The sequence below is a fragment of the Eleutherodactylus coqui genome, chromosome 1, assembly GCF_035609145.1.
Source record: "Eleutherodactylus coqui strain aEleCoq1 chromosome 1, aEleCoq1.hap1, whole genome shotgun sequence".
Taxonomy (NCBI): Eukaryota; Metazoa; Chordata; class Amphibia; order Anura; family Eleutherodactylidae; genus Eleutherodactylus; species Eleutherodactylus coqui.
In genome coordinates, this window is record NC_089837.1 from 192871308 (window position 1) to 192943396 (window position 72089).

A 72089-nucleotide genomic window follows, 5' to 3' on the forward strand; every position below is an offset into this window, starting at 1 on the left:
GTATGCACAACTACGCTCGCCGATACGTGCAAGACAGATAGGGCAAGTCCTATGTTTTCTCAGGCGTATTATTAACGGGCCAGAATACTGCTAGTGAAAACGAAACCATTGAAATCAATATTTTGTTTCATTCCATTATAAAGCCGTGATTTTCACGGTCATGTGATCGGCTTCACGTGAGTGTATGTGCAATTGCTCGTGCTTCAGCGCAAGGCATTTCAAGGTCCTATCGCCTTGGCTGGATAACTTTCTAATGTTTATAAATTCGACTCAACTTTTCCCCAACAGGTGATGTCAGTGAATGAAGGAACATAAAATTACTACGTATGAGCCTTTTTTTTTTCTTCCCGGGAGCAGCAGTGGCCAATCAGAGCAATGTGCAGTGGCGTATATACAACCAAGGCACTACACATGTACAGTGTGCATCAGATAGAGAAGCGGTGCAGCCATGTTGGTTTGTTCAGGACTGAAAAATTGCTTTAAGGCTGCATTCAGACGACCGTATATCGGCTGGGTTTTCACGCCCAGCCGATATACGGCATCCCTCTCTGCGGGGGGAGGAAGCTGGAAGAGCCGGGAGCAGTGCGCTGAGCTCCCGCCTCCTCTTCACACCTAAGTTCCCGTATGTAGCTCCAACCCCGTCCCACCCCCTTCCATTACAAATAGGGGCGGAGAGGGGGTGGAGAGGAGGCAGAGCACTGCTCCCGGCTCTTCCAGCTTCCTCCCCCTGCAGAGAGGGACGCCGTATATCGGCTGGGCGTGAAAACCCAGCCGATATACCATCGTCTGAATGCACCCTAAGAAAGGAGAAAAATACATTTATTGTAAAAACATTCATTTGCACAAATAGTCCCACCCTTCTGTGAAGCTTGGTTACACAATACAAGCCATAAGGCATATAAGAATACATAACAGGGAATGCTCTGAAATGTGTTTATATTAATTGTTTACAGTAATTAAAGGGCTACTTTTTTTCTTATTTGCATTCCAAACCAAATGTGTTTTATATATAGATTCTTGTTGACAAAGGATGGAACAATAATCTGGATGAGTTTCAAAATCAGAAAATACATTAAACTCGTATGACTTAACAAGTTCGACCATTTGCAGAAACAGATGTACTCAGTAATGTTTTCCATTAAAATAAATTTATTTAAGACGTTTTGCTGTGTGGCTCCCTTTGTTTATAGTAACAATGTTTATTCAGAAAACGGAGACAAGTCCATCCAATGTCTTTGATCTCTAATCATACTTCATTTCTACACTATGACATCTGTGTCCTTAAAGGGAAGGTATCATCAGAAAATGGCATATTGTATGAATCAAGTTTTTGTGTTAAAGATATCTTTAAAGAATTATTGGTGATTTTTTTATTTACGATGTCACAGTCTATATTTTTTGAATCCTAATATCTTGCAGTTTTTATGCGGACAACTAACACTAATAATAGGCTGAAACTTCCAGTCCTGTAGAGAAAACTTCTCAGCAGTCATCTCATTATCGCCACAACCATGATTACAATGAAAGGTAACAAATGCAGTAATTAAAGGGATTATCTGAGTATAAATAAGTGTTTGTAAATGGCCAAGCTTGCAATAACATAACAAAAGAGTCGATACTTACCTCCCTTTTCTCTCCAGGAGAACCGCTGGAAGGGCTAGCTGGAAGTCAGGTGACCACTGCAGGCAATCAGAGGCCAATATCTATCTATCTATCTATCTATCTATCTATCTATCTATCTATCTATCTATCTATCTATCTATCTATCTATCTATCTATCTCCTCATCAGTTTTCCTTCCAAGACTGCTCATTCTTCCTTCTTGGTAGTAGCGGTTATGTGTACGTGATGTGACACGTGCTGACCAATCCCTGATCTCAGACACTGAGGCCAGACATTGGCCAGTGGCGGTCACGTGTCTTGACATATGCCAAGTACCTCTACTACCCAGAAGGAAGAAGGAGCAGCTTGGGGAACAACTCGGTGAATATATAGTGTTTTTTAATCTGGTAGAAAAAAGGGCAGTCATATCTTATGGGGCAGAAGAGGAAAATTATGGTAAGAGAAGAGAGGGCATTATCTTTTAAGAGAGAGAAAAGGGGCATTATCTTTTATAGGCACAGAAAAAGCAGCATTATTTATTACAAGTTCAAAAAAGGCATTATTATTAACAGGGGCAAAAGGTGGGCATTATAACTCATAGGGGTATAAAATGAGCATTATTACCTACAGGGCAGAAATGGTGATATCATTACTGACGGGAGCATAATGACTAACTTGGGCACTATAGATAGAGAGATTATATCAAGGTAAACAAAACATAGGGAGGATGCTGCAACAGCAAGGAGACAAAGATGTCTATGTATCAAATTCTGCAGAGTAAAGTTGTGGCCGGGAGAAGTCATCATGTCGGTCTGGGCCTGCTTAGAGAAGAAAAGAGAAAGAAAATCACAGCAATTAGATAAGATGTCACCTGAGATCATTGGAGGTATCTGAGGTATACTGATACTGTGAAGGGTCAGTGAGGGGCATTATTCCCATGAAAGAATATAAAGAGCACTCTGCCCCCCCCCCTACCTTTCTAGGCCATTAGTATAATGGTTGCATAGAAAGCTTGATCTGGCTGCTGTATTTAAAATGGGTTAAAGTGGAATCAACTAATATTGTAATACAATAGAAGTTTGCATGTAATATATCTTTCTTTTGTGAAAAGTCATAGGTCAAGAAAGCTGACCATACTGTATATTAGAGAGCATGAAACATCACATTACAATGTTTGGCAGGCTGTAGCTAGCTTTGTGCCATACTCTTCTAATGTTTATTTAGAAATAAATCTGTGGTGTCATGTTTAATTTCAACATGCTCGGCTAATAAGTAGTCTTCAACTTTGTAAAACCCTTCCAAAGTTATCATATTTGCATAAACAGGATAAGATTTGCTTTAAAAAGAAATGTGAATTAATTAGTTTGAATGGACTCATAGAGAATCTAGTAATTCAACGTAAGAATTAATACGGGTAGAAGTAACAATTACACGTGGCAGTGGATGGGCTTATTTGTGTGATGTTTTGTATTTAAATGTTCTCCTATGGTAGCAAACAGAAAAAGATGCAGGAGATCTCTGTTTCACTCATTGTTTCCTATTGCTCGATCACCTAACTGCTGGGCACCTGCCCTGATAAGGGCGACCCCACTCTCCAACCTTACTGTCTGTGTTCCTATTAATCCCAATACATATACCATTTGAAATTGGTGCACCTTCTGTGGTTAAATAAACATCTCTCTTTTGTGAATTTTATATAATCTATTTTTCAAATTTAGATAAACTAGGTAGTTTTTGAAAGATTAAAACTAGTGTAAACTAATATTTTGTATATGTATTACACCTGACAAATTAATAAATAACAGCTCAAAAGATTTCTATCTGAAAATTGGAACGTGAAATGATAGCATACCACATCAAGGGGTGATATGAATTCAATTTGTTATATCAAGTAATCACCCAGCTAACTGTTCTGCTATGTCCCTTCCGTCTCACTCACACAGAGTTGCTGATTAGTAGCCAAACGATAGAAACCAGGCACATACAAGGTGAAGGAACATGGAAAGCGATTCATTATCTCACCCTAAACTGACCCTAATTGATGCAGTGTCCGAAGAGCAGGCCCTCAGCCGAGGAGACAGTGGGGTAGAGAGATAACTTTGTCATAGGGCTCTACCATCTCCTCCCTAGGTGTAGCTCGGGACCCGACCTCGTTACTGCTGGGGAGATCATAGGAACAGTTACCATGGTTACCTGTAGTCCAACTTGTCACTTGTGACGCCAACGTTCCGTCCTCTGCTGTGGATCTCTCCGATGTCAATTCCGGGAAATAAAGTAGTCCATGCACAAAGTACACTTTCCTGAACAGGAACCGAGAACGTTCAGTTCTGCTCATTTACTTAAGTCTCCTAAACCCCTTAGTGACCAGCTCATAGCGTTTTTATGTCTTGGCCTGTTGGGCTTTAATCCCAGAGAACGTAAAAACATGCATGCTCTGGGGATTAAAACCCTGCAGGCTCTGGACGTGACAGCTCTATGCTGTCAGTTACCAGAGGTAGCCGACATCCTGGAGCTGTCAGCCAGAGGCCGCGGGAAACCCCCCTCCCCCGGTCGCGCGATTGCCGGTATCCACCATTTTTTCTAAATATTCATGACAGCTCTCAGTGAATATATTAAGGGGTGTAGTTTCTAAAATGGGGTCATTTGTGGGGGTATCTATCATTCCGACACCTATGAGCCTTTACAATCTTGGCTTGGTACAGAAAAACAGAGTGTTCCTCAAAATGTTAATAACTAATGTTAAATTTGTACATCTCATAAATGGTTAAAAAAAACGATTTTTTTTTTCCAATGTGCATTCAGAATAAAGTAAACAGATGGAAATATACTGTATATCTTATCAAAAATTTCTATATTATGTTTGCACATATTTTAGATATTGCAGTTGGAAATGTGAAAAAGTGCTGGATCAGGGAGGACTCTCGGAACATTACTCAACGGCAGTCTCAGTTATCTGTCTCTCCCAGCAACTCTCTCCTTCTCCTGCCAGTCACTTACATTTCTCTTGCTTGCTAGCGGTTTCTTTCTGCTTCTCCGGACTCATGCGGTTTCTATGCGTTTCTTCCAGTCTGGGTACGTTCGCTTCTTTTCAGAAATGAAGGCTAAGAGGAGTTTCTCTACAAGGCTATGCCCAGGCGGGAACAAGGGACCACCTCTCGAATTCTTCCATTTTCTAATCCTCCGGTTCTCTCACTCAGGCCGACTGATTCATGCACCGACTCTCTCTCTTTCTCTCTCTCTGGCCCGGACAATAGCAACAGCCACAGCAGACCGACAGACAGCACAGGACTGCCCGACCACGAAGCCAGACCGGCAGACAGCCTACCACACATCACATGACCATACTTTCATACCACACAAAATGATACGGTTTCCAGAGATGACCCAGACATTAACCCTTTCATGCCTGCAGCCATCCGATGCACATAAAACTGATGCATTGCACAAACAAGACAGTGCACGAGACAAACATAGAACATTCTAGAGGGGACCCCATTAACTCTGGGCCACTACACTGACATTGCCTGAAAGCAGGGCTACAGGCCTGAAAAGGGCTACTCCACATCAGGAACGTAACTGGATTCCATATATGTCCATAGATGGTGATAGGACGGGGAGCGACGGAGAACAAGTTAGACAAGATAAAACCAATATGGAATGGAGAATCACAAAAGAAAGGAGGACCCACATACACACAAGGGGTCCAAAACAGGGCAGGCAAAAAATTGGAGAGAGGGCAAATCAGGCCAGACTAAGGGCCCCTTCACAAAACTGTATTTGAGTGCGCAAAATTGTGCTTAATCCGCATAAAATAGTATCCATTGATTTCAATGGGTTCATTCTCATCATGCTCTTTTGCGCATGCATCATGCGTGCACAGAAAAAACGCAGCATGCTCTATTTTGTTCGCGTTAGCACGCCAAAGTTCCCCATAGAAGTCTATGGGGGGTGCACAAATGCGCACTCAATACCCATCCAATTGTGCAATACGCTGCGTAATTCTGTGGGAACTCATTAGGCTATATAGCCTTTAAAATCATGGCGTGTGTGTCCCTTGCCCATATGAACCGACCCTGTGAGCAAATAAAGTACAGTAATATGTGCAAAAGCACATGCAAAAGTTCACAGCGCAAATGTACTGTAGTTACGCAAGCATTTTTGCGCATACACTCGTGTAAAGGGGCCCTAAGACTGATGCACATATTACGAAATCAGGAGTCAGATGTTCACAGAAAAGCAAAAGTTATCTTTCTCTTAAGAATCTCAGACCAGCATACCAGGAATATTACCGGCATCCTCTGCACAAAGGTACTAGAATAAATACCCCACAGGACAATCTGTTAGGCTGACTGAGACAACTGAATGTTGAATTGTGGCCTATAAGCAACATAACAGAAGGGACATGCGTCTCCCACGGCACCAAGCGCAAAATGACAATGTGCACCGTGAGCTGCATCCCGTGGCCCAGTGCCGATGTGTGATGTCACTCTGAACCTGTGATGGAGCACAGAAGAGGATGGTGTGGGGAGCCCTATGATATTTTCCATCCATTTGCATAATTATGTATGTTAATTAATATCATCATAGTGCATATATTCTGCCCAATAAAGTTTTTCATTTTGAATAATAAAGTTCCATATTCGAAATAATACTTTCCCTTTTTTTTGCTCCTCTTTCCATTCTATCCTCTGCCCTGTCTTTGTCTCTCTAATATTTATTCAATAAATATAAATATGGTAAAAAACAAGTAAACCCTGTTATATAAGTTATTATGATCAACAGAGAAAAATAAACCTGGAAGCACCACTGTATATGTAAATAAGGGGTGGAGGACACATCGATGCAAAGCAGCAGTAAGGCTCGTGTTCTATGATGGCAGCTGTAGGTATTGCTAACAATAGAAGGGTCACCATTGAAACCAGCGAGGGGCGTATCATATATGCAAAGCAGTTGTGTGTCGTATGTTGGTCAAACAGTTGTTTGCATCACATGCAATAGAGAGGGGGCGAACCTGGAACATAGGGCTATCACATAGTGTGCCTAGATCATGTCAGCACATACACTCATTGTCAAAAAAATTCAGCCCCTAGAAGGAGTTGTCAGAATCGAATGAAAGTGATTACAATATCAGAGCAAAAGGATAATTTATTGCAGAAAACTGAACACTGGAAGGGAGGCGCTAGTATCCTGTTGTACTGCCTCTAGCTTAGATGCAAGATGTGATACGGGTGGGCATGGTGGCTCTAGTACCCTGCTGTACCACCTCTAGCTTGGATACAAGATGTGATACAGGTGGGCATGAAGGCTCTAGTACCCTGTTGTACCGCCTCTAGCTTGGATACAAGATGGGATATGGGTGGGCATGGAGGCTCCAATACCCTGTTGTACTGCCTCTAGCTTGGATACAAGATGGGATATGGGTGGGCATGGAGGCTCTAGTACCCTGTTGTATCACCTCTAGCTTGGACACAAGATGGGATACGGGCGGGCATGGAGGCTCTAGTACTCTGTTGTACCACCTCTAGCTTGGACACAAGATGTGATATAGGTGGGCATGGAGGCTCTAGTACCCTGTTGTACTGCCTCTAGCTTGGACACAAGATGGGATACGGGTGGGCATGGAGGCTCTAGTACCCTGTTGAGCTGCCTCTAGCTTCGATGCAAGATGTGAGCGTTTGAGCGATTTTTGAGCGATCATCTTTCAGTTTAAATGGGCCCTTAGAGCAAAGAGTGTGAGGTGAGTTGGTCACATGACTGAAAAAGTCTGAGATGTAAAAATCCTTTCCTGCTATACTTGTTTTCCTATGATTACTTGTTCTAAGTTCTAAGCATGCCCATGCAGATAATTCTTGGCAGTCCGTGCAATATATAAGCCAATAAATTTGGGATGTTATAAATTAATCACAGAGTGTTATTCCCAAACAAGGGCAATGAGAAATAAATAGACTGCTAATATAAAAAGAAAATGAGGACAATTTATAACACTTTCTAGTTGAGGCCTCTTTCACACAAGTGCAAAAAAGGAATGCCCAGCAGTGGGAAGATTGGAGTTCGTCTGCAAGGGAGAAGAAGGAAATCCCCAGCAGCGGAGGAATCCCTTCGGCCTCATGTCCACGGGGAAAATCAGGCCCGTGCGGATTTCTGCTGCGGATGCACTATAATTGTCTTTTTTTTTCATGCAGGAGAGCAATTGAGAACAATTGAGATTGAACTTCCGCATGCATGATCCCCATTAAAATGGAGCATGATGCATTTTTTTCCGGCACATGAAATTTGCAAATCACTTAAAATACCATTCGCGGCTAATTAAGTGCGGATGGTCAATGCATTCCTATGGGATGCGGATTTGCGTTTCTTCTTTCGCGTGGATTTGCTAAGTATAATTTCCCCGTAGACATGAGGCCTTATTCTCCCCTGCAGGCGAACCCTGGCATTGCGCTGCTGGGGATTTCCTTCTTCTCTGTAGGTAAACCCCGGTCTCCCCGCTGCTGGAGATATCCCTCCAGTCCTGCTGAAATGAAAGGAAGCCCCGCAGAGACGGGGGTTCCCCAAGACTTTCCTTCATCTCTCTCTCCCCTCTTGGAGTTGTAGTGCTCATTTTCAGCGATACAAAGCTCCTGATCGTGTGAATGGGTAATTTCACCGCCAATTAAGATTGTGGCTTGATTCCGAAGAAAATGTCCGTTCATGTTTTTTTCGCGCAATTAGACATGTTTTTTTTTTTGCGCGGGTAACTTTGGAGTGATTTTCACGCTCACGTGATTGAGGCCCGCAGATGTGGTAGGTAGGTCTGGTCACAGAACCTCTGTAACATTGATGTATTTTGTGTGTTTGAGGGTTATTTCACACACACTTTTTCCACACTTTAAGGCCCAATGTCCATGGGAAAAATAGATTTATTAATTCCGTGCGGGTCTCCCGCACACGTGATCCGCATATAAGATTGCCCATAGGATATCATTGACCACCCCTGTTAATTAAATAGCCGCGGATGGTATTTTTAAGCAATTTTCGGACAGCCTGCGCAGGAATTAAAACGCAGCATGCTTCGTTTTAACGTGGATCACATGCAGATTGGCTCAATTGTCCTCCGATGCAAAAAAAAGAAAATTAAAAGTGCATCCGCTGCGGAAATCCGCAGCAGAAATCCGAGCAGGCCATATTGTTCCGTGGACATGAGGCCTAGGGGCTTAAACAGACGAGTGCATTTCAATTCTGCTGGCAGGACACAGCATACACATCACTTCTCACTGATAACAGCGCTCAGCTTCTTCCCCGGCTTCCGTCCCATCTCAGTGCATGAAGTGCAGAAATCGGGGAGAGGGGCTGAGTGCTGTCATCAGTGAGAAGCGCTTTGTATACTGTGTCCTGCAGTGTGAGTAGAATTGCAAGAACACTCACTGTCCAAAAAAATCCATTACCTAAAAGGAGTTGTAAGAATAAAATGAGACTTTCTGTGGGTATTTGTGACATTGATATAAGAAGTAATTACAATATCAGAACAAAAGGATCGATAATTGCAGAAAACTGAACACCTGATGGAAAGCTCTAGTATCCTGTTGTACCACCTCTAGCTTGGATACAAGTCCAGTTTTTTTGTTAATGACATCACTGCAAACTGAGGGGACAATGAGGGTTGTCAAAGGCAGTACATGTAATGAACATAGTAAGACCAAATGTCCTTCTCCTAAGCACCTGGAAATAGTTCCAGCAGACACACATAGTGCCACCTGTCTCTGGATGGTGGACAATGAAACAGTTGGAGCTGCTCGTGCTTGTCAGACTATCCTCTCTACTGGTGGTCTGTCGAGGGCGTCCTGAGTCCAATAATCTTGTGTGTGCCCTTACACACCCACTGGTCCTAACATTTCCTAACAGTCTGGTCAGAACGGCTAAGGTAGCGGGCAATTCATTAATATGACCATCAGTTTCTCACAATCCAATGATGTGCCCCCTCTCAAACTCTGTTAATTGAGCAAAATCTCTCTGATTGTGTTGTAGAGGTGTATGGTGGTCAACAAGCTCCACACAAGCAGAAAAAGAGGTCACTGCACACAAGTTGTCTCTGAGAGCCTTTAATAGACCAAGTGTGGAACCAGTTTTAGGGCCTCAGATGGTAAGATCATTCATCTACTCAAACCACAACTGTAATCATTTGCATATCTTCCTGAGATGTAACTGCATGCCGAGTTTTACAGCAAAACAATAGCTCCTAGGTGCTTGATTTTTTTTCTGCCAATTAGTGTAAGATCGGGACTGGGAGTGGGGCAGGGCAGTGATAGTTCATTGTGGCTTATGGGCTGGGTCGCTATTGCAGCCCCTACTACGACTCTTATAGGTATGCCGCTGCATGTCTCTCAAATGACAGCTCATAAGTGACCTGCCGCACCACCAAGACATTCCCAAATTACAGCACCTATTGAGTCCAAAAGACATCTGAGACCTCATTTTTAAATCAGCTGAAAATTTCTGTGAAAATAATGGCATACAGCAAGAGATTGGAAAAAAAACTATTATACTCGGAATTGTTTAACATGAGCTCATTCATATGTGAAAAAAGCAAACAATTGAACTCTTTATATGCTCATACTTGATGCCAGTTTCCACAATTATTTGAAGTCATATTTCAGCGCACATATTACTTTAGGCACCTGCAATCATCTAAAAGAACTAGATTTGGCAGGTCTTCTCTCTCTAAGTACCAACCTGGCATCCTTCTGCTGCTAAATTTATGTCATCTATTTCCTTATTTCACTTCCCTGGATGTAGGACACCTTGTCATTTTAAGATAAATCTTTTCAGTTTGCGCTTTTTTCTGTTATAAAAGTGGAGGAATCAAATGTCCAGCTCTTTAAGTCTAATCTAGGGACGGGGGAAAACCTGGCTAATGGTAGTTTCCTGAAGAAACCTGAAGTCCTGCCATCACCATAGTGTGCAATATATTATTTAGATAAAAATACGAGTTGCAAAGTTTTAAGAGAACTTTTGTCTGAGAGTTGAAAGACCATTTCATACAAACTACTGTATATAGCACTTCTGCTAAACTGGTCAGCAGGAAATGAATACTGATAGTGGCATCTATGGCCTCCTGGGGTAAAATCTATTAAAGAAATCCTTAAAGGGGTTGTCCCGCGAAACAAAGTGGGGGTATACACTTCTGTATGGCCATATTAATGCACTTTGTAATGTACATTGTGCATTAATTATGAGCCATACAGAAGTTATTCACTTACCTGTTCCGTTGCTAGCGTCCTCGTCTCCATGGAGCCGTCTAATTTTCAGCGTCTAATCGCCGGATTAGACGCGCTTGCGCAGTCCGGTCTTCTTCTTTTCTGAATGGGGCCGCTCGTGCCGGAGAGCGTAGCTCCGCCCCGTCACGTGCCGATTCCAGCCAATCAGGAGGCTGGAATCGGCAATGGACCGCACAGAAGCCCTGCGGTCCACCGAGGGTGAAGATCCCGGCGGCCATCTTCACCAGGTAAGTAAGAAGTCACCGGAGCGCGGGGATTCAGGTAAGCACTGTCCGGTTTTCTTTTTTAACCCCTGCATCGGGGTTGTCTCGCGCCGAACGGGGGGGCTATTGAAAAAAAAAAAACCCGTTTCGGCGTGGGACAACCCCTTTAAGGCCACTCTCACCCATGTGTTTTTGAATGCCGCGGTAATTGCGGTACAACACTCCCATTGATTTCAATGGGGCCTCGCAGACTTGAATTCAAACGTGGCGTTTTCTAATGCCGTAATTTTCGAACGCCGCAATTTTAGAACAATGTCTGCTTTATTTTGTTGCGTTGTCATGCTTTTTAACACACATTATTGCTTATTACAATGATGGGGTGCATTAAAAAGTGCTGTGAATGCTGTGAATGCGTTCAAAAACGGCGGTAAAAATCAAGCTGCTTTGCTGACGCCATGTGTGAGAGTGGCCTAAATGTGTCCTAACAAATTCCTGTGCATATTATTCAAATCAATGGTAAAACGAAACAATTGTTAATAAATAAATGTCCCAAAACACAAAATATACATATTTGTATGCCCATAACTACTGCAAACTTAACAGCAGCCCATTACACATTAGTGAATGGTGAATCAATAGCAGAATCCCCTTTGTGGCAGTTATCTGAATATAAAAGCACAAAATAGAACTGCAACTCATTCAACAAAAAAACAAAGCCTCATACATACTGTTGATATAAAAAGGTTGTGGTTGTGACAATGCTTGTGAGTGTGGAGGGATGGGGCGTAGATACATATTTTTTGCATCCTTAGGCCTCCTTCCCACGAACGGATTTCCGCCGCGTAATTCGCGGCGAAAATCCGCTGCGTTGCACGCAGCTATTAGGTTCTATTGAACCTAATAGCTCAATGCTCACGATGCGTAATTCCACCGCGGAATTACGCACCGCGATTTCTCCCGTCCTCACCCGCAGCATGCTCTATTTTCTGCGGGTGAGGACGGGCTGTACGCACTGACGGCTTCCATTGCAGTCAATGGAAGCCGTCCATTCACGCTATCTCCCGCTGTAACCAGCGGGAGATAGCGTGAAAAAACGCTTTCCCGCCCACCGCCGAGCGTCATATGACGCCAAATGACGCGGTCCGGCCGCGTCACGTGACACGGCCGGCCGTGCACGTGACACGGCTGGTGACGCGAGAGCGGTGGGCGGTGACGAGCGGTGACGAGCGGTGACGCGGCGGTGGTGGGCGGGGAAGCGATTTCACGCTATCTCCCGCAGGTAAGTATAGGGGCTCTGGGGGGCGCCGTGACGGGCTTCACTGCGTAATATTACGCTGCGGAGCCCGTCACGCTCGTGGGAAGGAGGCCTTAAGGTCAAAATTGTTTGTGCCTCTAAGGGCTCATTTACGCGGGCTGCAAAATCACACAAAAGCTAGCTGCGCAAGAAGAATAATCGCAGCTAGCGCTGCAGAAGATCACATAATTGGAGGATTTTTTGCTATCAAGTCCCGAGCTTAATTAGTGGAGAAATTGCCCACACAATTGGGAGCTACGTGTTGCTTTAACAAAGCGCTGCTGCTCCTGGAGGACAGAGAAAGAGAGATGAAAGGAAGCACTGTGGGGCTTTTCTTCATGGCTGGGGACTCCCTTCATCTCAGCAGGGAGAGAAGGAGGGATTCTCCCATAGCAAGCAGAGAAGGAGGGATTCTCCCATAGCAGGGAAAGAAGGAGGGATTCTCCCATAGGAGAGACAAAAGGAGGGATTCTGCCATATCAGGAAAAGAAGGAGGGATTGTCCCATAGCCAGGAAAGAAGGAGGGATTCCCATGGAACCCCCCATCCCCGCTAGGGGGAATCCCTCCTTCTTTCCCTGCCAGAGAGAATCCCATCTCCTCTCCCCACTATGGAGGAATTCCTTCTTCTCTCCCTGCTATGGGGGAATCCTTACTTGTCTCTCTGCTATGGGGGAATCCCTTCTTCTCTCCCTGCTATAGGGAAATCCCTTCTTTTCTCCCTGCTATGGGGGAATTACTTCTTCTCTCCCTGCTATGGGGGATCCTTACTTGTCTCTCTGCTATGGGGGAATCCCTCCAGCTCCGCTGCTGGGGAATTCCTTATTCTCCCTTTGCTGCCCACCTCGCATAGTCTCCCATAGGAGTCTATGGAGGCTACTGCGATTCTAAACCAAAACATAGATCAAGACCTATTTTTTGATGCAGCAGGGAATTGCAGTAGCTGATTTCAGCTGCTGATGTCTTATGTTTTTTGTTACAATTTTTTGAAGCGGCTACAAATCGTTCATATAAAAGGTTTCCATAGGAAACCATTGGTTCTATTAGACACATTTTTTTAAGCATGTAACTTTGCTGCAGAAAATCATTCATGTGAAGGAAGCCTAAGGAGTTATGTATGCATTACATTGACAAGGGATTGGGGCACAGTACGTTATCAATTTCCTGCAACCTGCTCTTTTTAGAATCCATCCACAAAAGCACAATATTAGGGTGTGCTATACCAATAACTACTCTATAGATTTCCTTATAGACACAGAATGCCCATGCCTTTAAGAAAATCTGCTGATGAAGCACCTGATTCGGCAGCACTATTACTGTGTCCATGGTCACTTCACAGCTGTCAATAGATTTTTTTCAGGACAGACAGAGGAAGCCACAGAGGACATATTATCTCTCTGATAGTTTTTTGTCTCTGGTCTCTACCATAGGTTCCGTCATGTTGGAACTATTAGATGTAGCTGCTATGGTGACACAGTGACTAGCTCAGTATTTGAGTGGTGCTGTAGGCAGTCCTCCTGAACCACTGCTTGCACATAATTATGAAAAGGGACGCATATGTCACTATTTGGTTTCTTTTTATTCTGTATTTATTAGGCTGCTTTTGAAGTGGCCTTTGGCTATTCTCAAACTAATTCTCAGATTGCCTTTGGATGGTCCTGAACTTTATGGCTTAAACTGATGGGTTTGATTTTGTTCCATTATGTGGCCATGATAATTGTGATGAAACAAAACCATTGATTTCAATGGTTTAGTTTTTTACTAGCGGTATTCTCACCTGTTAATAGTATGACCGAGAGAAGATGGGACTTGCCTTATCTTTCCCCCACATAATAAATACTATGTGCGAGAAAGATGGGGCAGGACCCATCTTCCCACTTTTTTTTTTCAAACTTGTGTACACTAGCGCAGAGTTTGAATACTCTGAGAAAAAACAAACAATTCCTGGGTCATGCGCTAATGCGATCTGTGACAGCAAGCAACTTTGCTACATGAGCAGCAGCACAGGGTTGTGTTGTAAAAGCCCTTTTAGAAAACACTGAAGAGGATTTACTAAGCTAAATACACCAGAATTCTGGCTGAACCTGCATCATGAAATGGTGTATTGTGTAACGCTTGCACCCTGTTTATTATGTGATGAGTAGTCTATAAAATGGGTGTTTTAGTAGCAATGGACGTGGCCAAAATACAATATTGTCCACCACAAAATTTTTCAGCAAAAGAAAGCCAACCAACAGGTGGTATTAGGTTAGGCAAAAGTGTCTAAAAATGCGCCAAATGTATCATCCAGCATGAGTCACTGTGAAATTTGACACAATTGTAGGTTTCCTGGTCAAAGTTTATACTGCCTAAAGGTCCCCATACACATTAGGGAAATGTTTTTTAAACCCACTAATTTCTGCAAGACCAGACAACTAACTGATATGTATGGGGGCCCTCCACCTCTCCCCCAACAGATTATGTCAGGGACAGAAGGATCAAGCATTTCGATTTTCAACACCCAATCTTTTCATTCTCCTTGGAGATAAGCCACCAATAGAGGTGTTCTGACCATGTCTTACTCCTCTCTGCCCATTGACAATGCATGAGGCCCCACCTAACCGAGCATTCATGTAAAGAGAGAGTAGGAAAAAATAGCTGTCAGCCGAAGGAGTATCTGGCCAAGAGCTGTTGATGGTGTATGGGCATCTTTACTATTAAGGCCCATTTAGACATAACGATTATCGCTCAAAACCCATCTTTTGAGCGATAATTGCTCATGCAAACGTGCACCCATCATGCACTTTTCATGCACTTTTCGTTCATTGCTGACTTCAAGCCAACTTGAAAACTGTTGTTCCTGCTTATCAGGATCACAGGCCGAGTTGTCCCCGGGTAGCACTGATAGCATTCTTTCAGTTGCAGACCCACTGGAGAACAATGGGGCTGAATGCAGATAACAGACCTCCAGCTGTTATCTGCATTCAGCAAAAGGCTTCATTTGCACTCTAATAAGCAAAATGATCACTCAAAGCGGTCACTCGAACTGTCGTTTGAGCAATTTTTGAGCGATCATCTCTGCATCTAAATGAGCCCTTAGACAGGATAAGTAAATCTGCCCTATTTGTTTCCCTCTGCCAATCCATTATTCTTCTTGCAATACTCAAATTTCCTGTTTTTTTAATACTATATCTCCAGCATATCTATTCAGATACAATGGCACCATTGCTCAGCAGGAAGAAAGTCCGCTTCCTTCCAGGACTTGTTGGTAGAGGACTACTAGACATTTATCAGTTCACAGTTTATACACTACATCCAACTCACTGTATGTTCCTTCTTTCCTCACTGTCAATAAATATAGCTTTGTATTACGCACTGCTGGATATTTTTTGAGAAAACACATGGAAATAGAGCCTTGGCAAAGATCTTGAGAAAAAAAGGGGAGCAAAAAAATGTTTAAAGCAAAATCAAAATTTCTGCAACACGAAGCTGTTACCTACATAATAGAATCTATTCTGAGTTCACAGTGTTTACATGGTAGTAAACTGTGACATTTACTAGATGAGACTAGCATGTAGGAGAATTCATAATCATCTCAGGCTCCTCAGCTAACATACAACTACCAGATAAATATTAAATATGACAAATTCTTGTAGTTCAAATGAAATACTGTGTATTTGTTATTTATGAATGTGCACTTTCCTAGGGGAAAAAAAATAAACTTGAATAAAACGACTTATTGTGGATGTCTGACAGTGGGGCACTGAAAACATACTAGTAGGTTATGTATAGGTAGAAACTGCTGGTATGCAGAATATGTACAACTAGCTGATATACTCGGCTTTGCCCAAGTAAATTTGATACATGTGTTTACGTGTTATTCGCATGAAAAATTTTATGAAGCGGTGGTTACTTTAGAGGAACCGAAGAATAAAATATGTATACACATTAGAAGAGCGTTAGATTCTCCTCAGGCTGCATGTATGGATGTCCCTGTGCAGAATGTGCCACCCCTCCCATTCTCCTCATTTAGGACTCAAAGAATGCTCGCGCTGGATTTCACGCTTTTAACCATGAAGTTACAGTACATAGGGGTGCACTTACTTTTGCAATTAGCATTGAATAATCGAGTTGCGACCCCTTTTCATATTTAGGGCCTAAAGAATGCTTGTGTCAAATTTCATGTTTGTATGACACCGGGAAGTTACATTACACAAGGGTGCACTTACTTTTGCACTTAGCACTGAATAAACGAGTTGTGACCCCTTTACTTTTCCTATTTAGGACCTAAAGAATGTCCTGCCAAATTTTATGTTTGTACGGCATCGAGAAGTTAGAGAATATGATTAGGTACATTGCATAGGGGTGCCAATACTTTTGCACTTAGCATTGAATAATTGAGTTGTGACCCCTTTACTTTTCCTATTTAGGACCTAAAGAATGCTGCTGCCAAATTTCATGTTTGTAGGACACCGGGAAGTTAGAGAATTAGATTAGGTACATTACACAGGGGTGCCAATACTTTTGCACTTAGCACTGAATAATTGAGTTGTGACCCCTTTACTTTTCCTATTTAGGACCTAAAGAATGCTCCTGCCAAATGTTATGTTTGTACGACATCGGGAAGTTAGAGAATTAGTGGCAAGTCAGTCAGTTAGTCAGTCAGTCAGTGAGTGAGGCCTTTCACCTTTATATATATATATATATATATATATATATATATATATATAGATGATATGACCACCGAAAAGTTTTCTTTACAATATTGACCATAAACGCTCATTCAAATAGGTGTATGCCGTTTCAGTGCTCGCAAATCGCATTGTTTATACACAACAAAACAGTGTGGAATTACCTTGTATTTTGTTGTCCTTGCCTTCTTTTTGTGCATGTATTCCTTGGGTTTTTCTAGTACACAAAAAAACACGCAAGAAGGTCTCATAGATTTCTCTTTCTTTCATGCATAAATATGCAATGAATACACATTTTATGTTCCCATTTAAGAAAAAATGGAAACCTGCCTGAATGCAAGCAAATGAAAGCCTTTCTCTTTGCGTTCCGTTTTTTTTAAACCCCATTGAAATCAATGGAAAAAATACATCCTTTTTTACCGTTTTATTTCAGTTTCTTTTCCAAAAATGGAGCAAAGAGATGGGGAAACTGAACTGAGCCCTAAGGCAGTTGTGAAAGCAGCCTAAGTACAGGTACCCCATTGTGATCATCTGGTTCATCAATACAATAGGACTAACAATTGGGTTGTAGATAATAAGACACTGACTGCTTCTTTTGGCATAAATTGCTCAAAATCATATCAATATAATATGTAGCGTTTTACACATTTGGGATGGCACCTGTAATTAAACTAGAACCTTCATTTTCAAAATGTCTATCCTGACAATAGATGCTGTAGAATTAATTGATTGTCTTGGGGACGGTTATTACATGACCAAGCACGAATATATAAAAAGAATATTTTAGCCAGTTGAAATCGGTCAGATTACTGATCGGTGTACAAACATGTAGCGTTTCTTAATGTTATGCAAGGAACACATTCAAGAACGTTTCCTCCAATACAGTACTTTGTAGCTATTTCAAAGCACAAATATTCACAATGTTCATGATTCAGAAACGTGAAAGACCAAAGGTGCTCAAAAGTGGATGCAATGAGGAATAAGTGAATAATTATTCCCCTCATAAGGAATTTAGTCACCCATTTTATTGACATTAAGGGGTTTTGTCATTAAAAAAAATCTATACTCACCTATTCCTCCCCAGGCAGACTCCTTACAGCATCCTCACCTCACTGATCTTCTCCAGTCCCCCGGGTCACATTACCTCCAGCCACCGGATCCACGTTATGAGGCGTGCATTCCTCGCATCCTTCTTCCCCCCAGTCAATGTACGCTACGTCACTATGACGTAGCGTTCACTGGCTAGGAAGGAATGCTGATCTATTGCAGAGACAGCGCACATGCCCACTGTCTCTGTAATAGCTTGGCACTCCCTACTAGGCTGTGAACTAGTGATGTATTGCACATTGCTGGACAGGAAGAAGAATGCCTGTGAATGTACACTTCGTCACAGGAAGCAGAAGAATCAGCCAGCTGGAGGTAAGGTGACCCAGGGGGACTACAGGAGACAGGAGAAGATCGGCTAGGAGAAGATGAGGTATGTAGACTGTCCAGGGGAGGAATAGGAGAGTATGGATTTTTTTTTTTATGACGGAACCTCTTTAAGGAACTACGGTACTAAGAAATAAATTCTTAATTTGATATAAAACCAGGTAGCTTTGAGAATGAAGAGGATGCTATTTTTGAAGCAATTTTTTGCGCATGGTGTTGCATTTAGGCCATGCCCTCTTTTCTATGAAGGAACGCCCCTATGTCTGACACAGCAAAAAAAAAAGTGTCTGAAAGGGACTAAAACACAATAAATATGGCATAAAGCATGTTCAGCAAACTTTTCTCACAATTTATGCCAGAAAACCATCCAATTTTCAATAGTACATCTGCATTATATTTCATGCCAGGCATATTAGCTGTGGAGGAATAACAGTCTGGGTGTCCCCTGTAACCAGTCAGTGCTGAGCAGAGGGCTCCTACTACAAACACATGGTTGGGTGGCCAGCTGGTCCTGTACTGAGATCTTCATATGTGTGTAGGGGTGGACAGTGGCTCAGTGGTTAGCATTGTTGCTTTGCACTACCATGGTCCTGGGTTCAAATCTAAGGATAACATCTACATGGTGTTTGTATGTTTTACCCATGTTTGCATGAGTGTCCTCCCACACTCCAAAAAATATGGATGGGATAATATAGATTGTGAACCTAATGTGGATAGAACCGAATATCATGTAAATATCATGAGCTGAGCACAGCCCTTTCAGGAGGCGAGGATTTTTAAATTCCTACCTGCTGAAAGTGATGGACAGCAGTGCAAGGGAGCCAGCCGGAGGACGCGTCTGAGTGGTGAGTAAAAGTTTATTTTTTTTACCAGCTAATGATGATTTTCAGGGAAGGGCTTATATTTCAAGCCCTTTCCCGAAAATCATGCTGCGGGGGTTGCCACAAACCACTGCTTTCAATGGGACCGGCAGCAGCGCTGACCCCATTGAAAGCAATGGGATAGCATGCTGGACTTCAGCCACAGCTGTCACAGGGGACCGCGGGGATGAAGGAAACTCCTGCCACAGCTGTGGCAGAAGTCCGTGGTCTTCTTCCTATGTTTTCAATGGGGCTTGCATTGCTGCCGCTGGCCCCATTGAAAACGCTGGCGATATTACAGCGTCTTTCTTGCGCTGCGAGGTGAGTGTTTTCACTTGCTCTTGCAGTGAAAGAGAGAATAAAATGCCAGTGGGTGGGAGCCCTTAGGGTGACTACCCACTAGCGTTTGCGAATTTGCTGCGTTTTTTTTTTCCAAGTTTCTATGGGGCTTTCTGTAGTGGGTAGTCACCCATAACCAGTCTTCTAATTTTTACTCTTTGACCCTCTTTTTGTGGGTTCTTCCTTTTGCTGCAGGGAGCCTCCAGGTTGTTTCCACAGGAGTAGTCTCAGTACAATAGCAGCTGACCCAGAGAGGTCAGAAGGTACCGAAGGGACAGGCAAGGAAGTAGTCAGTATAACAGTCCAAGATCAGGCGGAGCTCATGAAGTATTGTAAACAGGAAGAATGCCCGGGCAAGAGGAGTTCTTGCAGTATGGCAAATGGTCAGAAGATCAGGGCAAGTGGCAACCAGTTTTTTTCCTACACCCAAAAAAAACATACAGATGGGTAAATATAGATTGTGAGCCCTAATGGGAACAGACAAATTATGTAAAGTGCAGCATAATATACATGTGCTATATAAATAAAGGTTATTATTACAGTAGTAATCTTATTGCTCAGGCAACCTGCAATTGGAAGAGTGCCTTAAATAACCCAATAAGCAACTGGATAGTCTGGGGACGGCAAAGCTGGGTGCACACGTTGGCCTTTTAAAAAGCAGAAGAGACAGTCAGAAGCACAGAGCAATGTCTGCCACAGAAAAGACTAGGAGGATGTCTATGGCACTGGCCAGCAGGAGGGGGAGGCAAGGAGAGGCACTACTGGCTGCAGCCAAAGGCCATAACATGTATGTCCTTTCTCTCTCTGTATGTATATATATATATATACATATATATATATATATATATATATATATATATATATATATATATATATATATATATATATATATATAATTCTATTTAATCTAGAAAGTGCTGGCAAATTAAAGATGCATTTATATTTCGACAGGAGCTAAAATTCCCTAATGCCTTACAAAATATTACAAGTATGTCCATAATGGAATATACTACGTTATGGGAAAACAATTCGCAAATATGTGTTATCCTGTATGTATGACTTTATCCTTTATGGTAAATGGTTAGAAGGTATAAAATAGTCAACTAGGTTCCAAAGTTTTCCTTTCACGGCATTTCACCCATATGGAAATTCTGGTAATTATTTTTTTTATAGAAATCTGGATCCAGTTAGAAAACTGCACCTAATATTGTTACCTGTAAACAGATGTAAGGGACTGCAGCATGTGGGATCAATTTAAGAGCTGCAACCGGCAGCTAAGTTCTTGTACAAGGGGTGACCATAATAGATTGCTGACAGCCTTATTGCTTCGTTGATGACAGCCTAAGTTAATACACTGTTTGAGGACACACAATCTAGACTTTAAATAGTTCACAATTGTTGAGAGATACCCATTTAAGATACCCAATACCTCCATTAACTCAAGGAGGAATAGGGATGCCACTTATCTTGGGGAAACAATTGAACTGGATTGGAAACTCTATTCTGTCCATTATAATAGGGTACTCACATGTCATTCATTAGCTGCAAATTATGTTGCAGATTTTGGTGCAGATCCGTAGCATATTTCACCCTTTCAATTGCATTCAAATTGAAAGGTTAAAATCTTCTGCAAAATCTGCACCCAAATCCACAACAAATCAGCGACGTGTGAACGCATCCTTAGGGTGCATTCAGACGACCGTATATCGTCTGGGTTTTCACGCCCGGCCGATATACGGCGTCTCTCTCTGCAGGGGGAGGAGGCTGGAAGAGCCAGGACCAGTGCTCTGAGCTCCTGCCCACTCTCTGCCTCCTCTCCACCCCCCTGCACTATTTTCAATGAGGAGAAGCTTAGCCCTGCCCCCGTTCCGCCTCCTCTCATTGCAAATAGTGCAGAGGGGCAGAGAGGAGGTGGAGAGGAGGCAGAGAGGGGGCGTGAGCTCAGAGCACCGCTCCCAGCTCTTCCAGCCTCCTCCCCCTGCAGAGAGAGATGCCGTATATCGGCTGGGCGTGAAAACCCAGCCAATATACGGTCGTCTGAATGCGCCCTAAGTCTCAACATCAAACAACAGGTGAGGTCTGGAGTCTCACACACCTTGAATTATCATCTTGGCAGTTTTAATCACAGACTGATATTTCAATTCATCAGAATGCTAATAAGCAATGAAGTTTCTTAAAAGTGCCTGCTTGGAGTGCCCTCTTATTACAGCACTCTTTAGTATGAGCCTGTATTGCACATACGCATTTAATCAGTGCTTGAACGTTTTAACTTGCTTTTGCTTGTTTTTTTGATGATGGTGAATAGCCCCCATTGTGATTGCCCAAAAGTCTTGCATGCCAAGGATTTACAAGCCAGCTTCTCTTGTAGAATGCCCTTGCTGTGCTGCACATTATCAAAGACTTGTGGGTTTATCACAAAAATAAATAAATGTTCATGTCTTGGAACGCTGCAGAAAGGAAAGTGAGTAGATGTTTAGTAATAAATGTATTCGTGTTGTTCTATGCACAGATGCTACTTGGGTGGAGATCACTGGACCATGCATGGTCTCCTGTGTAATTACAGGGAGACATACAATTTACAGCAAGGAAAAATAGGTTAACATATAACCTTTGATCTTTATACCAGGGAGATACTTTGAAACACTGTCACAGTAATGTAATTACCCTGTACTTAACAAGACCAGAGTTTGGAAACGTATGCTTGACTCTCGTATGATAAACTGGTGATTCCTTGAAAAACCAAAGAAACCTAGAATAGATCGTAGGAAATTCTGCCATTAGTTATGGAAATACATGAACATGGAAAGAAATAAGATGCTCTGTAGTTAGAAACCTTACCAGTGGCGTAGCTATAGGGGCCACAGTTGCGGCCCAGCTCCTAAGCCAGAGGGGCCCAGAGGCCCCCCTTGCCATTGTAGCACAGCACCTGTGAAAAAGGCCTCCAACGCACGGCTCCTGTCCCGCATTTCAATTCTGGGCTGTTATCTGCACATAGGTTATCATATATTTTTGTTCCCGCTACCACGCCTGCTGCTAAGCACCAACAGTTCCCCCAGCAATATGTTCTCAGTGTAGGACGAGCTGGTGAAGGAGTTGGGTGCTTAGCAGCAATAAGAGTCCTGGAACTAGAAGATGTGGTAACATCCATGCAGATAACAGTGCAAAGTTGCGATACACGGGGGAGATATGGACTGTGCCACCTATTGGAATGCAGCATTCCTTCAAGCCAAAGTCAGACTTTTTATACAAGCCTTGTATTTATTCCTGGTCATTGTTACAAGGCTTGTATAAAAAGTCTGACTTTGGCTTGAAGGAATGCTGCCTTCCAATAGGTGGCACTGTGGAGGATTTATTCCATTTCCCTTATTTCCAGAACATTTATGTCAGTCAGGCTTGTCATAAGTGTCAAAGCAGTGGGGATTCAGGAATGAAGACCACCTCTGATGTCCCTTTATGTTGGAGTTCTTCCTCCACTAATGAAGCAGGTTTATTTTTGAGAAGTCCATCATATTATAGCTGACCTTTGCTGTCAAGAATCCACTTCTGTAGCTCATTCTGTCCAGGCTATGTATTTTGCACCTTTCTCCTGGCCTCCAGGTCACATGACCGGCACTCTGATAACATCCTGTGTCCTGCAGTTAATTGAAGAGAGGAGCAGAATACATAGCTTGTACAGTGCAAGCTACAAAACGGGATTTTTAACGTACCATTTGCAATTAAACCTTCTCAAGAATTGTGGGGTCCCAGTTTTCAGACACATGCAGTATATAACATGTCTTTCTGATGCGACAGAAATGTTAGTTCTTGGAACTTTCTATTTAATGTACTGAAGAGCATCTGTCATATCTGAGGAGGGGACACAATGTATTGACTTTAAAAATGTTGTGTTTGAGCTGCTGGTACAGGGTGACCATGAGTGTCTCCCATCAGTGACACAAGACAATTAAATTAATGATTAGAAAATAGAAAAAGCAAGCACCCACAAATAGTAATGCAAAAAATTAAATTTTTTATTGTGCAACTTCAGAAAATGCAACGTTTCGGGTCAGTGACCCTTTCTCAACCTAAATCTAGAAGCGTCATGGTATAGGCTGTGAAAAAATATCCCAATTGGGAGTGGGCAAGAATATATGTCATGGGGAACAAATTTAGCTTGAAAAAGGGTCGGTGACCCAAAAACATTGCATTTTCTTGAGTTGCACAATAAAAATTTTACATTGTTTGCATTATTATTTGCAGGTTTTCGCTTTTCTTTAAATTTTCTATAAAATACAAAGCTAGTGACCATGTGGCTTTCAGCTGACCACCATATTCACACTTCATCTGGGGTTGTGCTGCCTTGCTCTTCTGTTGCACAATACAGATATTGTCAAGTAGTTGCAAGATCTTTAAAATGATAACATTGCTTTGACATTATGTTTCTGTTTACATTCATACTCAATCGCATTTAGGGTGGTTTCACATCTGCAATCGGGGTTCTGCTTTCCTGCTTTATTCTGGGAGCAGGACAAGGGAATCCTCGCGGCTGAACAACTCTGTCTCTGGACAGAACTGAACAGCGCCGGGCGGATCCCATTGACTAGAATGGTGTCCATCCACATTCCAGCCAGCTGCCTGGCTTTTGGACGGAAAAAAAACACTCCATGCAGCGCTTTTTCCTTGTGTATTCTGAGGCGGATCTGTGACAGAAGTTTCTATCGCAGATAATAAACCGGCCCAACTACGATTTCCTAAATTATATTATACTGGTTATGTATACCTTCCTCTAAGAACTAGGATCCCGAGGAAAACATCATGGCTGGCCTCATTAATACCAGACAATCGGTGTGCTAAATCAGCTGGAATATGAAGATGAGCAATCTAGTAATGTGCATGATCCCTGATGAGAGAACTCAACATCTGAATCTCCAGATCAAATTCTGCTTACATAAGATTAGTGCTCTCCAGCGCCCCCTGCCTGCAGCAAGGACCAGTGCACAATCCAGTTATAAAGAGGGCTGTGCACTTCGCTGGTACCTTCATTTCACCTCCTAGAAGTGCCTTATCCTCAAATGTCTCCTTGTATCCTGAGAGAGGAGGCTCAGCACTGCCCTGTTCCTCCCAAGCCCCCACTTTCTGCCTGCCCTCCTCTTGCCCAGTGCATTGTATGTCCCTCCCCTCTTCTGCATGGGCTGGAGGTGCACTGAATACTGCTACTACCTCCAAAATTGGACCTCAGTGTCAGCAGAGAGTGGGAATGAGGAGCTGCTTGCCTAATGTCTGGAGTTCACCTATTCATCACTAGGTAAGACTTGACCAACATATCTGAATGTTGCCATATCATCTCACCTGTCCCATTTTACATATATGAGGTCACCTGAGTGCAAAATACAAGTTTGAATGGAGTGTGATGTCCTGAGCCCCTTGCTGAATAACTGAAGGATGCTAATATGACAGATTACAGTTTATCTTGGAGCAGACTTTGCAGGAAATCTGCAAACAAAATCCAGACACACTACAGCAGTCTATATGCTGTGTATGTGTCTACATCTGGACATGTCTATATAGAACTATATGTGGGACCTTTGTGATATAGAAGTTACAGCATGATACTGATTACAATTTGCTGAGCATTGCACTAAATGTATTATTATTATTATTATTGAAAGCTTGGCTGTGGGAACACAAGTACAATATGTGCAGAACAAAGTAGCTCAGCACTGCTTTTCTTACCACATGTCTGCTGTAAATGCATTATATTATTGGAGTCCTGTATTCTGTAATCAATGAGCTGGAAACAAATCAGTCTTGTAGTTTTAGGATACGACCCAAAAATGTGGTTGCCATATTAATTTCTCTATTTCTTATCCTCTCCCTACTAATTGCTGGAATTAAATCATAAATCCTCCCTGGAAAAGGCTCTGCAACATATTAAATCAGAATTGTACACTGGGGGCTTAGTCAAGACTAGGAGGGGCAGGCAAAGTTTTATTTTAGGGCTCCAACATACAGATAAAATGTGTAATACAGTAATGATATATATATATATATATATATATATATATATATATATATATATATATATATACAGAATAGAGAATACATAGAATGACCAGTGACTGCTAAACTAGAACACTGGTAGAGATCCAGCAAATTCACCATTGTCTCTTTCTGTTTGCACCCCTTAGTAGACAGGAGATCATTAGACAGTAATCAAGTGTCTCTTTTAGTCCCTACTTTTGGCCCTAACTAATATAGGCTTAGTTCGTGAATCTACTGATTGTACTGATATGCAATACTTATGATTTTGTATACCCAGATACATTTTGCTAATTTTGAAGTAGTCTGAAAGATGATAGTCCGCTGAGGACTATTTACGTGGCTGGTAGAGTGGACCTAAAGTACTCCTCTTGGACTAAGGAAAATGTTCAGGGGGGGGGGGGGATAATTAATTAGAGCTGTTTATGAATCAAGTTCATGGTATTGATATACTGTACTGAAAACTTGTGCCAAGTTACCTGTTCCCTTTCTTATTCTTTCCTGCCACCTACTGGATGTAGTGAGCATTACACACTGAGAAAGACCATTGCTCATATAGGCACTAACACTATTCTTCAGCAGTGTAAAAAGGAAGAATATATGGGCTTTTTACTCCATGCATCCAAAGTAGATAACAAGACACAAGCGCTATGAGGAACATGAGACCTTTATCTTCAGAATATTCCAATATCCCCTGTTTTTAGTTAGAAATCTTCAACTATGGCTAGCTGGGCTACAGTACAATGTATGTACTTGTGGAAGTGCACTACAGCAGTGTGCACATCCCTTCATATAGGCATATAGTTCCTTAATTCATATTAGGTGACACCGTATTTTCTTTGCTACAATTGTATTCTTCTTTTACTTAAATTACATGCAACGATAATCATATTTAATTTTATAGTTCATGCATATTACAATAATGAAGAAAGCCAGTGATAGATGATATCTCTGACAACCTGGGAGGGAAATACTTGGTATTTACATGTAAGTGAGACAAGTCTGGAATATTTCACCAGGTCTGGCTAACATTACTTAGATTCAAGTCACAAGCATGATCTACACAAAGACAGACACTGCCTTGTGTGACTCATTGTGGATCAAAGTCCTGTTGACTTGTGATCACGTTTTGGTAAAAAATCATGTAGGTGCCATTGCCGGTAGTTTGCCATTATATGCTTTGATACATATATTTGCATAGAGACCTAAAACCACTTATTAAAACATGAGATTAGATTTAACGAGACCCATTTCATTCCTATGAAGTTTAAGGCTAGAATTTAATGGTTTGGACTTTGTATGATTGGGTATATATGACACGATTTTCCATTGCTAGATACTTAAGTTGTGCACGTAATGGAGTACTGCTATAAAGAAATCTGCACTTCACTTAACTGGGTGCATGTAACCCCATCTAATGGAGTGTGCAGACGGTTCCATAAGGTCAACCCTTCACCTTCAGAATTTTCGAGTATTAAGCATGTATGACTTTTACACTGATTTACAGTGTGACTTCTCTGGTATATATGTTATTATAACTAACAGTATATGTGCTACATGTATCTATGGTGTGTTTACTAATAAGCATACAATAGTAATCATGCAGAGGGCATTAGAAAATGAGCATATCTACTGGATAGCATAATATTTCTGTGTATTCAAAATAAATGTTACCATAAGTCATGTTAAAGAACATTATATTCTGCGCTGGAACTTCCATTCGGAAGTTCTGTTGCAGATCCGGTACAAAATAGCAGAAGCAATAAAGCTGCATGCAGCGCTTTTTCTTATAATAAAATGATGGGCAGCTGAGCGAAAACCAAATGGACCCCATAATAGTCAATGGGGTCTGTTCGGCGCTGTTGGGTTCTGTCATAAGACGGACCGATTCAACCAGGGGATTCCCCTTATCTGCTACCCGAAAGGAAGACTGAATCCCTGCCGCTGATGTGAAAGCAGCCTTAGTATATTCTGTAAATGATTACTTTTGACGTATTATTTATTTTTCCAGGCCAAGACAATTGGGCAGAATGCATCACTTACATCTTGTACTCCTCCTGCTCTCTACTCTAATGCCAAGTATCAGCAAGGCAGATGATGATAGTCAAGAGGACTACGGTTGGCAGATCAAAGCAATACCTCACATTGTTAATTCAGATGTTGTCCAGCTCAGTAGTCCAACGTTTCAAGCAGAACCAGTACAGGAACTTCATGGAACCTGCGGGATTGAATGTCAGAAGAACTTACCACCACCAAGTCAAGATGACCTGGAAAACTACCTTTCCTATGAGACAATGTTTGACAATGGTACACGGATCATGACGAAAGTAAAGTTTCAACTGCCTGTCAGGTTTAATCAAACCAGTCGATCAGTAAAACAAACCTTGCGAAAAAAGAGGCAGGTTTATGGTACTGACAGTAGGTTCAGCATATCTGACAAGCATTTCATGACCAACTATCCTTTTAGTACTGCAGTTAAGCTGTCTTCTGGCTGCAGTGGCATTCTTATTTCACCCAAACATGTGTTAACAGCAGCCCATTGCATACATGATGGCACAGATTACATCAAGAATACCAAAAAGCTGCGAGTTGGAATCCTTAAAATCAGAACAAAAAGGGGAGGCAGAAGACGTAAGGGTGCCAAGAAAAACAGAGAAAGCACACCTACAGATGAAGATGGTACAACAAAGGGGGGTAAAAGAAAACAGAGAAAATCCGTACAAAAAAGGGCAGCAGCAGAAGACAAAGAAAGAACACAGGCTGGAAAGCCTTCCTTCCAGTGGACAAGAGTGAAAGCCATACAGATCCCTAAAGGCTGGTTTAAGGAAGTATCAAAAAACATGAGCCTGGACTATGATTATGCAGTTCTGGAACTAAAGCGCTCACAGAAAAAGAACTACATGGAGCTTGGAACAAGTCCTGAGATCAATAAGATGCCTGGCAGTAGAGTGCACTTCTCTGGATTTGACAATGACAGACCAGGACAGTTAGTCTACCGTTTTTGCAGTGTGTCAGTGGAATCTAATGAACTCTTTTATCAGTACTGTGATGCAGAACCTGGCTCTAGTGGTTCTGGTATTTACATCCGTGTTAAGGAACCCAACAAGAAAAAGTGGAAGCGGAAAATCATTGCAATCTATTCAGGCCACCAGTGGGTGGATGTTGGTCCTGAACAGCAGGATTACAATGTAGCTGTAAGAATTACTCCACTTAAATATGCGCAGATATGTCTCTGGATACATGGCGACAATGCTGATTGTTCTCAAGGGTGAACCTTTTTTTAAATATCACTTACCTGAAACTCGTGGAAGGAAAGTTCCAGAGAAAGATTTTTTTTTGTAGAGCTTTGAAGGGAAAATGCAGATTTTTAGAACATGCACTATCAATGGCAAATTCTAGTGCTCGTCTTAATTGTTCTAACAAAGCACCCATGAAGGTAATATTGGAAGCTGGAGAAGAAACAGCGCCACCTTAATGAAAAAAGGGAATTCTGTAATGTAGATATTTATTGGAACAGATCAGCAGCTCTGCTGTAGATATAGAGAACTCAGGACTACCCTTAACTATGCAAATTTGTTTGACAAAATTTACAAAAGTGCTTTCTTTCATAGAATTGGAACATCACTTTGCACTGTAACTTTTTGTTTCACCTTGGTAGCGGTCAATCAAAGCAACACACATTGGCATGAAGAGCACATGTAATGGCTTGGCTTGTTCCTGGGCACAAACAGCATATGGCAAAATAAATGAATGCACATTATTTTGTACTGGCCCATGCTGAATATGACAGGGCAGCCTTTGTATGGGTTATTGCCACCTTAAATAAGCAATGGGTACATGAAGTTTGCATATACTTGTATGAACATGTGTGTGCACACCTCATGATAAGCCTAGCTAGCTTAATAAATGGAAGAATACACACACAGCCGTCTGAAAACAGTCACATTTTCAGACCGCGTGCAGACTACACCGTGAGGGAGTATGAAAAATACACCAGCAGGTCGTCGTCACCTCCACGAACAGCACCATAACGTATTTATGGTGCTGTTCCAAGGTGATAGGTTCCCTTTAAAAGTATTCCTTGTCATGTGATTGGCTCTTGTATTCCTCACTGCCAGACTTAAGATTTGGGCCCTAAGTAAAATTGCCCATTATGTCCATGCCATGTGTTGTTGGCCTGGTAACAGCAGCAACAGTAGGTAAACTTTTCATAACTCATTGTGACTAGCGAAGAAGCTTTGTAAGAGGGTGAGTTAAAAATAATTTGCACTTCACTTATATTAAAACTTCTGTTGGCCACACTGTTTTATCAACGCATTCCGATGTAGGTCACTGTCTCGCCAGTCACTGCAATGCAGGTTTAAATGTGCTACGTCAGTTAATTTGTGACTAAAGTGCAAGAAAAACTGGCTGCCCCACTTGTGATTTGCATGAAACAAGAGCATGTGTTTTTTGTGATTTTTCAAGGGCCAGTACTGGAACATTATCAGGAAAAAGGTTCAACAATCAACAGTTCTCACTACAGTGAGATGCTCACAGAAGAGCTGAAGCCTAACATTTAAACAGAATGCAGGGGACTGCTATCCAAGGGTGTTGTGTTGTTGCATGACAATACATGTCTGCACATTGTTGCCCATACTGTTGACATTCTCCAAAAACTTTGTTTTGAGGTGTTAAAGCATCCTCCCTATAGTCTTGATGTTGCTTCATCAGACTATTACCTGTTTGGTTCGCTGAAAGAAGCTTAAGAGGACAAAGATTCACGTCTGATAAAGACAGCGGTGCATTCGTTACTTGCAGCTCAGTCTGAGGCTGCCTTCACACGGGCGAGAAAATGGTGCAAGATTTGTGCGTTGCGAGATGCACAAATCTCGCACAAATATGAACCCTATTCTTTTGAATTGGATCATACACATGAGCTATATTTTCCTGCATGGCACCTCGATGTGATGTGACGCAGGAAACAAATCGCAGCATGTCCTATCTTCTGCGTACTCTTGCATTGCAGTGCCCATTGTTCACAATGGAGCCGGCAGCAGCATCGCACCACATGCTAGGTGTACGCGGTGTGAGGTCTACCATTGCAAACAATGGGAGAAACTCTGTGATCCTCCGCTGTGGCTGTCAGCTGCAGTGGAGGATCGCTACAGCCCTGAAGTGATGCGAGGCTGTTTTGGCGTGAAAACGCCTTGCATCTGCGAGAAATTCACATGGTGAGGAGCACGATGTGGGGCCATGATTCTCAGCCCCATATTGCATTCGACAGTGTAAAGTTAGCCTAAAACATCTTTTAATGTGGGAATATGAAAGTTTGTTGATAGATGGACAAAGTATATTGAAAAGCAGAGAGATTATGTTGAAAAGTTACGTATTCGTCTTTTCTGAAAGCTGATTAAAATAAATTCTACAGCTAAAGTGCGGATATTTTTTGACTCACCCGTGTTTTTTATTTAAAAAAAAGTTCTTCTTTCTCTGCCTATGAGCCTTTTCTTCCCCTCCTTCTGCACTGATGATTCACTCTGAATGTACCAATAAGATCAGTACACAGATGTCTGCACACAAACAGATCAGATTACAGCTGCAGCCCATAGAAGTCTATGGAGAGGAAGAGGAAGGGGGAGTTGTTGCAGAAAGACAAACAGAAAGAGACACATTTACTTCTATGGTATGAGCGGCAGCTGTAATCTGATCTGTCCCTGTAACAACTTTAGTTTAGTGGCTCATAAGTGGAGAAAGAAGCATTTTTCTAAAATAAGATATTACAAAGTTTCTTTCATTTGCTTGTCATATTGATTTATGAAAAAAAAGGTTTAAAAGTTTAGTGCATAAGTTTATTTAGTGCCAAAGAGCCACTTTGCTTGTATTGGCATGAAGAAAAGTGGCTGCCCACATGGATCATATGTAGTAGATGACTGACCATAGAGAAGAGTTCTCAGTCCAATGCAACAGATTTCTCATTTGTCTCTTTTTGGGAATTGCTGTATGCCTGGGAGAGCGTACACACACCATGCAGTGTACACAGGACAAACTATCAGTACACAAAGTAAGTACAATTGTTTAGGGCACAATTCAATTACTTGCTTCTTTAAGGATGCCTATCAGAAGAATATTTCTGTACATTATTTTTTTTGTACCTTATTTCAATGCCAAGATATACTCATCTGAAGTTTCAAAAAGGTGAAGAGAATCTGGTTTTGACATTTCTGACTTTTGTCAGCTGTGGTGTTGTCATAAAGACCTTGTGTGGATACAGTTTACAACATACTTCAGCGTGACTGCTAAACTTCCTCCCTATTCTCTCCTCCCCTCTGGCTGGTTCCAATGGGAGGGGGCGGGACGGGTGCAGAGCTCCACCCTCGTCCCATCCCTTGTCCGCAGCCAGCAATAGGAGGAGGTGGAACAGGGTAGCGCTTAGCTCCGTCTCTGTCCCGACCCCTCCAATTGGAATCAGCCAATCAGGGGAGGAGAAAAGAGGTGAGCCGGCAAGGGGGAGGGAAGGGGAAGGCTCAAAGGTATGGCAGCCTCGTCGTATATGCGCTGGGACCCATGCAGTGTGAACGGGCGCACAAACTTTAGATTTGTACGCCCGTTCACAAGCTTTTACGCCCCAGATGGTAGTGTATATAGGCCGGCAAAGGACACCCCAGAATAGATAGCTGTTTTGTTATTACAAAGCTATTGACTCCAGTCGTGCCCTAACAGCCTGGGAGTTGTAGTTCTGCAACAGCTGGACAGCCTCAGCTTGGAATCCTGCTTGTTTTTAAGACAGTATATATGTTATAAATATACTATGTTTTACATAACTTCAGACCGACTCTTTAGGGTATCTAACATTCAAGTAGCTGTTTTTGCAAGTACTACCACAGGCACATGGTTGTATTCCATGGACAGCACACAGCCCCATTATAGTGTATACGGCTCTCCACATACGCGATTTCTCACACGGAGCAATGGGTTGCCCAAAAAACTCATGGCATATCCTATACCCATCCGTTTTCACAGACATGCAATCTCTGTGAACACACAATGTCCATGAATATCGTACTGTCCGATGTGAAGCCGGATGCAACTCGCATAACAGATTCCACTCATTACATTGAGATTTATTAAATCTGCACTGAAATGTCCACAACAAATGGAGCATGCTGTGGATTCGAAAATCCATACCATGACTTGAATCCACAGCTGATTTCTTTCCCACTGATGCTGAATAGGGTTTTACAATGCCCATTCATTAACATTGGGATGAACTTAATGCAGAGAAATCCCACAGCCAGTACATGATTGTATAACCAGCCTTTAGAGCCGCGGTTGGGTCAGGACTTGCGGCTTTACAGGTCCACCCGTATTATGCTCATTTAAAACTGGTCGTAGGTCAAGCTCTGATGTGGCAGGTCTGACACAGATTTTCAGTATAATGCATGTGGATTAGGTTTTTAATATTCCATCAACACGCAGCAGGAAAATTTGCATAGTATTCAGAGTATGCAGCAGTTCTCCACCACTCCTGGCCTCGGCCTTACATCTGTGTAGACTTATTGCTTAAACAAAATAATCCTATCACACTGACACTGGCGTATGTTGTAACAAGTTGCTATATCAGGGACTATTGCGCTCTCTATTAGTTTGCATGGAACTGGAATGTGCATATATCTATATGTCCTTAGCCATTCAGTGAATAATTTAAAGGGCTTGTGCTGGGTTATAAAACTATCCACAGAACATAGGATGGCTTTATAAGCATGGGGGTCCGATCACTGGGATACAAACTGATGCGAAGGACAGGGGTCCTTGCATGAATGGAACACAGGTTGTACATGCGCATTGCCACTCAATGAGAGCATTGGAAATTTCCAAGTACAAGCGGGTGGCAATCTCTGACACAACCGCTGAAATGAACAAAGCGGCACCACACATGTGCGACCTCCGTTCCATTCAGACGGGGACCTGCTGGATCCCCATGCTCGCGATCAGATGGAGTGCCAGCAGTTGTAGCCCATCCATCATGAAGTTATCCCCTGTTCTGTGGATAACTGTATAACTTGGCAAAACCCATTTGATTAATGAAGAAATAAGAAGAGTACTTTGCAGCAGTATGATTTTCAGACTAACGATGCCATGCTTGGCGGTTTTACCATATATGAATTGACTGTTGGTTTCACTGATGGTTTGTCCAAGAGCTTTACATGGTGCATAACCAGGGAACATATACATTAAGGTATTTAACATATACTGTAAGGAATGGTTATGGTGCTAATTATATTCAGCCATTCATTAAAGATATTTTCAGTAACAGATGGAGCTCATTTAATTTCCTACACCATCTAGCTTCTACCACATTCTGATGAAAATGACAGTGGAAAGAGCTGATATGTAATGTGTGATAACAGGTGACATTTACATCTATGTTGGAGGCTTCATTCCGAACTTCCAGCACAGATCCAACATGAACTCCCCAGCAAAATAGTGCCACGTGCTGCTCTATTTGGTCTGGGAAGATACTGGACAGACTCCGTTATAGTCAATGGGTCTGTTTGGCACCATTTGATTCCATGACAAGACAAATCCGTTTTACTGCTCCCATAATGCAACAGGAATATGAAAACCTGAACAAAGATGTGAATATAAATTTAACATGCATGGCATCCTTGGCTTCAGGGAAATTAATACTCTTAAGCCCTTTCAGATGGCAATATTTGGAAGCCAAGACCAGGTATGGAAGTTACAGTGAAAACGTATAATGGAAAGATTTGCATCTCTTCTGTATCTTGGACCCACTCCTGGTTATGGCTGTTTGAATGGGGCCTACATAATGGGGCATACATTCTATGACTACATGTTAATGTGTTTATAGGTTGGTTGGGTTCTTCATTACGTGCAGCTGGAACATCTGGCTTTATTTAAAGTATTACATTTTCAGCATATAAATGTTATTCTTTGCATAATGAAAAATTCTGCAGTCTTCCAATACACCTTTCTGTATCCATCCCTCATGGATAGCAAGATCTCTGCTGAATAGATTTTGGAAAATTGTAGAACTTTTCATTATACAATGAATAACATTTGCTAAAATTGAGTTTGTGGGAGAGATTCCTAAGGTGAAAACTTTTTAATGAAGACCTGTCTCATGCAAGGGGGGCATCTTGCATAGCTTTGCAGCCAAGGCCCCACTGACCCCATCACCGTGCTTCTTTTCTCCCAAATCCTACGTATGGACTGTATTTAGATTCAACTCCCAGTGCTGTGAATGTGTGGGCGGTCCCCATAATGCACTATCTATTGGCATCAGATTTGATTGACAGTAGGCCATGACATGACAGATCCTCTTTAAAGGGATACTGTCAGGTATTTTTACTGTTTTCGTTTAGGGCAGCATAAAATAGTGACAGGCACACTGATTCCAGCGGTCTGCCACTTATGGGGCAAGGTTGGGTGGTTTTCTCGCACCCAGTCAAGTGACAGCTCACTGCATGACAGAGGTCTGGTTTTATGTGGCGCCTGGCTTGAAGTCGGCCTAGCGTTTTCATGAGGTGCCATTCACCCCATCCACCGTGATTGACATTTTCCTCAGTGTACTGTGTGTTAGCCAAAAAAATATCAATTATGGTGGGTGGGCAGAGCGAAACATATCTCATGAATATGTCCAGACCTGCCATTCTTCTGGTTATTACACTGCATCCTGAAACAAATGTAAATCATGGTAGGTGGGCAGAGGAAGCTGTGGAAGCCCCTTGCCTGTGTAAATGCAAGAAAACTTCACAAAATTGCCTAATAAGTGTCAGACTGTTGGAATTGCCATATACTCAATGGGGGCAGCATGGAATACCTGACAGCTTCCCTTTAAAGCTTTTTTACCACAACCTAAAATTGCTTCGCAACCACTCTATACTTCGTGGTTGCTGCTGACCAGGACATGTGACTGCTGCAGCCAATCACTGACCACAACAGTGACCTTCTATAGCCAGTGATTGGCTGCAGCAGTCACATGTCCTGGTCAGCAGCAACCAGGAAGTACAGAGTGGCTGTGAAGCAATTGTAGGTTGTGGGAAACCCCTTTAAGGGCATGCTCAAATGTTGCAGATACTCTGCCGCAGAAAATCCCAAGCAGATCCACATCAAATGGTACAGATATGCTGTGGATTTCACCCTGTTATTTAAGGATGTGAAGTTTGCATTGAAAAACCACAGCATAAATTGACATGCTGCAGATTTAAGATGCACAGCAGGGTTCAATTTATGCTGCAGAATTTCTCCATAGTTTGTGGATGATATACGCTTCCATCTAAACAGTCCCCCCTTCCCTCCCCCTCACTGGCTCTCTGCCTCTTTCCTCCCCTCAGGCTGTTTGCAATGGGAGTGGTTGGGATGGGGGCGGAGCTATATTCCCGCCCCCTCCCCACAGCCAGCAATGGGAGTGGGCGGGACAGAGCGAAGCTTATCTTCGCCCCCTCCCATTGCAAACTCCAGAGTGGAGGAGAGAGGCAGAGAGCCAGTGAAGGGAGGGAAGGGGGGAACTGCTCAGATGTAAGCGTATATTGGCCGGCCATGAAAACGTCGGCCGATATATGCTCATGTAAATAAGCCCTTAGGCCTCATGTCCACGGGCAAAAGAAGAATTAAAATCCGCAGCGGATTTTAACTCTTCTCCTGCCCGTGGATCCGCACCCCATAGGGATGCATTGACCATGCGCGGGTAGATAAATACCCGCGGATGGTCAATAAAAGTGATTTTAAAAAAAATGGAGCATGAAAAAATCTGGACCATGCTCCATTTTCATGCGGGTCTCCCGCGGGGACGGCTCCCGCAGGCTTCTATTAAGGGCCTATGGAAGCCGTCCAGATCCGCGGGAGACCTAAAATAAGAATAAACTTACCCGCAGCGGGCCAGGAGGGTCTTCTCTTCCTCACGGCCGGATCTTTCTTGCTTCGGCTCGGCGGATGTGCCCGGCGTGCTGAGTTAATCCGCCGGCCGAAAAAGAAGATCCGGCCGTGAGGAAGAGAAGACCCTCCTGGCCCGCTGCGGGTGAGTTAATTCTTTTAAATTCCTATTTTAAGCGCTCATGTCCGCGGGGCAGGAGGGACCCGCTGCAGATTCTCCATGGAGAATCCGTAGTGGGCCTGATTTCCCCGTGGACATGAGGCCTTAGGCTGTTTTTATGCAGGTGAGCACAATATCGGTCCGATACTGCACTTGTACTTTTCATTACAAGAAAATCACTCCATATCACTAAACGTGCCATTTTCACACGTGAAAATTGCATGGTTTTTCACTAGGAAAATTTTAAACATTGCATCACACTGATGAGGAGCAAACACCCCGAAACAGCAGTCTGTGCATTGATTCTGGCTTTGCTTTCAATTCCTGGTCATGGTATAGGCTTGTATAAAGAGTATAACATTGACTTGAAGGAATGCTGCCTTCCAATAGGTGGCGCTGCAGAAGTATTGTTCCAGCTCCCTTATTTGCATAAATTACCCATAGGAGCGTGAATGGCCTTTTAAGTCTTCTCACTCACTCACCATCTAGGTTCTCTCCCTAAGGAGTAGAGATAGCATTTCTGACCCACTTTATGAAGCTCACATGTGCATGCGAGTGCGATGTGATTTTTAACTCACCTATAGAAAATAATGGGTGAGTTGCTGCTAAATCACAAAAAAATAGAACATGCCGTGATTTTTCTATCTTGCAGCATCGCTGTGAGAGAAAATTGGACATGTAAGTAGATCCATTGAAAACAATGGGGTCTATTTCTGTGCGAGTTTTGTGCATCTTGCAATGCACAAAATGTGCATGATTTTCTTGCCCGTGTGAATACGACCTTAGAAAGAAAGCAAGAAGAGAGTTTTCTTTTAAAAAGAGGACAGCAAGAGCATGTTATACAACTTTGTTTCCCACTTTGCAACCATGACTTCTCCACCAGTCAGGCCACTAGGAGCATCTCTGTGCAGGAAGAATTAGCACTGCAGCCCCTAAGGATTGGTGGGAACGTAACAATATAGGATGGGAATCCAATTATGCAATTGAAAAATGGCTTTAACCCCATAGCAACATTTGACATACATGTACATTGGGAGCCAAAGCCCACTCCATACAGGGTGTATGTCAGGTCACCCAGCCACACCTGCCATGATCCAAGATAACTGAGAGAATAGCCATTACCATTTAGACACTGCTCTCAATGCTGAAAGTGGCATTTAAAGTGTACCTGCGTTATCAACAAGTTTTCTAAACTATAACAGGTTTTACCCACTCATTTGCTGCTTATTGCACCACTTCACGTTTTTCTGTTCATATTTTCAGGTAGTATTTTCCATTTTTCTGCTGTCCTGCTGTTTGCAATCCACTTTCAGGCAGGAGGCATGTCACAGGCCTAGCATTCTGCCAGTAGTTCACTGTACTGTACTTCCTTTCTCTCACATTCAATTCTGCATTGCACTACTGCTGGTTCAATCAGCAGGGAGGCAGTATCTTAATGCCAACCCCTCTGCTTTCCCAGGACAATTATATGAGTTATAAATTCAGAAACATTCTGACCAAACGGTTGTAAACCAAATGTAATGTTGTGACAGCAGAGACAGTGAATGTGGAGATTGTAGACACTGTGTAAACAGATCTATCAGACTTCTAAAGATAACCCCTCTTTCACAACTAAGAAAAATGTCCCAGCATCATAGTAACTACAGAAGCTCAATACAGGCAGTTGGTTGCATAGGAACTGAAAGAGAGACCTCTAGTGGCCATTCACACCTAATTTACAATTTTAAAACAACATTTTCATGTTTAATCTGTTTATTAAATTTTAAATATAACACACAAAAGGTAAACAGAAGTACAGTTCTATATTTTGAAGGCATGGCCTTGAATTCCACGGCAAGAATTGTACCAAATAGTTCTTTGTAACTTTTTCCAGCACTTCTCATAGTCCTTCCAATACTATAACAGCGTGTCTAGGGTTCCCAGCCATTTCTTTGGTAACAGGCTGTAGAGTTATCTTTTATGCTAGGAGTCTCTTTGTTGGAGCAAATTGCTCATCGTGAAGTTATTTATCATGCATAAACACTTTAGTGGATTATCACTTTACAGTGGAGAGAACCTAGTATCGTAGCAACTTCAGAGCGTACTAACGGCAGTTGGATAATAGAAAAGAAGCATAGAGAAAAGCTAGGGAATAAGAAGAGAAAGAGAGAGAGAGGAGGAAGAAAGAAGAGAAGGAAAAATTGGGCAGTCCATGCCAACCATGAGCTCATGTTTGTGTGTAGGTTGGGAGAACTCTTGGCCACCATCTCCTCCATGTGCATTATATGGTTCAGCTCTTGTATAAACTCCAACTTAGTCGGAGGATGAGAGGTTCTCCAGTGACCGGGGATTGTGGAGCATGCTGCTGTGAGGAAGTGTCACAATAGGCCCTTTTTTATCTTGGTGAAAGGACCAGGGATGATGGAGAGTAGTGCTAGTTGGGGGGAAGCCTCTACTGATGTATTTGTGGTTTGCTCATATAACTGGAAAATGGAATTCCAGAAGATTCGAATAGTCGGGCATTCCCACCAGATGTGAAACATGGTTCCTGGCCCAGATCCACAGTGCCAGCAGGAGTCTGATACAGACGGATAAATGCGATGGATGAGGTCTGGACATCTATACCACCTAGTGAGCAGCTTGTAGTTCTTTTCCTGCACTGTGCAAGCTATTGCTAGTTTATGGGAGAATATAAATGCTTTGTCCAAATTGATGTCAGAGATTGTGATAGACATCTCCCTTTCCCAGAATCCAGTGAAGAAAGGATATCCTGAAGTAATCTGAGTCAGGAGAATGTTATAGATCTTTGATAGGGCCCTGGTGGGAGGTTCCTTCCTCAATAGTAGGTCTTCCATTGGGGTTGGGGGGGATTGTAGCTGATAGGTCTCAGAGTTGGCCTGTAGAACGGAGGACTGATGGAGGTATTCCAACCACTTTATTTTACGGCTGGAGCATATAGCTTGAAGGGCATGCAATGAGGGTGCAGAGAAACAACAACAATTTTAATGAACGTATATTTCAAGAGTGACACACAGAGGATATTACATGAGCATAAATTGTCTGAAAAGCTAACGCCCCTTTAAATATGCAATGTGGATAGTAGCACACCCTATAAAGGTCAAGATATGTTACAGTATCCAGAAATCCCACTGTCAAGGACTTCAGAAAGAGTAGAATGTAAAGAATAGACAGAATGCACTTGAAAATCAAATGGAAAAATCTTGAATATTTATTAGAAAAGTTCCCACTGTAAGTATTGAAAAACGGTGTGGCCTGACCTTCAGCATGGCAAGACGCAAGGTGTTGGAGCACCGGCTGAACAACACCTAATCCTCCGCCATCCAGTGGTCTCTTGCTTCTTGGCAACCTCCGGACCCACTATGCTGTCTCCCTTGCCTCTCCAGTAGTAGTTTGAGCGGGTCTCTCGGGCTGCTATGCTGCATCTGAAGCCCATGGCTCCCTGGGGCCTGTTGTGGTTTGCCAGACTCTACATCCCCGGCCTCGATTTCTACAGTGTCCTGGTGCAGCAGTCCCCACTTTTGTCCTGCTGCCTGCCGGAGGCCATCAGCCACCAACTAGGTGCAGGGACATCCCATAATCCATCTTAACATGGTGGAAGGACTCTCACAGCACCATCATCTGTAGTAGCGGCCATAAAAAGCTCCGCTGTAGGTAGACAGCGACTATAGGCGAGCCCCACCCTACAAACACCCACACCAAGCTGCTTCTCTGCAGCTCTCTCCACCAGGTTACAGCTGGACGGGTGGACTTGGAAGGCTCTCTGCTATAGAATAGACATATAATTATATGTCTGCTTGCATTTCACTCTATCTTACAGTGGGCAGAATAGACTTTTACTGCCACACTGTGGCCAATCCAGTTATAGAGACCTGATATGTATTTATATATTTGCTGAAAAGAAAAAAAATAGACCTGCTTTAGGCTGCCTGCACACAGCAGAGCTGGATCTGCATGCGAGAGCCTGTAGTAGAATCCGACCCTGGCAGCAGTGGCGTCCGCGCGTACCTGTCTTTTTTTCTCTTCATCTGTACTGCGGTTGGTCCGCACAGCTCGCAGCCTCACATGCGTGGTACAGATTTTGTTTTTTAAACTCTTACTTTTCCTGCGTCATTGTCTAGTGATGATACCGAATCCACAATCTTTCCGTAATGTCAATTGCGGAAGGGCCGTGGGTCGGGTGGCTTCCATTGTCTTCAATCTGCGCAAAAGAAGAGCATGCTGCGATTTCTTTCTCCGCAAGAAGAAACTCTCTTAATTCCCTATAGCATGTTATGGACAGTATTTTGTGTGAACGGCTGCCGCCGATTCTGCATCAAAAACCCACCCGTGTGCAGGTGGCCTTATTGTTTCTTAGACTGTACTAGCAGTCTGCAATTCCACCTGTGTCTTCATTGACTGTTTATAACATGCTAAACAACAGCCTGCCCTGCTGCACTGGAATTTACAGAACAATGAGCTTCTAGCCTCGGAGTCCAGCCCCCGTGCTGCAAGGATTGAGCAGCGCTATCTACAGTTTGTTAAATGGGTAAATGTAAACTTAAGATGGGAAAAACAACAAGATCATACTCCTAATAATTCCCCCACCTGATTCTGGGAACCTATCTCAGGGAGCCCTTCCTATCCCAGTTACAGAGTCTTCATCCCCAGACTCTTCCCTGCTAGCATGAATGCCTTCAAATAACTTTACCTGGGGATCTAACGTTGTGAAATTGCAAGACCCTATCATAGACCAAATGCTCCCCTTAAAATGTGGTTTGCCATGTCCAGATCTCCAACTTAACCTGCCGCCTCTGCAATCAGATACTATGGAGGTCCCTTCAGCCTTTGTGCATTACACAACCAGCTCCTCTTGCAAAAGTACAACACACTCAGCTAGCTAGGATTCCAGCTTCCTCTTCTCCACCTCCGCTACTCCCAAAGAGAGTCTCCTTCCCTTATCCTACAACTCAGGAGTATAATGCTGGGTGTACACCATCTTTGCATCACTTCATTTGAGGTGACACTCCATGGCCCTAAAACTCCGAATCTCAGGTCCTGACTCTTTCCTCACATCAACTCACGCCTAGCTGGAGTGACTAAATATTGCAAAACTTCCCATGAAGAATGACTTTGAGGCGCTTACCTTGAAGGTAAAAGAGTTATTCTGTGTGAAGATCTCAGATGTGAGGTGCGACCCTCAGCACATTACCTTGAGTGGAAACTTTAGAACAAGCCTGCACAATATGGGGCTTGACAGAGGATTCTTTGTGCCCCGGAAACTGTCACGCTAGTGGCACAGCTACGCTAAACTTTACAAACTGCTAGCAGTAAAGTTTAGGGCAACAGTATGGGAACATAGTGTATCATGACTAAGCACACAGTCCTTCACCTTCAGTGAATCATAGTCATGTGACTATCATTAAGTTCAGGCCCTGAGAGGTTCGCAGATTTTAATTTTGGAGAGGCCTGCTTTAGAGCAATTACAAACTACAGTAGCTGGGCAATCTACTTCTCTGACAGAAAACCAAGGCAACAAGAAAAATATCCAAGTGTGAGGCCTGCCAAAAGGAAACTAGGGATGAGGATTTACACATTGACCTTGAAGTGATTTTCACTCTCAATCAGGGTAAGCCTGTATCTCAAAAGATTAAAATGGTCAGGGCTCATCGTGCTCTCGAACCAAAAGGCTCCTCCCTGCAACCTGGAGATGTTATTTGTTACTTCACAATAAAAGGCCAAAACTAGGTCTTTGCAGAACTTTGAGTTAGTTGGATGGGGGCACCATCAATTTCCTGACTTGTCTTGATTAATCTCCAGAAAAGTAGGCATCTCTGGCCCCTGGTCACCACTCTGTGGGATTACAAAGTCGCCTACCGGGTTTGTTGGTTAATAATACGTGCAGATTGGCCCTTCCTTGAGTTGGCTCCCACACAAGTTGGGTAAGGTGGTTATCCTTAAGTATTCTCAAAAACCTATCTCCCTTATGAGATTTACAGGTTTCGTCTTCCCATATTATATCGGTTTAATTTAAGTCCGCCTTAATAATTACTTAATTGTAGTTTGACACCTCTTCTACTTGTCTTAATAAGTTTTCAGTTTTTTCAGTTGCTTTTGGTTGCCTATAGAAAACCCTTATCAGGATTTTGTCCCAAAGAACATATCTAAAAGTGCATATAATATTGAAGGATAAAATGGAAGCAATGAGTCCTTATTAGAGATGAGCGAGCACCAAAATGCTCGGGTGCTCGTTACTCGGGACGAAATTATCGCGATGCTCGAGGGTTCGTTTCGAGTAACGAACCCCATTGAAGTCAATGGGCGACTCGAGCATTTTTGTATATCGCCGATGCTCGCTAAGGTTTCCATTTGTGAAAATCTGGGCAATTCAAGAAAGTGATGGGAACGACACAGCAACTGATAGGGCAGGCGAGGGGCTACATGTTGGGCTGCATCTCAAGTTCCCAGGTCCCACTATTAAGCCACAATAGCGGCAAGAGTGGCCCCCCCCTCCCAACAACTTTTACTTCTGAAAAGCCCTCATTAGCAATGCATACCTTAGCTAAGCACCACACTACCTCCAACAAAGCACAATCACTGCCTGCAGGACACTCCGCTGCCACTTCTCTTGGGTTACATGCTGCCCAGCCCCCCCCCCCGCGCACGACGCAGTGTCCACAGCGCACACCAAAGTGTCCCTGCGCAGCCTTCAGCTGCACTCATGCCGAACCACCCTCATGTCTATTTATAAGTGCGTCTGCCATGAGGAGGAACCGCAGGCACACACTGCAGAGGGTTGGCACGGCTAGGCAGCGACCCTCTTTAAAAGGGGCGGGGCAATAGCCCACAATGCTGTACAGAAACAATGAGAAATATAATCCTGTGCCACCGCCATCAGGAGCTGCACACGTGGGCATAGCAATGGGGAATCTATGTGCCACACACTATTCATTCTGTCAAGGTGTCTGCATACCCCAGTCAGACCGCGTTTTTTTATAAATAGTCACAGGCAGGTACAACTCCGCAATGGGAATTCCGTGTGCACCCACAGCATGGGTGGCTCCCTGGAACCCACCGGCTGTACATTAATGTATCCCATTGCAGTGCCCATCACAGCTGAGGTAACGTCCGATTAAATGCAGGTGGGCTTCGGCCCACACTGCATGCCCCAACCTGACCGGGGTTTTTAATTCATAGACACAGGCAGGTACAACTCCCTATTGTGAAGTCCGTGTGGACCCACAGCATGGGTGGGTGCCAGAAAGCCACCGGCGGTACATAAATATATCCCATTGCATTGCCCATCACAGCTGAGGTAATGTCATGTTTAATGCAGGTGGGCTTCGGCCCACACTGCATGCCCCAGTCAGACTGGGGTTCTTTAGAAGTGGACACATGCAGTTACAACTCCCTGTGGACTCACAGCATGGGTGGCTCCCTGGAACCCACCGGCTGTACATAAATGTATCCCATTGCAGTGCCCATCACAGCTGAGGTAACGTCCGATTAAATGCAGGTGGGCTTCGGCCCACACTGCATGCCCCAGTCAGACTGGGGTTCTTTAGAAGTAGACACATGTAGTTACAACTCCCTGTGGACCCACAGCATGGGTGGCTCCCTGGAACCCACCGGCGGTACATAAATATATCCCATTGCAGTGCCCAGCACAGCTGATGTAACGTCAGCTTTAATGCAGGTGGGCAAAAAATTAATTGGATTACACTGTAGGCGAGGGCCCCAAAAATTGGTGTACCAACAGTACTAATGTACGTCAGAAAAATTGCCCATGCCCAACCAAGAGGGCAGGTGAAACCCATTAATCGCTTTGGTTAATGTGGCTTAATTTGTAACTAGGCCTGGAGGCAGCCCAGTTAAAATAAAAATTGGTTCAGGTGAAAGTTTCAACGCTTTAATGAGCATTGAAACGTATAAAAATTGTTTACAAAAATTATATGACTGAGCCTTGTGGGCCTAAGAAAAATTGCCCGTTCGGCGTGATTACGTCAAGTTTCAGGAGGAGGAGGATGAATATTATACACAGATTGATGAAGCTAAAAGGTCCACGTTTTTGATGGTGATAGAGAACAAGTAGTAGTTGTAGGGGGGCAGAGGCGTCACGGAGGACGGTCGTGCGATCGGCTACGTACTCCCTCACCATCCTTTTACAGTGCTCCCGCCGACTCAGCCTTGACTGGGGAGCGGTGACACAGTCTTGCTGGGGAGCCAGAAAGCTGTAAAAGGCCTTAGAGAGTGTTCCCCTGCCTGTGCTGTACATGCTGCCTGATCTCCGCGCCTCCCCTGCTACCTGGCCCTCGGAACTGCGCCTTCGGCCACTAGCGCTGTCGGATGGGAATTTTACCATCAGTTTGTCCGCCAGGGTCCTGTGGTATAGCATCACTCTCGAACCCCTTTCCTCTTCGGGTATGAGAGTGGAAAGGTTCTCCTTATACCGTGGGTCGAGCAGTGTGTACACCCAGTAATCCGTAGTGGCCAGAATGCGTGTAACGCGAGGGTCACGAGAAAGGCATCCTAACATGAAGTCAGCCATGTGTGCCAGGGTACCTGTACGCAACACATGGCGTCCTCACTAGGAAGATCACTTTCAGGATCCTCCTCCTCCTCAGGCCATACATGCTGAAAGGATGACAGGCAAGCAGCATGGGTACCCTCAGCAGTGGGCCAAGCTGTCTCTTCCCCCTCCTCCTCATGCTCCTCCTCCTCCTCCTCAACGCGCTGAGATATAGACAGGAGGGTGCTCTGACTATCCAGCGACATATTGTCTTCCCCCGCCTCTGTTTCCGAGCGCAAAGCGTCTGCCTTTATGCTTTGCAGGGAACTTCTCAAGAGGCATAGCAGAGGAATGGTGACGCTAATGATTGCAGCATCGCCGCTCACCATCTGGGTAGACTCCTCAAAGTTTCCAAGGACCTGGCAGATGTCTGCCAACCAGGCCCACTCTTCTGTAAAGAATTGAGGAGGCTGACTCCCACTGCGCCGCCCATGTTGGAGTTGGTATTCCACTATAGCTCTACGCTGCTCATAGAGCCTGGCCAACATGTGGAGCGTAGAGTTCCACCATGTGGGCACGTCGCACAGCAGTCGGTGCACTGGCAGATTAAACCGATGTTGCAGGGTGCACAGGGTGGCAGCGTCCGTGTGGGACTTGCGGAAATGTGCGCAGAGCCGGCGCACCTTTCCGAGCAGGTCTGACAAGCGTGGGTAGCTTTTCAGAAAGCGCTGAATCACCAAATTAAAGACATGGGCCAGGCATGGCACGTGCGTGAGGCTGCCGAGCTGCAGAGCCGCCACCAGGTTACGGCCGTTGTCACACACGACCATGCCCGGTTGGAGGCTCAGCGGCGCAAGCCAGCGGTCGGTCTGCTCTGTGAGACCCTGCAGCAGTTCGTTTGCCGTGTGCCTCTTCTCTCTTAAGCTGAGTAGTTTCAGCACAGCCTGCTGACGCTTGTCCACCGCTGTGCTGCTGTGCCACGCGACACCGACTGCGGCCGACGTGCTGCTGCTGACACATCTTGATTGCGAGACAGAGGTTCCGGAGGAGGAGGAGGGTGGTTTAGTGGAGGAAGCATACACCGCCGCAGATACCACCACCGAGCTGGGGCCCGCAATTCTGGGGGTGGGTAGGACGTGAGCGGTCCCAGGCTCTGACTCTGTCCCAGCCTCCACTAAATTCACCCAATGTGCCGTCAGGGAGATATAGTGGCCCTGCCTGCCTGTGCTTGTCCACATGTCCGTTGTTAAGTGGACCTTGGCAGTAACCGCGTTGGTGAGGGCGCGTACAATGTTGCGGGAGAAGTGGTCGTGCAGAGCTGGGACGGCACATCGGGAAAAGTAGTGGCAACTGGGAACTGAGTAGCGCGGGGCTGCCGTCGCCATCATACCTTTGAAAGCCTCCGTTTCCACAACCCAATACGGCAGTATCTCCAGGCTGATAAATTTGGCTATGTGCACGTTTAATGCTTGAGCGTGCGGGTGCGTGGTGGCGTACTTGGGCTTGCGCTCCAACACTTGCGCTAGCGACGGCTGGACGGTGCGCTGAGAGACATTGGTGGATGGGGCCGAGCACAGCGGAGGTGAGGGTGTGGGTGCAGGCCAGGAGACGGTAGTGCCTGTGTCCTGAGAGGGGGGTTGGATCTCAGTGGCAGGTTGGGGCACAGGGGGAGAGGCAGCGGTGCAAACCGGAGGCGGTGAACGGCCTTCGTCCCACCTTGTGGGGCGCTTGGCCATCATATGCCTGCGCATGCTGGTGGTGGTGAGGCTGGTGGTGGTGGCTCCCCGGCTGATCTTGGCGCGACAAAGGTTGCACACCACTGTTTGTCGGTCGTCTGCACTCTCAGTGAAAAACTGCCAGACCTTTGAGCACCTCGGCCTCTGCAGGGTGGCATGGCGTGAGGGGGCGCTTTGGGAAACAGTTGGTGGATTATTCGGTCTGGCCCTGCCTCTACCCCTGGCCACCGCACTGCCTCTTCCAACCTGCCCTGCTGCTGGACTTGCTTCCGCCTCTGAAGACCTGTCCTCAGTAGGCGTAGCAAACCAGGTGGGGTCAGTCACCTCATCGTCCTGCTGCTCTTCCTCCGAATCCTCTGTGCGCTCCTCCCTCGTACTTACTCCAATTACTACTACCTGAGTGATAGACAACTGTGTCTCATCGTCATCGTCCACCTCACCTACTGAAAGCCCTTGAGACAGTTGCCGGAAGTCCCCAGCCTCATCCCCCGGACCCCGGGAACTTTCCAAAGGTTGGGCATCGGTCGCGACAAACTCCTCCAGTGGGAGAGGATTCGGAACCATTGCTGCCCATTCTGGGCAGGGGCCCGAGAACAGTTCCTGGGAGTCTGCCTGCTCCTCAGAATGTGTCCTTGTAATGGAGTGAGGAGGCTGGGAGGAAGGAGGAGCAGCAGCCAGAGGATTCAGAGTTGCAGCAGTGGACGGCGTAGAACTCTGGGTGGTCGATAGATTGCTGGATGCACTTTCTGCCATCCACGACAGGACCTGCTCACACTGCTCATTTTCTAATAAAGGTCTACCGCGTGGACCCATTAATTGTGAGATGAATGTGGGGACGCCAGAAACGTGCCTCTCTCCTAATCCCGCAGCAGTCGACTGCGATACACCTGGATCAGGAGCTCGGCCTGTGCCCACACCCTGACTTGGGCCTCCGCGTCCTCGCCCGCGCCCACGTCCTCTAGGCCTATCCCTACCCCTCAGCATGCTGTATTACCTGTAGTGCAGAAACAGAACGCTGTAATTAAATATGCCGCTTATTGGCCTGTGGTTGGAGGCTGACTTCCCTTATGGAACGCACAGCAGAGCCAGGAAACAATTTTGCGCACGCCTGTAGTGAGACGTAGGTGCGTATGACTGAGCTAGTGGAATTCACAGCGCAGAAGCAGTCAAGTGGCCAAAGGCCAGTAGTAGGCCTTAAGTATTTTGCTTCTATTTTTTTAAAATGCTGAGCTGATACAGCAGACAGATACTGTAGGCAGCGTATAATATTATGTATACTGTTTCCCTCTGGCGGGATGACAGCACTGATGTAACAGAGACAGCAGATCCAGGAAACAATTTTGCGCAAGCCTGCTGTAACGCTTAGCTGCGTATTAATTAGGACTACTACCCCCAGCAGATAGATACTGTAGGCAGCGTATAATATTATGTATACTCTTTCCCTCTGGCGGGATGACGGAGATCATGTAACAGAGACAGCAGATCCAGGAAACAATTTTGCGCAAGCCTGCTGTAACGCTTAGCTGCGTATTAATTAGGACTACTACCCCCAGCAGATAGATACTGTAGGCAGCGTATAATATTATGTATACTCTTTCCCTCTGGCGGGATGGCGGTGATCATGTAACAGAGACAGCAGATCCAGGAAACAATTTTGCGCAAGCCTGCTGTAACGCTTAGCTGCATATTAATTACAACTACTAGCCCCAGCAGATAGATACTGTAGACAGCGTATAATATTATGTATACTGTTTCCCTCTGGCGGGATGACGACGATCATGTAACAGAGACAGCAGATCCAGGAAACAATTTTGAGCAAGCCTGCTGTAACGCTTAGCTGCGTATTAATTAGGACTACTACCCCCAGCAGATAGATACTGTAGGCAGCGTATAATATTATGTATACTGTTTCCCTCTGGCGGGATGACGGTGATCATGTAACAGAGACAGCAGATCCAGGAAACAATTTTGCGCAAGCCTGCTGTAACGCTTAGCTGCGTATTAATTAGGACTACTACCCCCAGCAGACACGCAGTAAATATAAATATAGTATTTTTCCCCAATTTTTTGGAAAAAGCCCACTGCCTATATAGCCTGAATATCTCTTTCCCTGCCTCACCGGTACTGGCCCTATACTCTGTACAATGACTGCAGACTGCGTACATAATGCTCTGCACGGCCGATATACAAAAAAAAAAATTTGTGCAACACTGCTAAAAGCAGCCTCAACAGTACTGCACACGGTCAGATGTGGCCCTAAGAAGGACCGTTGGGGTTCTTGAAGCCTAAAATAACTCCTAACGCTCTCCCTATAGCAGCTCCGGCACCAGCAGCACTTTCCCTGATCTCTGTCAGAATGCATCTGTGGCGAGCCGCGGGAGGGACCGATTTATATACTCGGGTGACACCTGATCTCGCCAGCCACTCACTGCAGGGGGTGGTATAGGGCTTGAACGTCGCAGGGGGAAGTTGTAATGCCTTCCCTGTCTTTCTATTGGCCAGAAAAGCGCGCTAACGTCTCAGAGATGAAAGTGAAAGTAACTCGAACATCGCGTGGTACTCGCCTCTAGTAACGAGCATCTCGAACACGCTAATACTCGAACGAGTATCAAGCTCGGACGAGTACGTTCGCTCATCTCTAGTCCTTATCTTTATACAACTGAAAGCCTTGAGAGAGCTGAAATCTGCTATTGGGAAAAGGAACCTGCAAACATGCAAGAGCTTAAGAATTGCAGTGGAAGAAACCACCAGCAGAGGGGTGCAAGAAGCTAACAGATGGCTACAAAAAAAACATTTAGAGAGTGTCATTGTTACCAAAGATTGTGCAACTGAGTATTAGGAAGTGTGCCTTTAACCCCTTCCCGCTCCAGGACGTACCGGTACGTCCTGGGAGCCTGGTACTTCCCACAACAGGACGTACTGGTACGTCCTGGGGATAGCGCGAGATCACATATGATCCCGCGCTATCCCGCAGCGGGAGCCGGCTGTCAGTCACAGCCGACGTCCTGCTGCAACAGCGGGGGGACATCAGAGATGCGCCCCCCGCTGTTAACCCCTTCCCTGCCGCGATCTAAGTAGATCGCGGCAGGGAAAGACTTCACAGAGGGAGCGGACTCCCTCTGTGTCTCCGGACGGCTCTCGCAATGTCATCGCGAGAGCCCGGCCTGTCACCATGGCAACAGGACGCCAGACACTGGCGTCCTGTATGGCCTATGCCTATGATCGCTGTATAAGCGATAAGGCATGGCAGAGCAGTAGCTCTGCCATGCCTTATGACAGCGATCATAGGCACAGTGTTGTAAGTCCCTCAGAGGATTAACAATTAACCTAAGATTTATAACCTATAATATCCTTCAGCTCCAGAAAGACATCAAGTCCCCTTTTAAACTCCTCTATGGATTTTGCCATCACTACATCCTCATACTTGACAAAAGGCGCACTAGCCGAAACGTTGTTTATTTGTGTTGGGAGGAATAAAAGGATTCTCTTGTTTTTGCACCATCAGTGCTGCCTTCATCCTGATTTATTGGACTATTTATATCTTTGGTCTATCTGGATCTGGACCTCATTGGGCGCTGCAGGATTCCTGTCCAGCCCTGCTGGGTTTGAGAAGTGCTGCTGACAAACTTCATCGTAATCACTATATCCTCAGGCAGAGAGTTCCACAGTCTCACTGCTCTTACAGTAAAAAAAAACCCTTTCTGTGTTGGTGATGAAACCTGCTTTCCTCTAAACGTAGCGGATGCCCTCTCGTTACCGTCGCAGTCCTGGGTATAAACAGATCCTGGGAGAGATCCTTGTATTGTCCACTCATGTATTTATACATAGTTATCTGATCACCCCTTAGCCGTCTTTTTTCTAGAGTAAATAATCCTAATTTGGATAGCCTCTCTGGGTATTCCAGTCCCTTCATTGCGTGTATTAGTTTAGTTGCTCGTCTTTGAACCCCTCCAGTACTGTAACATCTTTCCTAAGCACTGGTGACCAGAACTGTGCGCAGTATTCCATGTGAGGCCTAACAAGTCCTTATATAGTGGAAGGATAATGTTCTCGTCCTTCGCCCCTATACCTCTTTTAATGCACCCCAAGATTTTATTAGCCTTTGCAGCAGCTGACTGGCATTGGTTACTCCAGTTTAGTCTATAATCCACTAGTACCCCCAGGTCTTTTTCCATATTACTTTTCCCTAGCAGTACCCCATTTAGTGTATATTGGTGACATCCGTTTCTCCTACCCATGTGCATAACCTTACATTTTTCAACATTGAACTTCATTTGCCATTTTTCTGCCCAAGCCCCCAGCTTATCCAGGTCCATTTGTAGCCGTACATTGTCCTCCGTTGCATTGATTATATTATATAATTTTGTGTCATCTGCAAATATTAATATTTTTACTGTGCAGTCCATCTATCAGGTCGTTAATAAATATATTAAACAGAATGGGGCCCAATACTGAACCCTGTGGCACCCCACTAGTGACTGTGGGCCAATCAGAGTATGAACCATTTATTACCACCCTCTGCTTTCCATCATTGAGCCAATCCTTTACCCAAATACACACGTTTTCACCAAATCCAAGCTGTCTCATTTTATATATTAGCCTGTTATGCGGCACAGTGTCAAATGCTTTAGAGAAGTTCAGCTATACCAGATCAATAGACTCTCCCAGGTCCAGCCTAGAGCTTACTTCATCGTAGAAGCTGATCAGATTGGTCTGACATGATTGACCCTTCATGAATCAATGCTGGTGAGAAGTTATTCCATTGTTTTTTCTTGAGGTACTCTTCGATGGCATCTCTCACAAACCTCTCAAATATTTTTCCCGTTATTGAAGTGAGGCGTACCGGTCTGTAGTTTCCAGGCTCACTTTTGGTCCCCTTTATGTAAATTGAAACCACGTTGGCAATGCGCCAATCCAATGATACAACCCCTACTTGATAGTATCCATAAATATTAGAGATAGCGGCCTAGCTATCTTATCACTTAGTTCCCTTAGAACCCTTGGGTGTATTCCATCTGGGCCTGGCGATTTATCGATTTTAATCGGTTCCGCACTTCCTCTTGCGTTAAGTATGACATATTTTCTGAGGGGTTCATTTTATTCCCCTGCATCTCATGTGACATTTCCTTTTCGATTGTGAATACGCTTGAAAAGAAACTATTCAATAGATTTGCCTTCCCTCCATCATCTTCAATGACTTCTCCTGCATTATTTGTTAAAGGGCCAGTGCTCTCAGTGCAAACCCTTTTGCTGTTAATATAGTTGAAAAAGAGTTTGGGATAGTTTTTGAATCACAGAAGATCCCTTAAAAATAAATTTTATTATATTATCCTAAAAAACACACACACAATGGGCTTAATCATCAACCGATGAAAGGACAAAGACAAGACAACGAATAGAAACACATATAGATGTGCTCGTGTGGGACTTGATGCAACTTATCCAGGGAGATTTCAGATCGCAGTCATATACGAATGAGGTATGGCTGCATAGGTCTCCAATTGCAAAAAGTAGATGTTTTCCACATACGTGACTAGGGTGGCTTAAATATGATTGTTTGACGTCGTGTCTTACCACCCTGTCCCAGACCAGTTACTTAGTTTAACTATCCGAGCACCACTAATTTTATGTTTATTTCATTGGTTCAACTTGATGAAATAATCAATAGATCAACAACTGGATCGATTAAAGATACAGAATGAATAGAGGGTTCGATGCATTTCTGTTGGACCGTCGACTTTTCAAGAACCGAATGGTCGATAGTCTGAGATAGGTGAATATACAGACAGACATATTAACATAACGGACATATATTAGATAGAATGAAATAAAATAAAAAAAGTTGCTCTTAGTGTGAACCACACCACCAGCTGGTATCGCTTGATTTTTAATTATTATTATTCATAGGATGATGAATCCTCCGAGAGACAATGCGATACCAGGTAGTGATTATAACTCCCTTCCTAAATGAACAAATTGCCGATTGTTTGGCTCGTCTCCTAATATAAGGAGATCTATCAGGCAAGTTATAGGGGTCACCCCTCTCGGACAGAAATCAAATAATTTGTCCAAGTTACTTTGCTTTTAATGCCTAGCGCTTACAAGATTCAGCCTAAGATAGAGAGTGATATCCCTTCCTACTCCTGCCTAGGTGCCCATATTTTGGGTATTGAGGCTGAATAGAAAGCGTTTCTGCTTAGGCTAAAAGTTAGAAGGAGAGAGCGTTATATAGCCTCCTGCCCTGATTATTAACATATCTCAGACTATCGACCATACGGTTCTTGAAAAGTCGACGGTCCAACAGAAATGCATCAAACCCTCTATTCATCCTGTATCTTTAATCGATCCAGTTGTTGATCTATTGATTATTTCATCAAGTTGAACCAATGAAATAAACATAAAACTAGCGGTGCTCGGATAGTTAAACTAAGTAACTGGTCTGGGACAGGGTGGTAAGACACGACGTCAAACAATCATATTTAAGCCACCCTAGTCACGTATGTGGAAAACATCTACTTTTTGCAATTGGAGACCTATGCAGCCATACCTCATTCATATATGACTGCGATCTGAAATCTCCCTGGATAAGTTGCATCAAGTCCCACACGAGCACATCTATATGTGTTTCTATTCGTTGTCTTGTCTTTGTCCTTTCATCGGTTGATGATTAAGCCCATTGTGTGTATGTTTTTTAGGATAATATAATAAAATTTATTTTTTAAGGGATCTTCTGTGATTTGGGCTTTCATGTAAATTAGTTCCCTCTGCCTCTGATTCTTGGGATAGTTTTTGCTCTCTTTGGCGATCAGTCTTTCAGCTTCCTCCTTAGCAATTTTAATCTTATCTTTGCATATTGTTTTTTCCCTGTACGATTTTAGTGCTTTTTCATTGCCTTCTTGCTTTAGTAGTTTGAACGCTTTCTTTTTTCCATTTATTGCCTCTCTTACCGTCTTGTCGAGGCACATTAGTTTCCGTTTACTCAAAGTTCTTTAAAAATAAAAGAATCGTATAGCTTTCATTGACTTCAATGGAAGCAGTCTGTACAGAATCTGCACTAAAATAGAGCATGCTATAATTTGTTTTCTGCATGCGGAATCTGGAAAACAAAGCTGCATGTGTAAATTGAATTGCGGACGCCCATGCTTCCCCTAAATGTCAATGGGACTTTCTAATATTAAAAACGCATCACACAGCACAAACTTGTGATGTGTTTTTAACATTAGAAAGTCCCATTGACATTCGCATAACAAAAAAATACAGCGTTAACGCAGCTCTTAAAAAATGCAAGTGTCTTAGTCTTGAAATGCACCAGGATTTATCAGTGGTTCTGAATAAAGAAATCAAAATAACTTGTCCATTCTATATAAGAATCAGTCAGAACCCATAAAACAGCCAGCAGTTGGTGAATCGTGGTAAAAAGATTGAGAACTATATTAACCCCTTGAGTGGCACGCCCAGAAATTTTCCGGGAGGAGCTCCACTGCCCATAGCCCGGAAGATTTCCGGGCTATGTATCACTATGGGAGCTGCAGAGCACAATGACAAGCTGTGGCATTGTGCTCTGCCTGCCCAAACCGATACAGAGTAGTTCAGGGCTTTGAAATAAGAGTAGGCTCCCTTTGTCAGATGACAGCCAGGCACCAGCTCTTACAGCAGAGATCAGAGAAAACCCTCTGACCTCTGCTGTGTTAACCCTTTACATGCCACAGTCTATGCGACTGCAGCATGTAAAGGGCTAACAGAGGGAGTGGGCTCCCTCTGTCAGATGAGAGCCAGGCACCAGCTCTTACAGCAGAGATCAGAGAAGACCTCTGATCTCTGCTGTGTTAACCCTTTAAATGCTGCAGTCTATGTGACTGCAGCATGTAAAAGGCTGTCATCATTGGACACCCGGAATGTGATCAGGGGGTCCTGATGGGTCTCTGTGAAAGTCCCCTAAAAAGGTACATAAATAAATAAAATAAATGTTAACAAACAAAAAGTTAAAAAATTAAACAAAAAACATTTGTCTCCCTTTACTTTGTAAAAAATTAAAAATACAATCATACATGTGATATTCCTGCGTCGCAATGACCCAGAGAAGGAAGTTAGTACATTTAACCCCTTAATGACACGCCCCCCCGTTTCTTTCACCCCCCCCCCATTTCTTTTTTTCCTCCCCGTTTAAAAAATCATAACTCCTTTATTTATCCATCGACGTCGCTGTATGAAGGCTTGTTTTTTCCGGGACGAGTTGTATTTTTCAATGGTTCTATTTAAAGTACCATATAATGTACTGAAAAACTTTTACAAAATTCTAAGTGGAGTAAAATGAAAAAAAAAAAAAAAGACATTCTGCCATCTTTCAGTGCGTTTTGTTTCTACGGCACACAAACTGCAACAAAAACGACATGATAACTTTATTCTATGGGTCAGTACGATTACTGCGATACCAACCTTATATAGTTTTTTTTCCTGTAGTACTTGTATTTTTTTTCTAGACATTTTTTTAAAATTATTTTCTGCTGCATCTTCTGCGCACAATAACTTTTTTTTACATTTCCGTCGACATAGTTGAGCAAGGGCTCATTTTTTGCGGGATGTCCTGTAGTTTACGTTAGTACCAATCCGGAATACATACGACTTTTTGATGGCTTTTTTATTGCATTTTTTTTCTGGGAGACAGGGTGACTGCCACAAATGCACTGTTTCATTCTTTATTTTTTTTTTCCAGACTATGTTCACCCTGTGGGGTAAATAATGCATTACTTTGATAGATTGGACATTTACGGACGCAGCGATACCAAATATGTATTTTTCTTTTATGATTTAGATTTTTTTTAATTATAGATATGGCAAAAGGAGGGTGATTTTAACTTTTATTCCTTTAAAAAAAATTAAAAAAAAGTGTGAAAAAGTCGTGAACAAGAAAAAACAACTATTACAATTTGGTATTGGAATAATCGTACTGGCCTGTAGAATTACTATAATATATTATTTATACTGCTCAGAGAATGCAGTGAAAAATAAAAATAAAAAACATGCCAGAATTACAGATTTTGTTAATCTTGCCTCTAGAAAAAAATGTAATAAAAAGCGATCAAAATTTTACATGTTCCAAAAAAATTTGATAATAAAGACTAGAATTCATCCTGCAAAAAACAAAGCCTTCTAGAGCTCTGGCTATGGAAAAATAAAAGGATACGGCTCTTTGAATGTGGCGACACAAAAGCAAACCTTTAAGAAAAAAAAATATTTAAGTGTACAAAAATAGCAAAAAAAAAAAAAAAAAAAAAAAGTATAAACTCTGTATCGCCGGAATCATGCTGACTCAGAGAATGTTATCACATTATTTATTCTGCACGCTGAACGCCATAAAAATGAAAATCGAAAAAACAAATGGCAGAATTTTTTTTTTTCCCCTAACCTCCCTACAAATTTTTTTACAAAAGTTATGCAATACATTATATATACCCAAAAATGATGCCATCAAAAAGTACAACTTGTCCCGCAATGGAAACAGGAAAAAGTTATGACTCTTGGAACGTGACTGCAAAATTAGTTGAAATTAAAGGATTAGACCATTTACAAACCTGCCCTTGTGGGTCTGACAGGGTGGTAAGAAACCCGCCACTGAAGGGGTTAAGGCCGCCTGCAGACGAGCGGGTCGGATGCGGCAGCGAGAATTCTCGCTGAGCGATCCGACCCGAGCGCCTGCAGGGACGAGCGCGTACTCACCCGCGCCTGGCGGCCCCGACTCTTTCATGTGCCGGCTGCCGCGCAGCCGGCGCATGCGCAGACCGGAGCCGGCGGCCGGGTGAGTGCGTGCCCCGCAGAAAATTAGAACATGCCGCGGTTTGTTTGCTGCGCGAGATTTCGCGCGGCCAAACCGCGGCCGTCTGCATAGGAGTGCGTATTTTAATGCACTCCTATGCAAACTTTCAGCTGCGGAAATCCCGCGGCGGGATTTCCGCTCGTCTGCAGGCGGCCTTAGAAATAAAAAACCCAGAAAAGGATTTATATATTTTTTAAAAACAAAAAAACGCTTTGCTTTTTTCACCCCCTATAAAAGCAGCCTCTAGTGTTTCAAACTTCCCTATTGACCTACATCTGGATGCGGTGCTGTTTTGCTGTACTACGAAAAGCCACAAACTTAGTCTTTTTCATAGAAATGATGATACCAAACCGCGAGGGGTCTAATATATAGACAAAGGTTAGTTGCCTCTTCATTTTATTAGTGTATATGGACATCAAAGAGGGGGACCCACGCTCCACAGTCTCCTCTATAAACTAGACATAAGAGCCACTCTGTTAGGGCTTCTTTAGATGAGCGTTTTTGCCTGTGCCTAAGTGCAATGATCGAGGCACTTCAGCGCACACATATCGGCCCATTTTACTGTACTTGTAGGACATATTCAACCGGGCGTGGGACACAACCCTGGCTTCTTTTCCCTGCAGTTTTGTGCTGTATTTTGCACATCCCATTGTGTGCACATTTGCACCCCTTCCCCATAGACTTCCTTGTGGCCCTCTTGTGCACAAAACACAGTACCTTTTATTTTTTTTGTGTATGTGAGAAATGCACTTGCAAAATACAGAGAATCAGAATGAACCCGTCCATATCAATGGGTTCTATCCTCTGTGTATTTTTGCATCTGCAAATACACTTGTGTGAAGGGCCCCATAGGCTGCCATGTAATACGACATTTCTAGCACAGCAGCTGCTACAGGAGAGATTCCTCAGGTGTTGGAGCTGCCACAGAAAGCTACTGTCAAAGTGAATGTCTAATGAAACAACCCCTAGGTTATATGATTCAAACATGACAATATGCTCAATAAAAACACAGGCAGGCAAAGTATTTTAATGAAACAAAAAAAAAACAAACAAAAAAAAAACACAGGCTCAAGCAGTAGTTTGCATTTGCTTCTGTTCAAGGTGTTTATTGCATCTCACAGGGCATACATGCACTGGGTTTTTAAACCATGATACAAAGGAAAGCCAGTTTGAAATAGATTTTAAATACTTGATCCCCATTTAGAGTGTATGTTGTCCCCCACAGTAAATTCAGATACGACCACCGAATAAATAAATTGAAAGACTTACAACAGGTGAACGTCGTTCCTATCCAATAAATTTCTACAAACAGCTGCCAAGCCACTTGTAACACTGATCAACAGTGACCTTATTTGTATGCACCAAAACCTTAAGCCAAAGCTGTCAGCACACAATGGGAGGAGTGTGGCAACAAAACAAAAACAAAAAAAAGAAGAAGAACCGCGCACAATATGTAAAGGAAGGGTGGACCTTGCTAATATGCATGAGATTCAGTCACAAACTGTACAAAACTACTCACAGTGAACTGAAGAGAAAAAGCGCTAAATTAAACACGAAACAAGATGAAATGTACAATAAAGTTTAAGAAAAAAAAAAAATGTAGTTCTTTGTAACACTCCACGGAACTTAGTAGCCCTGCTGCAACTACAAGGAAGAGATATTCATTTTGCAAAATGGACCAATATACTAGTTTTGATGCAAAAACTGAAAAAAAAAAATAATTAAAATATATATTATTTAAAAATCAACAAAAAAGATAAATATGATATATTTCTAATATGATTTGTCTCTATAGGAGTGCATAACGATATACATGGAGGAAGAGTTCATTTCATATTCTTTTAACTTATAAATAACCTTAAACATATAAAGTACCACAAAAACAATTTGCTTTTCCACAATTAAATAGTCCTGTGGGTAGTTCTCACTCAGACAAAACAATGGTTGTATTGGAGTGTTTTCTGTCGTGATCACACAAGATTTTATATTTGATAGAAGAAACAGGGGATGTCCAAACATTATATACATTGAAACATTCAGAAAAACACAGACACATCTGTCCAGACTGCTCAGCACACAACAGCTGTGTGTTCTGCCCCCACCAGGCAGGGGCAAGAAAAACACTAGAAGGCATGGGGGAGGTTACACCCACTCATTGAAAAACACAGAAAACCCAAAAACACAAAAATGAACAAAATGATATATACTAGCGGGTTACTGCTAGGGTAATACAGAATCCTAATGATTACTTTCACAGCTGTGCTACGCGTTTCAGAAGAGAGAAATCTAAGCACTGGGTTTGGTACTGGTGGCTCACTTAGAAAACTCTGAGCAGCAATCTGTTCTTCGAAGGCTCCAGACTCACATATTCAGGTCACAAAACAGGATCTAGGAGAAAAAAAATAAAATAAATCAAACTAGTTTTGTAGACACATTTCAGTTTTTTAAGGCCTCCCTCACATAGACGTTTTTGTACAGCACTTAGCGCTGCCTTTTTAGCGCTGTGCTAAACGCTCCCATTCATTTCAATGCGCCTGTTCACACAAGCATCAAAACGCTGCGCTTTGACAGCCATGCATGCTCTATCTTTGAATGTATCCAGCATTGGCTGAAAACGGCCAATGAAAGCTGTGATTGGTGCATCGCTGGCTGGGATTGGTTGAGCCAACTGACACTCAACAGGCTCAGCCAATCAGAGAAATCTCTTGCTGGAGGCGGGGGTCTTCAAACCCTGTAACTAGCAAAAGATCCTCTGTCGGCGCTGACAATTGCCAGAAGCTCCACAGAACAGTGGCAGGACCCGGACAACTAGGTGAGCATAGATTTTTTTTTTTTCCCCCCAGCATCCTTGCCTGCATTTTCAGCTGTGCTGTAAGAGCAGCATTGTCAAGCATTTTTGACAATGTTTAGGCTGCAGATACCACAGTAAATGCAGCATTGAGAAACGCTGCGTTTCTGCAAACGCCTGTGTGAGGGAGGCCTTACTGTATGGCATCTGTGTTAGCTTTATATAGAAATCGATCATGTTCTGATGCTTCTGGTTGCTAAGCCAAAAGATAAAACTATTTATAAAAGTAGTATCCCACTACAATCATAGATAGGTCTGTTCCTGCATAGGAAATTCTAGCAGTAGAAAAACAGTTCTGCTTCTGGCGCTGCGAATGTGCAGAAGAGTAGCCTGTATGGAGGAACAGGGGCATGTATAAACAAGGTAAAGACAGTGTGACTTGGAGCCATGGCCCCACAGACTCCAGCAATAACACGAGCACATTCTGCGTCCATCTCTGTGTGCGAGCATTGGAACAGTTACGCTCAGTCTTCCTTCTCTACAGTAACGCTGCCTCACTCTTCTAACATCAGATAAGATGCAGCAAGTTATAAGACATGCAGAGCAACATCAGAAGCACTCGTTCATCACACCAGGAATCCCTCCACATACCCAGAGGAGCAGAATGGAGGAAGACTAAGCAGGTGGAACAATTACTATACTGGACATAGAATAAAGACAGCAGGTGGCGCTATTCTAAACATTAGCCCTGGAACATCTGGGGATGGAAACAAACCCAACTCAGAATTTTAATAAGTGCAAATACAAAAAGGAAATATTTAACTAGAAGGAATATTTTTTGCATGATAACCTCTTTGATACACAGATACCAGCTATCACACAACCAATATCTCCCTTATTTGCATATTACCCAGAAAAGCATAAATGGACTTTTAAATCTCCTCACTCACCGTCTAAGTGCTCTCCCTAAAGGAGAAAAGATAGCATTTCTGACCCCCGTCCCAGGCCTCTCACTAGCAAAGTCAGACACCTACTGTACACTGATGAAGGGCAAATACCCTGAAACAGCTGTCTGTACCTGGAGTCTGGCTTTGCTTTCAATTCCTGGTCATTGTTAAAAGGCTTGTATAAAAAGAGTCTAACATTGACTTTAGGTATTGCTGCCTTCCAATAGGTGGTGCTGTGGAGGTATTGTTTCATCTCCCTTATTTAGACCAGATAATTGGACACATAAAACGTCAGTAACTAAGTAGACCTCCTACAAATTGTGATGCACAGAAGGGAAGAGTTTGTGGAGAGTTGTACCAGAAATCCCACACATGTGGAAACTTATCTTTAAGATTTTTGAAGAGAACAGCTTTATAAAAGGCAATATCTGGTTTGCTGCAGCTTCCACATCGAGTTGGGGTGTTGTGGCAATACCACCTCAATGCAATGAATTTGCACACAAGTAAAAACGCTCTCAAAAAGATTCTCACATAAATGTGACCATTTAGCCTCAGGCTCCGAAGAAGGCAAAGCTGGGAGGTACATGAAATCGGAAGAGGAGACTAGAGAGAAAATCTATGACTACTGCCCAAAACCTGGCTATTGAAGGGCATACTTAGATCACGTAACAAGTCTGCACCAGTCGATAAAGCTCTACACATTCTGTCAAGATATACGTCATACATCACTTATCATATGCCAGTACAACAGTTCACTTTATTATCCACTGGTACAACATGTAAATTACGTGAGACTTAGAACAGAAATCAATAGAATCATTAAGTGATAAATCTCAGGATTCACTAAATCATCCCAGACAGCTATCTGTCCAGCCTTTGTTTGAACACTTCCATTAAAGGAGAACTCACCACCTCCGGTGGTAACCTGTTCCACTCATTGATCCCCCTCACTGTCTAATATCTAATTTGTGTGTCCTCCCTTTCAGTTTCATCCCATTGCTTCTAGTCTTTCCTTGAACAGATGAGAATAGGGCTGATCCCTCTGCACTGTGACAGCCCTTCAGATATTTGTAGACAGCTATTAAGTCTCCTCTCAGCCTTCTTTTTTCAAGCTAAAGCTTCCCAGATCCTTTAACCGTTCCTCATAGGACGCGATTTGCAGACCGCTCACCATCTTGGTAACTCTTCTCTGAACTTGCTGCAGTTTGTCTATGTCTTTTTTAAATTGGGGTGCCCAGAACTGGACACAGTCAGACCTTACCTGGAATACTAAGACCAGGCTCACATAATTGGGTCGGATTCTGTGTGCGGGTGGCCTGCAGCAGATTCCAGCTGTGACCACAGCAGGTCACCCTGTATGACCTTGTACTCATGCAGGTGGTCATGTGCAGTAGAGCTTTTTTTTGTTTGCATTTCCTGCGCTGTCACTTAGTGATGACATGGGTACCCACCTCTCACACGCAATGTAATTGTGTATGGGCTGGGGGTATATCAGCGACCAGAGCACAATGAACTCTTTGGTCGCAGGTTCAGCAGTAAACTAGAGCATGCTGCGTTTTATTATCTGCGAGCGGTTTACTCAATTCCGACCTGCTAATGTGAGCGGAACTGTGTAATCCAATGCATTTGATTGAATAGCATATTGCTGTGGATCATACGATTGCTATTCTGGATTCATATTGTGGATTCCGCAGAGGGGGGATTACCGCCTCACGTGATCGAGACTATGTTTCTCTTAATACTGTATATGCCAGAATAGTGTTTGCCTTTTTTGCTGCTGCATCACACTGCTGACTCATGTGAAAAAGACTTGGGTATATTAATGGATCACAGACCGAACATGTGCTGCTGCTTAACCCAATTCCTCCCATTCTGTATGTGCGCTTTTCATTTTTGTTACCCAGATGAATTTATCCCTGTTTAACAACATTGTGTTAGTTGCCACCCACTATGCAAGCTTGTCTAGATCTTTTTGAATCCGCTCGCTATACTCTAGTGTTGGCTATTCCTCTGAGCTTTAAGTCGTTGGCAAATTTGATCAGTTTTCCCTCAGTTCCCTGAACTAGATAATTTATAAAAATGTAGAGCACTGGGCCCAGGACAGCCTTATGCTACCCCCTTGAGATATTCTTCCAACTGGAATAAGTATAAAGCTAGTATACATGACTGCTCTTAGTCCACAGAGTTCTTGAGACCTGAAGACCCCAATTAATAGATGAGGAGAGATTGGAGTCTGGGAAGCAGAAAAATTGGGAAAATAAGACATGCCCGAGTTGAAGATATGGGTAAGAATAGGCTATTTGAAGAACCTAGTCTTTTTGCAAATCAGAATACAGACCTACCCAGTTTCTCAGAAAATAAAACAGGGTCTTATATTAAATTTTTGCTCCAAAAGCTTTAACTTTTTTTTTTGTACATGTATAGCTGTCTGGACACTAAGTTTTTTATAAACCGTAGCTCGGGTTTGTTTTTGGAGTAGGGGGTTATAATTTAAGCATCCTCAAAAACCCAGAAAAATAATGCTGCATCCTCAAAAAATGCTAAGGCTTATTTGTGGGGTAGGTCTTATTTTCAGGGAAACAGGGTAGATTGTCCTGTATAAATATATCTCTCAAGGTGCAAATCCTAATATCAGATGACAGGTTAAGGAGGTGGTGCAAGAGTGAGTTGCACCAAAGTGGCATAGCCCAAAATATTTTGGAATACCACCACATCTCTGGCCACCTTCCATACCTGAACAAATAGCTTACATGATGGAAGCAGGAGTGGTTCAACCAGGGAAGTATCCTATAAAAGTGGTCAAAAGGAACTCAGATTTAACTCCCCAGAAGTGTAGGAGGAACTCTGTTCATACTGCAGGATAAGAACATTAAAGCAGAACGCGCTCCATTGGTCCAAAACCAGGGCTACCAACATATTTTTTCTGTCATCTTAAAGCCAAAAGCCTTGGCATGCAGATTGGCTGTACAGAACTGCAGATACAGCAGTTTGAAGGAGAATATGGAATACTGAATTTACAGCCCGCAGCAGAGAAGATATGTGATTCTCCTGTACATCTCCCTGTCACAGGCGAGACCGTAATTTTTGACCATGTTGTCATCATCCCCCACAGAAAAAATAAAGTAGGCGATGTTCTACATTTGGTAGCTCGGTTGGGAGGAACCAAGTATTTAGATTAAGTTTCCCTTCTAAGGTGACAGCGCAGGTAAAGGGAGTACTGCAAGTATAAAACTTATAGGAGAGTAAAGCTTCCCTTTAAAGCTTTGCTGTATCTGTAGTGAAATCCATCGGAACAACAGATAGCGGAAGGAAACATGTATGCACAGCCGCAAATAAGGACCAGGACCACTACATACATTTGAAATTTAGGAAATAAAAAAAAACTCATAATCGTCAAATTTCATGATTTTGTATGAGATCCAAGTAATCTCAATATGCATTGTAAGACAGACAGAATCCCATCTGATCTATGGGAATCTCTCTAGTTTGGCAGGTATGTTCAAGTCCTTCATTCCCTGCATTTAATTGCCAGTGTATGCACCTGTAACTATGAGAAAGAAAAAAGAAAAAACTTAATAAGCGTTAAACATTTTAGTGGGTTTATGCAAATATAATTTAGCAATGTTACTTTCAGCTCTGACATTCTACTTGCACACAGTTTTCTGCACAAAGCCGTATTTGAAAGATAGAGTTGTATTAATGAAAGATTTTTCTTCCCTTTTCCTATACAATAATGAATATCCTCTGATGCAAAAAGTCAAATCGAACATAAGAAAATTAGAGAATTATCTTATTACCTTACAGATTTACAAGAAGTCCTTGATGTTGAGATCCGCTAATGGATCCTTTGAGGGGGGCTTTTTGGGACTTTGTGAAGCAGGAGTCAGACTTGGTGACAGCTGTAAGTAAGTCATCAAGTAACACATAAGCAAAGTCATGAGAAACATACAAACAAAAACCAAACCTCTAAGAATATAACATTACCGGGGCACCGGAAGCAGAAGCACCACTGAATGACGGCCTTATCATAGGTTGGCCGTACATCATTGGCTGTTGTGGCATCATTGGTACCCCTGTCCCAGAAGCAGGCTAAATGAAAGAAAGGAGGAATATTATTGAAACAAAATATTCCAACACGTGTAAACAGCTGAAAATCATTTTTAAAATTACTCTAAAAGATCAAAAGACGCATTTACACATTGCAATACAATGCATATCTAAAGTCACAGTCAAACAACCCACACAAAGCAAAATTGCGACGTCAAATTCTGTTGGAAGCATATCTAGACTGAAATTATATTTATCTCAATAAGGGATCGTTAGGTTTGACATATGAATAGGATAACATAGCAAATAGAGATGAGCGAGCATACTCGTCCGAGCTTGATGCTCGAGATGCTCGTTACTCGAGACGAGCACCACGCGGTACTCGTCTCGCTTAAACGAGCACTGACCATTGAATTCAATGGAGCCGGCAATACAGCCAGGGACCAGGTGAATGTAATGTAATGTAATGTAATGTAATGTAAAACTTACTTACTTACACATTTCTGGATGAATTGCAGGGAAGGGCTTATATATTTAAGCCCTTCCCGACAATTCATCCCGCGATCGCCGGCAGCCCATTGCTTTCAATGGAGCTGGCTGTATTGCCATCTCCATTGAATTCAATGGGCTAACATCGTACTTCTCTGCCACAGCTGTTACAGCTGTGGCAGAGGAGAACGATCTTTATGCTGACAGTGCAGGGGGGGGGGGGGGTCTCACTCTTGCCACTATTGTGGCTTAATAGTGGGACCTGGGAACTTGAGATGCAGCCCAACATGTAGCCCCTCGCCTGCCCTATCCGTTTCTGTGTCGTTCCCATCACTTTCTTGAATTTCCCAGGTTTTCACAAATGAAAACCTTAGCGAGCATCGGCGATATACAAAAATGCTCGAGTCGCCCATTGACTTCAAGGGGGTTCGTTACTCGAAACGAACTCTCGAGCATCACTGAAAGTTCGACTCGAGTAACGAGCACCCGAGCATTTTGGTGCTCGCTCATCTCTAATAGCAAACAAAAGAGATTATATAGAAAAGTGATTGAGACAAAATAACAGGCTGACCAATAAAATATCTTTTGGCCATTGATATCCTAGGGGTGACTGTTAATGCCTAACCAGTTAACATGTGAGCCCATCTGCCACATGAAGGTGACCTTATGCTGGGCTCAGAGATTTTGATCAAAATGTGCACCAAGACCTCACATGTTTAAGCAATTTAAAATCAGAATTAAATTGGCATAACTGTTACCACATTGTTAGCAGAAGCAAAAACACGTGGCCACAGCACTACTACAATCACTGAGAAATCTCAGGTTTTCTGCTCTTAGCACCGTATGTAAAGGAACACTAGACATCCAACAGTCATTCTTCTTGGCTCAGTCTTGTGTTTCTGCTCTCAGACCTTGCACACCCCCAACGTCCCCACGTGCCTAATGACTGACATGATCTTGACCATCCCAGAGCAGTAGGAAGCTGTGGGAGCCATCATTAGACAAGGGGAAAATTGAGAGCAGAAATACAGGACCAGTCTAAGCAGAGACCGCCCCCTATTGCATGGTCTAGTAGAATTAGAATACTTACTAAACCAAATCCTGCTGCTGGCTGGGCACCTGGAGAAGCACTTGCTGCCTGGGCCCCCCCACTGACTGGAGGAACAGATCCTTGCTAAAAGAAAAAAAATTATATATGTTTAAGTTGTTGAAAAAATACTTAATATTTAAAATCCTGTAACTTCTCAAAAAAGGGGTTTTCTGGAACTTAAATATAGATGGCCTATCCTTAGGATAGATCATTAAAAGTCAGCTCAGTAATCGGGCAACTGCTGGCACTGCCACTGATCAGCAGACTGAAGAGGTCGCGATGCTCGAGAGTGCGCTACAGCCACTCTGTGTACCAGGCACAGCGCTTACATTGCACAGTGGCTGTGCCTGGTATTGCAGCTCATTCACATTCACCTGAATAGGCAGGAGGTCCGTGTGACATCACAGCCCCAAAGAAAAGGTGGCATCACTCATCTGAGTGCAGCAGCCCCTTCAAACAGGTAAATATACATACTCAGATGTACAGTATGAAAAAGACAGCACTTTTACAAATGCTGCACCAGAAATGGAAATGGTGGTAAAACATGATTTTATATGTGCATAATTTATAATAAGGTTTCATTGTTTTGTGTGTGTATGCTTGCATGACAGACAGACACTAACCCCTTAGTCACCAGCCTATTGAACCTTAAGGATCAAGCAATTTTCATAGTCTCATTGTAAGAGCCATAACTCGTTGACATAGCCAGCTCAGAGTTGTTTTTTATGTGGGACTAGTAGGATCTGTAAATGGCACCACTATGGGGTGCGATCATTTCTTTATCTGGATCAGCATAATGAATGTCATATGATGCTTATGTCTTTTTTGTGTGCTAAAGGAGTTAGAAAAAAAAACCTCCAAAAACTCCAGGTTTTTAAAGGAAAACAATTCAAATCAGTATTTTAGGACAAACATCTTTATAGCAATGGATCTGTGTGAGGGCACATTTCTTCGAGAAGGTGTTTTTACTGGCACCATTTTGAGATACACATGGACTTTTGAACAGATTTTTATTGTATTTTTTGGGAGGCAAAAAAAAAAAAAAATGTTGCAATTTGGGGGATTACTTTTAAGATTTTTGTGGCATTCACCAAACGAGACAACAAACAAAATATTGTTTGGGCCCTTACGAACACGGTAATACCCATTATGCACTGCCTTTAAAAAAAAATAATAAAAAAAAAAAAAAAATGTTTTTTTTGTTTGATAATTAATCTATTTTAAAAAAAAAGTATTTGGGAGGAAAACTGCATATTTTTTAACTGGCTTTTATTGTAAATTAAACTGTATTGAACTCTGAAAAGTGTTCTTTTTTTTTGTTTTCTTTAATGCATCCAGAACACTTAGAGATTGAATGATCACCTCTTTAAGATAATACACTGCATTACTTATGTAGTGCATTTTACTAAACCTATATCATCAGCTTATAGGACGGCAGGGTCTAATAGGTTGAGTTACATTGGCAGACAAAGGCCGTTGTCAGGCCTCCAGATGCCATGGGAGCCCATTGATACCTTGCGATTGCATTGTGGGGTGCTAATGGGTGAAAGGAGGAGCCCCTTCCCATTTGTCATTTGCTTACATACAACCGTTGGCAGTTTAACCCCTTACATGCCACAAACAGCAAGGTCTGAGGTTTCTCCACCCCTGGCTGTTAGAGCAGGAGTCTGGCTGTCAGTCAGCCAAACTGCCTCCGTAAGAAAAAAAAAAAAAGATGCATGTGCAGGTTTAAAGCCCATTAGTGACGGCCATAAAAAGGAGTATTGGCAGTCACTAAAGGGTTAATAGAAATATCTGAGACAGTCTGCAAGTTCTCCTTACAAATGCACTTATATAAATGACTTTATAACAATACCATAGAAGCAGTTGACGGACTACCGGACGCCCATGTGGCTGGAGCTACCTTTGGTTGCCAGTTAGCACCACCTGTCAGCTTTTTCTCTCCCGCATTCCACTGAAGGTCTCCCCTGAACAGTTACATTGCAAAATAATAAGCCAAGTTAATACACTGAAATGAGAAGAATATGGCATGGATACACTGATACACTAAACAAGTAAAGCCTGGCTGACTGGTGCACAGAATAAGACTAAAATAATAGGGGCCAATAACACATTGTTCTCTCCCGGCTAGTATAAACATGCCATGGGGCGAACAGCGTGCAGTCTATTGAGAGATAAATGTGTTAGCTTTAGCTCTTAGTGGCTGAACAAAGGATTTAAAGTTAACCTTAAAATCATTGTTGAAATGGAAAGTGCTCAATAGCCGCGTTTACATGCAACGATTATTGCTCATTTTCGGTCGTTGAACAAATTTTTCAAGCGATAATAGTTGCATGTAAAAGGGCCTTTATATAGTATGTGGCAGGGGCATAACTATAGGGGATGCAGAGGATGTGGCTGCACCCGGGCCCCTTAAAGGCCTCTCTTCTCCATATAGAGAGCCTAGTACTATGCATAAAGCATTATAGTTGGGGGCCCAGAAGCTTCAAGTTACGCCTCTGGTGTGTGGTAACGATTTCTATGGACATCAGTAAAAGCATGGCCATTAACTTAGCCATTAGTGACTTTTAGGGCATATTCACTGAACATGTTATGACCATCTAATCAGCAAGTCCGACTAGTTGGACCCTCAGCACTCCCCAGAATGTGGATTCCAGATCTGTGCTCCCAGTGGAGAAGAGGCCACATGGCTGGTCAAGAGTCAGGAGAAGAAACCATTTTCATTTTGCAATTTGTAATTTGAGTTCACGGTACAGTAGCGCCTGGGATAGCATTAGATCAAGTTTCATTGGTCTACCACAAGTGTAATCACTAGAGACAGATATTTGGTTAGAGCCTTAGGTTTATTTTCCTTTTACTGCCAAAACAAATTTTTTACACTTGACAAACGAATACAACATAATACCAATGCATTCCCATGTAATAGGTTTCATGTTTTTTTTTGTTTTTTTCCCCAGAAACCGAATAATATAAAAATGCCACCCAGCACTTTACATTCATGGGCAGCTTTTTGCAATTTGTGCACCAAAACGTAACATTTGTAGAAAAAAAAAAATATTCATGTTTTTGGCTAAAAGTCTGACTGGTGGGGGTCCAGTAGGGTTAAGCAGCACCTAACATGATCCCTTCTATGTCTACATACATATTGTCACACAGTTATCAGAACTGAAGAAAGCAGAAATAGTCATCCACGTGCTGGTAAACACTCTAGTTAAAGAGAGGTCATGATTAGGGGTAGGGGACGATTAGATAGGCAATTTCTCATGTCAACCTTATAATTGAGAGGGGTGTGGAATGCCATTACCCCATGTGTGGCAATCAAAGGCAATAAGGGCTTATTCACACTGGCAATTGCGGTTTTGCTGCAATCTTTTTTTCCAATGATTGAGCAGCAGTGCTGCTTATTCTCACAAGAACATCGCTGCTAATTGTAATTTTGTCGCAATTTTTAGCAATAAAGTCAATAGGACTTTCTAATGTTAAAAAGGCATCGCTTTAAAGTCACAAGTTCGTGCTTTGCAATGCTCTAAAAAGGAGGTTCCATAGGGAAACATGGGAGATAAAAAAAAAGAAGCAAAAAACACAGAAAGATATGGCATACCGCGATTTTATTTTCACGCAACATTGCATGAGTGAAAACATTGCAGATACGAAGGAAACCATTGAAAATCATAATTCTGCGTTTTCACTCTCACATGTGAAAATCACGAGATTTTATTGCTAGTGTGAAGGCATCCTAAGGCCTCCTGCTCACGGACGGAGTGGGATATGCCTGCGGTTTCACGCTGCGGGAATCCCACAGGGATAAACAAAAAAGTCCCCGCTGGCGATTGGGAAAAAAATGCACTTTATTAATGGAGACCTCCCACCGGTCTCAGTAAAATACAACATGCCGTGATTTTTTTCCCTTGGCAGAATCTCGCATGTGAGGACTGAGCCATTGGGTTCAATAGAACCTAATAGCTGCATTTTTCTGCCGCAGGGAATGCTGCATAATTCCAGCCGTAGGCTTAAGCCCTAAGGGTGTCTTTATACACAATGATTGTATTTTTAAGACTAAATTGCTCCTGTGCTTTCACACAGGAGCAACAGTCATTCAGTAAATGGAAGCAGATATTCACTGAAAAAGCCAAAAATACCTGAAAGTCTGCAAAGCAGACACGGTCGCCATAGGCACGATCGCCATAAGGCAGGCACAATCGCCACCGGCACAATCGCCGTAGGGCAGGCGCAATGGCCTTAAGCCCTGAAGATATGTAGTAAGCCAGACAATAATGTGTGGAGGAGCAGCTTGTTCCTGGCAGGCTAATATGCAGTCACCCACTCAACCCAGCCCAGAATGGGGAGGAGTGACTGCATATACTAATAGCCTGCACATGTGAACGATACCAAAGATGTCAGCCATAGATGGGTGGTGACCCACCATACAGGATATCAACCCTGGCTGATATGACAGCGGGTTGCCCTGTATCTCCAAGGTGGGCCACACTGGCTGACATCTTGGGCTCCCCCACCAACTAGCAAACTACATACAAAGATACTAATGCATACTAATAAAATGCGGGTGTTAGTACTGCATTTTGGCCAAAACGCATAGGCTGACGGACCGCGTCGAGGTCACACCGCTTCCGTCAGTACCTACGCTAACTCACAATAAATTACATAAAATCACAGAGGTGAGGAAAAAGAAAAAAACACATATTCACTGAAAAAGCCAAAAATACCTGAAAGTCTGCAAAGCAGACACGGTCGCCATAGGCACGATCGCCATAAGGCAGGCACAATCGCCACCGGCACAATCGCCGTAGGGCAGGCGCAATGGCCTTAAGCCCTGAAGATATGTAGTAAGCCAGACAATAATGTGTGGAGGAGCAGCTTGTTCCTGGCAGGCTAATATGCAGTCACCCACTCAACCCAGCCCAGAATGGGGAGGAGTGACTGCATATACTAATAGCCTGCACATGTGAACGAGACCGTGTCTGCTTTGCAGACTTTCAGGTATTTTTGGCTTTTTCAGTAAATGGAAGCAGAGTGCGCCTAAAATCCCTTCAGTCCCTGTTGCTGTTCACTGTAAACAAAAAAATAAAAATAAAATAGTCTGCATCTACCCCTTAGGATCAAAATGTAGAGGGAGAGAAGTGACTTTCCTTCGTGTGACTTGCAGCTTCCCCCTATACAGTGACCAGAACCAGGAAACAAAACTTTTCTACCTTCTTCCAAACGTCACACGATTGCTACTTCCCAAACATTGCACAAAGATCTTTTATACTCTAGCCATGGGAACCTATTAAAATCATGACCTAATACATAAGTCCGGGCCAGTAAAAAGCGTTATAAGTCTGAAATTGGAGTGGCATCATTCATATTTTTAGAATATATCATTTCAGCAATCACCACACAGATATACATAGCTTCAGACTGGTATGTTGGCAGGTACTTACTTTTTAACAGTTGTTCCAGAAATACCAAGATCTAGAAGAGTTAAAAAAAAATAAATATAAAAATTTTAAAAATATATATATGAACATCTACAAATTGTGGAACATAATTATAATACCCTCTAAGGCATTGTATCATAAGAGTCTCCATTCAGCTCTTATTTTCTTATACTAGCAAATGTCAGAGCTGTAATTTAACCCCTTCCTGCTGCAGCCTTTCAGCCTTTTTGCCTATATATATATTTATTTATTTATTTATTTATATTATAGCTTTTATTTTTCTGATGGCATAGTTACACATGTTTTTTTTCCCCAAAATGAGCTGTCTTTTTTAAGAATGGTATTAATGTAACATATTGCAATGTTCTGAAAAACGTTTCAAAATTTAAGTGGTGAGGAATGTGCTGTGACACATGGAACACTAAAGATTAGCTAACACTAGCTCAAATTTTTTTTATTGGATCTAAGTTCAGAGATCCAGACACTATATATCAAAAGCCCTGCAGAAGAGAGGTGCTAGCCTGTTTCCCAACATCATTTGTGTGCTGGACA

The 72089-nt window shown here is 43.1% G+C and overlaps 2 protein-coding genes across 2 annotated transcripts in view; one reads left to right on the forward strand and one right to left on the reverse strand.

Annotated features, from left to right (window-relative positions):
• Window positions 1-24679: 24679 nt before the first annotated feature.
• Window positions 24680-33960, forward strand: PRSS35 (serine protease 35). The gene is made up of 2 exons (XM_066604991.1): window positions 24680-24931; window positions 27677-33960. Exons 1-2 carry the CDS (start codon window positions 24903-24905, stop codon window positions 28935-28937), a joined length of 1290 nt encoding a protein of 429 aa, XP_066461088.1. The 5' UTR covers window positions 24680-24902; the 3' UTR covers window positions 28938-33960.
• Window positions 33961-57817: 23857 nt separating this feature from the next.
• SNAP91 (synaptosome associated protein 91) overlaps window positions 57818-72089 on the reverse strand; it is a 105660-nt gene continuing 91388 nt past the window's right edge. The window contains exons 21-26 of the mRNA XM_066573966.1: window positions 71541-71571; window positions 67955-68066; window positions 66100-66183; window positions 64458-64562; window positions 64271-64372; window positions 57818-59126 (exon numbers count right to left, since the gene is read on the reverse strand). Of these exons, the coding sequence (XP_066430063.1) occupies window positions 64280-64372; window positions 64458-64562; window positions 66100-66183; window positions 67955-68066; window positions 71541-71571 (425 nt within the window). The 3' untranslated portion in view covers window positions 57818-59126; window positions 64271-64279. The remainder of the gene's footprint in view (window positions 59127-64270; window positions 64373-64457; window positions 64563-66099; window positions 66184-67954; window positions 68067-71540; window positions 71572-72089) is intronic.

Coding starts and splice junctions, on each gene's coding strand:
- PRSS35 (XM_066604991.1), top strand. CDS start 24,903: ATGTCTGGAGTTCACCTATTCATCACTAG. Junction 24,932..27,676: donor GTTCACCTATTCATCACTAG/GTAAGACTTGAC, acceptor TTATTTTTCCAG/GCCAAGACAATTGGGCAGAA.